The 72,089-nt window shown below is 35.9% G+C and overlaps 1 protein-coding gene across 3 annotated transcripts; it reads left to right on the top strand.

The window, feature by feature from the left end:
- Positions 1-20,422: 20,422 nt before the first annotated feature.
- LOC149164065 (uncharacterized) lies at positions 20,423-30,212 on the top strand. 3 transcript variants are annotated; one of them, XM_089431949.1, is made up of 5 exons: positions 20,423-20,856; positions 21,391-21,826; positions 22,087-24,301; positions 29,175-29,396; positions 29,520-30,211. In XM_089431949.1, the coding sequence occupies exons 2-5, from the start codon at positions 21,423-21,425 to the stop codon at positions 29,781-29,783; spliced, it is 3,105 nt and encodes a 1,034-aa protein (XP_089288075.1). In that variant the 5' UTR covers positions 20,423-20,856; positions 21,391-21,422; the 3' UTR covers positions 29,784-30,211. The 3 variants fall into 3 exon arrangements, with proteins under 3 accessions (XP_089288075.1, XP_089288074.1, XP_089288076.1); XM_089431948.1 differs by having other exon boundaries at positions 20,423-20,941; XM_089431950.1 differs by lacking the exon at positions 20,423-20,856 and having other exon boundaries at positions 21,626-21,826; positions 22,092-24,301; positions 29,520-30,212.
- Positions 30,213-72,089: the final 41,877 nt, after the last annotated feature.

The following is a 72,089-nucleotide window of genomic DNA, read 5'->3' as shown; positions in this document are numbered from 1 at the left end:
TCCATTTTTCATTCCTTGTTTCTATGTCCAACACTGGTACCCGAACTGCTATTTATAGTAGTGCTATTTTTAGCACTTCTATTTTTAGCATTTCTTGTTGCTATTTTCAACACTCCCTCTCAACAAGAAAGGAATTCAACTCGAACCTGATCCTGAACCTTTGGAATGTTCTGCATGCAACACTTCTCCCAAGTGTTGTTGCTCCAACAACTCTAGAAACAAAAAATTTCCCAACTGACCTCCCTGTTGGGCTAGAAACATCCTCTGATGCTGAAGCTTCCTCTGTCGCTGACAAGTGCTCCCTCTGTAACCTTTAAGCTACTGCAACACTCCATGCATCTCGCACCGTTGCACACCTCTCTGTGTCATCCTGCACTGGTGCAACACTCTTGTGCATCTCGCATTGTTGCAACCTGCTAGCTCTACACTGTCTTAGGATTCTTGCACTGTAGCTCTCTCTGCTACTCCATCCGCATCTGCCTCTACCCACTCAGCCAGTCCTGCTACTCCTCATCAGGGCTCCTGTAGCAAGGTCTAATCAAAGAGGTTGGGTACCTCAATGATCTTGCCCCCATTCTAGCCTTCTTGGGATTGTCACTCCTCATCGCCCCACCTCTGACCTAGAGGTATGGATGCATGTGATCCCTCTGCCCACTTGGCTCGAAATTCCCCCTACTAGAGGTCTCTGCAAGAGTATATGTCTCTACTCGATCTCCTCTCGGCTTCTCTAGTTGTGGCTGCTCCACAACCTCTTGAAGTTGCTTCACCAATTTTGGCTCCTCCACAATTGTCTGAGACTTCTTCTGGCGTTGCATGTTGAGAGGTAATGTACTCTCCCTCTCAACCACCAAGTCTCCATCAGTTTCCTTGCTCCTCAAGGCTTTACATGCATCTTGAACCTCAAGAGCATACAGGTTCTTGACTCGTGAACCGATCTGCTTCACCTGTCTCGTGGTGATGTGTCGAAGGAAAACCTTTCCCTTACTGAAGACTACATCATAGCCTTTGTCTTCCAGCATTGCGATCGACACCAAATTTTTCCTCAGTCCTGGTACATACTTGACATCGGTCAAGGTAATGCGAGCTCCTTCTCCCTCTGAAAAAAAACCGTGCCTACACATGAGACACTATACTTTTCATCATTACCCATCACTATGAGTATCTAGAGATCTTTCTCCTCCAAGGTACTGAACAAACTCTTGTCGCCAGTCATGTGGAAAGAAGCTCCACTGTCAAGAAACCAACCACATCCCACCATGGATGAAACCATGCATGCGAAGAGGGTGAAATCCAACTTGAACTGTGAGGTCAATGCCTCACCTTCATATCCTTCCTTGGATCCCATCTTGGATTTCTTCAGTAGACAATTTGTAGCAAAATGGCCCACCTCATGGCAATGAAAGCATCACACTTTCAATTTGTCAAACTTCTTCCCACCATGGGAAGAACTTGATTTGGGATGAGAATCCTTCTCCTTCCCTTTCTTCGCCTTACTCGCTAAGGCGCAATTTTCTTCATCCTCCTTGGATGAAGAACCATCTCTGGTGCTTCTCCTTATCTCCTTCTGCATCAGATTCAACCAAAGTCATTCCCAATCTGGCAGTTTCTCTCTTCCATTAACCGAGTCTTGGTAGCTATGCCAGTTCTTAGGAAGACCAAGGAATGCAAGACTCACCATGTCAACATCGGCTGTCGTGATCCCTACACTTCCAAGCTCATCCCTACAAGTGGTGAGCTTGTTCAGATATGTAGAGATCGTGTCGCCCTTTTCACACTTGATTTTCCGAAGCTTGTCTTTCAGTGCCAGCTTCTTCTGATCGCTGCTATTATGATATAGATCTTTCAATGTTTTCCTCATCGAAAATGGTGTCTCCTTCCCATGGAGGCTCGAGACAATGTGGTGTCGAACTCCCTCCAGGAGGATTCTCCTTGCTCTAGCCACACATTTTTTCCATTCCGTTAATTTTGCAACATCAGTTGGCTTGGGGACTTCTTCATCAATGAAGTCCTTTAGACCGTTATCCTCTAATACTGCTTCCATGCGATCCTTCCAGGCTATATAATTCGAGTTGCCATCAAGGGCATACTCGAGTCTTAAACCGTTAAACGCCATTGGTGAAATTGAGTTGTGATAAGAACTCGATTTCTATATTAAGGAACTTGAAACTTCGAACTTCTCCCTTCTTGTATATTGTTCTTCGCTTTGATCACCTTTGCTCTGATACCATGTAGAAATTTCACCGTAGATTAAACTGATTATGCAATGTACTAAAGCAAAATACTTAATCTACTTCTACAATCAAACTTGCGGAAGCTTAATCGATTTTGAGCAAGATCAAATAGAACACATATAATAGAGAAGAAGATTCAATCACACATGAAACACAAAAGAATACTCTGGAGGAAGCCTCAGCTAAAAACCCCGCTATCTGTATTATCATACAAGTGGAAATATCTCAGGATTGCACAAAGCTTTAGCTCACAAGCTATCCAGCTCTCAATACAATTCCTTACTGCTACTCATAGACAGAATAGACAACACATATGCCTTCCTCAGTCCTCCAAGCCTCCTATTTCCTTGCACAGTTTCTCCTGGGTCCTCCAGCTGCAACCTGTGTGATTCTCACCTCACACACAACACTTACCTCTGAAATAACTGCGCAATCCTGAAGGAGATGATTCCTTCTGCATGGATGAGTTTCCTATATAGGAAAAATCATCCAACTGATAGTACACTGTCCCTTCCTCTGATCTCAACTGGGTCTCTGACTGAACTGACATGCATGAGTTATTTATGAGATAATATTTAGTTATCTGGAGAGTAGCAGTTACATGCATGCAAGCATTAACTAACCGAACTCATAATTAATTCAACAAACTGTTGGAACTAATCTAACTGGACTTAACTCAGTTAACTGAGCTAACTAATTACAACTCATCCTTATCTCCTTAATTAAGGATAAATTCCTCGATCAATGGAGAAACTGTTGCATGTCCTCACATAGACTTCATGTTTAATTTTCTATAACTAATTAACTCAAGATGAATTAATTAATTATTTTACAAACAACTGCTAAGATCAAATTCAAATTTTCACTTCTCTATTTTAATTAGTCCCTCAAGATGAATTAATTAATTATTTTACAAACAACTGCTAAGATCAAATTCAAATTTTCACTTCTCTATTTTAGTTCAGGGACTAACTAAAATAGGAATCTAACCCGAAATGCTATTTATAGAAATGCTATTTTTAGCACTTCCATTTTTCATTCCTTGTTGCTATGTCCAACACTGGTACCCGAATTGCTATTTATAGCAGTGCTATTTTTAGCATTTCTTGTTGCTATTTTCAACATCAACATGAAGACTGAAATGCAATTACCATTTTTATGAACAGTCGCCAACATAATCAATGTCATATGCAAGACTGCTTGGTCAATCTCTGGAGAGGTCAAGTAAGAATCCAAGAGAAACTGGACCACCTTGAAGGTCATTTTGCACACATGGAGAAGCATGTCCACTGTGACTTTAAACCCCATCCTTCTCCGGATTCTAGTCTTGATAATCCTACTCCAATTAGTTCTTTTGAAGTTTAATGGATGTAGGCTATATTTTTATTTCAAACACTTTCTAGTTTATTTGGGTTGTCAAGTTTTAGCTATAAAGAATGTTCAGGCAATTGATTATCTATTTTGGTTTATATCTATTAGGTAACAAATCTGGTAAGAGTGAGGCCAACACAGTTTAGAACAAATGTAATCATTGCTGCTATTTTGCTAATTGATGGAAACAATTTGGCTTACAAAAAATATATCTTATTTTGAAATTCAAAAAAAAATTAGTAACTTGGAAGATTATTGTCACTCAGTTATAATATTTTATTAGGAACTTGATGTTGAAAAACATTACATATGAATGTTATTTATAACTTTTTGTTAGGTAAATAAAAAGATGGGAAGTTCAAGTAAAAACACATATCCACTTTTTTACCAATCTGATTATCATAATATATTAGTATAAAACGTTATTATTCTATAACTATTTTTATTAAATTATGTTATATTAATACTTTTATTTTTCTTATAATACAATTTATATTATGCTACAACTTGTAAATAAGAATGAGATTAAGAAAATTCTTTTGGTAGAAATCACATAATATAATTTTTTGGCCAACGCGTTTCGAACCAACCAGTGTGGTTCATCATCGGGACCAAATGAAAAGGTAAACCATGGCAACGACTTAAAGAGAGAGCAATGTGATTTCTACCGAAAGACTTTTCGTAATTCATTATCAATCACAAAAACCTAAATTCAATAAAAATAAGACTGTTAATATATTACCACCTCATTTAAAATCAATTCATAAAAAACAACAATCAATAACTAATATACAAACAAAATATTATTTAAATCCAAATATAAAAATGATATTTATTCTCTTAACCATTTAATCTAAGTCCAGTTAACCTAATATATTTATATTTGCTATACCACACAACAAGCTTTATCGCCCATGTAAAATCTTAAATTTTAAGATCAAATTTTTTATATTCTTAAAAACATTTCAAAAACAACATTCAATCTTGTCCTCGCTTACTGTGATCAACTTTGTTTTTTTTTAATTATTCAACCTAAGAAAGGGATCTTACAAATCAATCAACCCTTTATTCAACCTAAGAAAGGGATATTATAAAATCAATCAATCCTTTCCAAAATAAATGAACCCACAACCCAATCAATTTATTACACGATTTTATTTTATTTTTGTAGGATTACCTTAGTTTCTGCCTAGATAATGTAAATTTCCTCATCCCAAGGAACCTCATCTTATCTCTTTAAGTCTATCAAGGGTCCCACAATAAAATCAACATGTATGGTCATGGGGATACATCTACCTACTTCATATCTCAAATCCCGCCAAACTTTGATGCTAAAACTTTTTCTTCCCACAAACATCCAAATTTATTTTGAATCCTCTTTTATTCAAAGGGAAAAAATTCTATAACATGGAGGGAGAATGGACAAAATCATTAGATTAAATCATTATTTATTTTTCTTATGTAAGGTTAAATATGATTTAGTGTGATTGTAATTTTAAATAAATATTTTATGTACAACAAATTGTAAATTAATCTTGAATTACGAAAAATAAAAATATAGAAATTTAAATGTGTATTATAACAATTAAATATTCACACTTTTTTAATTTAAAATTTCAGTTTAAAATTAAAATTGACATGCATATAAATATAAAATAATAGGTTTCCAAAACACTAATTAATAAAATGTTATGATAGTTTAAATTGTTTAAATATTATTATTAAATATTTATTTTAAAGCCAGGCAAACTTGGTACTATAAAAAAAACATTAAGATAAAAGATTGAAATTTAAAAATAAATACATATAAATAGTCTTGAGATAATTGAACAAATGATGTATATGAAAGTAGAATAACAATGATTTTCGAAAAATAAATTATATGGTTGTATCGTTAAATGATGTGTTTAAGGAGTAGTTTATTAAATTTTAATTTAGTAGTTTTTTAAAAAAAATTGGAAAAAAAAATATATTTTTAAATTTTATATGTTAATTGGTATTATTATAAGTGGAAAATGATGTTCATTCACATATATCAACTACTTTATTGATTTAGTTGTGCTAGTTTCATTAATTTGGTGAAAAATTTTAAATTATGTGTTTGGTAAAAATTGTCTAATTTAATTGGTTGATATTAAAATAATTTACTTTTAATAAATATTGAAATATTCTTTTATTATTATTTCTTTTAATATTATATGTAAACTCTAGGTGAACATAAGAGTTACACATCTCTTTCAAATTGACTTGTAAAAAATACATTTTGACAAAACAAAATAAACTAATTCATTTTAACTATAAAATAGTTCAATGACAGCATGTCAAATCAATAAAAGTTTATGACATTTTAATTTTAAAATATTTTAAAGGTAACATGTCAAATCAAATATTCACAAAGATTTTTTGAAATATTGACATTGATATGTGTATTATGATTTAATTTTTTTTTAATATTTTCTTTTTCTAATAAATACTATTTATAACCCTCTAAAATTAATCACTTTATCTATATGAACCAATGAAAAAATAGAAATTTAAATATAAAAATTTCAAAATCTATTTTTAATTTTCAAAATATTAAGTTTAATATTTATTTTTTTCAAAACTTTAATAGAATTTATAAAAACTATTTAGATTTTTTTTAGAACTAATTGAAAGTCAATTGTCTTTTACTAAAAACAAAAACAATATAACCTGCCATTGGATCACAGGTATAAAAAGATCAATGATATTTGCATATTAAAATATCATATTAATAAGTAAGTAATGTGTTTAAATTTCTGAAAATTATTTATTAATTAAATAAATAATTTTCTACTTAATCATAGGTTTTTGTCACACATATATTCTATATCAAAGAGGTCAACCCTGAAGTGACATTTTGAATCAGAATAGTGTAATAAATTTTAGGGCTTAGGTTTCAATATCTCTCACTCAATGCAATTCCCAAAATTCTGAAGTAAAGAAAACTATTACTTCACATTTTCTCATTATGTCCATCTCAATCAACTAAACCTTATTTCCCATCGACATGCATAAAGCTAGGAATGATATACCATTTTTTAAGTATATAGTCTTTCATGCTATCCCACTTCCCTCGAGTGGTTCATCATATGTTGGCCAACGAATTTCTACAGTTAGAAACTATACAATTTCAATTGTAAATAATTTCCTCTTTGTCACATCAATCACCCATAAACTCATTCATGGTTTTCACAAAAAAATATGGTAGAAAATTGTGACAGCCTAAACACAGAGGAGAAAAACCAAAGGAATAATAACATGCACCCTATTTACATGCCCAAATTATAGATTATATTTGCATCGTGGCAAGAGACCATGCACATTCATGAGAAGTCCACATATCTCTCTTTTTGGAAACTTGATATAATCATAATGGGGAATATATGGTGTTAAATGTGTATGTAAGGTAGTAAATGTATACATAATAGTGGTTGACTTAATAAAGAGGTCACATGTGCAATGTGTGAATAACTATATATAGAGATCATGTAGTCATTATTGAGAACATGTGATTTACATGTACACATATATTGGGGTATTTGAAGGAGGTTCTCTCATTACTGAAGGAGTAATTATACAAGTCGTCTCTCTTATCTATCTTGGAGTTGTATTCCATGCTCATATTTGGTGTACATGATGTGTAGTGTAGTTTATTCTAATATCTTAAGTATTTATAACATAATTAATCTCAAGGTAGGTGAATGGTTAAATAAGCATAAACAAGTGTATGGTATCTGAATGGGAGAAATCACAATGGAAACCTAATGCCTTCAGCCTCTACCCTATCCTTAGATAAGTTTTTCTTTAAAACTATGCCATTTATTGGAAATCCCCTTATCTTGTTGCTCGACTATAGTTCTAGTAAACAAGAGAGGATTTTTTTTGTACAAGGTTTTTCCTGCATCTAATCTAAAGCTATTTCTTCATATCCTTTGAACTTTTCAATCTTCGTGAAACCAATTTCAGGGGGCACTTTCTGTATTCGGGTGAAAGACACTGATCTTATCTCTACACTTGTTGCCAAAATTCAAGATTGGACAGGAATTCCCAAAATTTTTATGTGGCTTCTTCATGGAGGTAGGCAACTTCAGGAAAGGAATTCACTCAGATATTATGGCATAGCCAAGGACACTTCAATATTTTTAGTTTCAAGTTTAAACGATGGAGACAAAGGCTAAGGTGCGTCCTTTTCCTCTCAATCAAAATCCTTTAAAGGATTCCCTGAAGCCAAGGCCTGCACAACTATTCCCAAATATATCTCAAGGTTGACCTTCATTGTGGATCAGATGAAAAATATCCCAACTATTAAAGTGGATTATCTTCAATCTGAGGATGCTTACATGAATTATTTAACACATGCTATTATTTGCCAATTTAATGGGTTATGGCCTATGACATCCATGCTTTGGGAATGGGTGCATCAAGCCTAGTCCCCAAATACATTTATGTTTTTTTACTTGAAAGGTTTTTTTGTGGTGTATAGTAAAGATCGTAAGGATTATCAAAATGTTTTTGATGAAGGACCTTGGTTTTGGGGCTGTGGTGGGCATTTGTTTTTAGAACTTGGATTGTTCGTTTTAACCCTCTTTCCATGCCAACTACAGTCACTCTAGTTTAGGTAAGACTCTGAAATTTCGCTCTTCATTTGCTATACTCAAACATCTTAGTTGATGTGGGAAACTCACTTAGTCGTTTCATTAAAGTAGACACTAAACTACTTGAGAAGGGTATTGTGACCTTTGCTCAAATATGTGTTGAATTCAACCTTAGCAAAGGGTTATCGGACAAAACCCTCCTCAAGTGGAATCACTTTATTTTTTCGTAGCCGGTGAACTACAAAAATACAGCATTCCACTGTAAGATCTGTCAACAGCCTGATCACCTTCAGAATGTTTGTCCCTCTTCTCAAAGGCTCTCTCCTCCTCCAGATTCTAGGAATAAGTCATGAGGATGGCAAGATCCAAAAGTTTCAAAAGAAGCGAAGACTTCTTCAACTCACAAGCCAAAAAAATATGCATCAACAAAAAACTGTTACAACAAAAATGAGTCCTTCAACCTTAGCTCAACCGCATGCAGGGACATCTCATCACGCAGATTCCAGAATCCATCACTCAAATAAAGATACATAAGATACAACTATGGCTTTGGATTCGTCAATGAGCAACCATAAATGCTTCCATGAATCAGATCACTCAGATAATGATAAGGAAGTAGCTAAAGTAGCAGAAACTACAGGTTTGGAATTGGATTAAGGAAATGTTGTCATTGTCTCCTTTACATTTGTTCCTAGTAACTCCTTGGAATGGATTAATGTAAGGAAGAAAAAAGGAAAAAAAGACCATCAATAAAATCCATGATCATTCTTAAGTTCTTTTTATTAGAAAAATAATAAATATATTGACATTGTCAATTGTAGGTCAATCAGTTTCCATGTAAATTAAAATTAACTTATCGTTTAATATTTAGATTAGATTGATATTCCCTTAAAAATAGCCAAACCAAATTTCTTATAAACATGTAATAAATTAATCATAAAATAACACAATTTTTTTAATTTAAAAAAAAACATAAACAAATATTAAAGAACTTAAAATGATTAACAATAAAATAATAATATTTCTTCTAACCTCCTCAATCTTCTTTTTCCATGCACATTCACGGCCCTTTAATTTCCTTTTCCATTTACATTCATAATACTATTTATATCATATCAATCTTCTAACCTCCTCAATCTTCTTTTTCCATGCACATTCACGGCCCTTTAATTTCCTTTTCCATTTACATTCATAATACTATTTATATCATATCATAATTAGTATATTTACAAAGTCAATGGTCATTCTTTAGTTAAACTAAATATCTAATTTCTAATCATTTCACCTTTACATATACATTCATAGTTTATGGTTTTATAATTTAAGGATTAAAACCATAGTAAATAATCTGGTATTAAATGTGAAAAATAAAAATAATTATAAATATATTTTTAATTCTAATCAAATAATATATATTTTTAATTATAAAAAATTAATATTAAATTATGTTTAAAAATAAAATAGAGTAAAAATTATAAATTATTAAAGAAAAATATTTCTAATTTATATATATATATATATATATTATTTTGATGATGATGGTGGTGGTTAACGTCCACTGAGACCAAATTGGTCTATCAGACCTATAATTTTCTTAGTTTTTAATTATCTGGGTTCTCGTCTTTCTTGGCGAGATTGGTGTTGTAGCTTTCTTTTTTTTTTCTCTACGGTCTTCCTTTAAAATTTGTTTAAATGACTTTTTATATTTAAAATTTAAGTAAATTTATAAGGAAATAATTTGAAAATGATTTTAGAAGTAAGCTTTTTTGTTTGTTTGTTTTTTATTTTTATTTTTTTAATTCAAGGTTCTGTGATCCATATATGAATTAAGAAAATAATGAATTAAGAAAAGTCTTTCCGTAGAAATCATATGAAATATGTTTTGGCCGAGTGTAGTTCATCAGACTAGATGAAAAGGCAGGCCATGTGAAAGGATTAAATAGAGAGCAATGTAGAGATCATCATTTCAAGTAACGGTTATATTGAACAATAGTATTTGAATTATGATATTAATTTATTAATATATTAAAAATAAATATTATTAAGTAACGGCTATATTAAATGACTAATTTTTGAAAAATAATATTTAAATTATGATACTAATTTATTAATTTATCAAAAACAAATATTAATAAGTAACGACTATATTAAACGAATAGTTTTTGAAAAATAATATTTAAATTATAATATTAATTTATTAAAATAATATTTAAATTATGATATTAATTTATTAATTTATTAAAAACAAATATTAATAAGTAACAACTATATTAAATGGCTAGTTTTTGAAAAATAATATTTAAATTAATTTATTAAAATCAAATATTATTAAAAATATATATTATTAAAACACTAACAATAATTAAAAAATCAAAATCAAACTCCAAACAAGAAGAGAAGTCAAAATTTATAAAAAAGATCAAAGAATTTCAAGTAATGGCTATATTTGAACAATAATATTTAAATTATGATATTAATGTATTAATATATTATAAAAAGAAGTAAAAAATTATAAAAAAAAGTCAAAGAATTTCAAGTAACTGAACAATAATATTTAAATTATGATATTAATTTATTAATATATTAAAAAAAGAAGTCAAAAATTATAAAAAAGAGTCAAAAAATTTCAAGTAATGACTATTTTTGAACAATAATATTTAAATTGTGATATTAATTTATTAATATATTAAAAATATATCAGTTAGTTTTTGAAAAATAATATTTAAATTATGATATTAGTTTATTAAAAACAAATATTAATAATGGGTTAAATGAAAAATAATATTTAAATTAATTTATTAAAATCAAATATTATTAAAAAAATCTATTACTAAAAAACTAACAAAAATTAAAAGGTCAAAGTCAAACTCCAAACAAGAAGAAAGATAAAAAATTATAAAAGAGAGTCAAAGGATCATTTAATAATTAAAAATAATTAATTAAGAAAAAATAATGTTTTTTCTTCTTTCTCTTTAAAATTTATAATTTTATGATCAATACCATTATTTTAATTTTTTTTGGTTTTTAAAAATTGATATTCGATCTTATTTTTTGTTTTCGAAACCATTTTTAATTCAAAATTTCTTCAATAATTATGTTTATTTATATTAAAAAATCAAGTTTTGTCTATGGATTTTGGATAAACCATGATTGGGTAAACCATGAGCTAAAACACTCCTAGATATTAAGTCACTAATTCAATTCCTTACTCTATTTAAGTGTTATTCTTGAACATAAACATGATATAACCCACCAATACAAAACTTATAAAAAAAATTCTTTTTTAATAGTTTTAAATGCTTGTTATATTAATAATCTACCATCAAATCTCAACTCCTAACAGATACATTTTGTCCTAAGTTGATTGGCTAAGTTTAGTAATTTTATTAGAAGTCATGACAATTGGGTTAGTCTTATAGGTGGATTGATGAGTCACCTTCTTCCTATTGTTTATGAATCTTGGGTGGTTTCAGATTTAAGTCAAAGTAGAAAATAATATTTTTACGAAAGTTCAGGTTTTTCTAAAGTAAGTGCAGGCATAGAACAATTTTTTTTTTGGTCAAGTAAGAGTGGAGCCATCAATTAACCGAATAGACAAGATTACATATGGTACATGTCTTTACAAGTGTAAAGACAAGCAAAAGGCAGACCCGTTGATAAAAAACCAACAACAGGGTCAACAAAACTCAAAACATTACACACAAAAACCAATTTAGACGCTTTAACCCCTTCTCGACATATCGCCCATCGCAGTTTCCACAAGCCATCAACACTTTATTCCTGCGAAATGCGAGAGTTAACCTCCGCCGTTCGATCCACCCTTTGATCTGACGGTCCAAAGTCCATCACAACATCGCTAACCTTGGCACATCGCATATCGCAAAACTAGGTTTATCTCTGACCAGACTCATTTACCAAATGCGATTTGCGATTAAATCTCCGCCATCGATCTAGTTCTCGATCTGACGGTTGTCGCAACATCGCAACGGGACCTTGTGCGCCCCATAACCACTCCCTGAAGCCGATATAGAAAATGACCCATGGTCTATAAAACTTCAGGTCTGCAAGCCGCCAACACTTGATACCTGCGAAAAGCGAGAGTTAACCACCACCGTTCGTTCAACCCTTTGATCTGACGGTCCATAATCCATTGCAGCATCGCAACCTTGGCACATCACACCTCACAATATCGCAACCTTGGCACATCGCAATATCGCAATATCGCAGCATCACAATATCGCAAAATTGGGTTTAACGTTGACCCGACACTTTAACCGAATGTGATTTGCGATTAAATCTCCGTCGTCGATCTGGTTCTTGATTTGATGGTTGTCACAACATCGCATCGGGAACCTGCTCGCCACTTAACCGCTTCCCGGAGCCGAAATAGATTATGAACCTTGGTCCATAAAACTTCGGGTCCGCTCTTAGACTTAACCTCCAACCACTTTAGCACCCAATATCCAATCGATGGCAGATGCACTTAAAACCTATGGTCTGCGGCCATTCAACTAGCACGCGGGTTACAAATAGCTGAACCCCCGTAGTTACATGTGACGTCATCATTTGGAATTAAGATCGACAGTCAAGATTTAATGCGGCACTTCAACCAGGCTCAAGGCCTTCCGCCCTCTCCTAGTCCCGCTAATATTTTCCACCATATATGTCTGTTGATCTTACATGATCTAACGCCTCTTGTGCATCGTTATTTCACCACTTATTTCACCGTTTAGTCCTTCTCTTCACTACGGGTTTATGTCGTTCCTTCAACTCCCGCTAGTCTTCCTCCTACTCATTATTCATGGTCTGGAGATATGCCATGTCTTTGGTTTCCTGTCATTGAAAATCATCACGTATTTTACTAGAGGGTAAAGATTCCCAGTCGTACTGAATATAGCTTTCCTTACATAGCACCCCTTCATTTTCCAGACGATCAGCTAACATATTGGCTTTTTTTCGAACATGAACGAAGCTGACGGTTATCAGGGTTCGCAAGTGGGAATGAATATGCTAAAAGACCTGCGAGAACCTCTAGTGTTTCAACACTTTTCCAGGGGTCGTCCCATTACACATTTTCTTGGCTGCATTAATAACCAATTCAGAGTCAGTTTCAATGATGGCATTATGTAAATTTGACTCCATCAGGATTTCCAAGCACTGCTATAAGTCCATGAGCTCCACCATGTTATTAGTGGCAGTCCCCAAATGACTGTGAAAGATATCCCTTATGCGCCCCTGCTCATCTCTTATGACACCGCCAAATCCAGCCATCCCTGAGTTGCCCTTAGAGGCCCCGTCTATATTGATTTTCCAAAAACCATGAGGAGAAGGTTGCCATATATCTTTACCAACATTTGTTTTTCTCACACCCTTGACAGTTCCTTGAGGAACCAGAGAATGGAGACCCAATTACAGTAGTATGCGAGCATCCTGGGGCGAAGGAGGGTCCTCAGGAATTTTCTACATAAGGGCTCCTGCTGTATCTTTGAGCTATCGTAAAATTTGGACAATAATGTTCTGGGTCGAGCTTGTTTTGTTCTTGAAAATCTTGCCATTGTGTTCTTTCCAGACATCCTAGATGATAAATCCTGGAACCAGAGTCCAATCCTTGTTAATGATTTGATTACTTGAGAAGTCTTTCCTCCAATTCTTCAAAGTGTTGGTAATGTTGAGTTTGTCTCTGTCAGTTTGACTGAAGACTGAGGCCACCCAATCCCACAGGGTAGAGGTGAAGGGGCGGAGGTTTAGTAAATGTTCCATTGTCTCCTCCTGTAGGCCACATAGGTGGCATTTGGATGGGCCGACAAAGCCCCTTTTCATAAGATTCTCCCATGTCAGAATTTTCTTTTGGTGAACTAACCACATAAACAACTTGATTTTCATCCATTGCGAGTTCTGCAAAGGTCATTCCAAACTTGATCAGGGTTTGGATGGTCGAAACCTAGGGCCATGCGATTAGCTTCTTTGAGGTTGAAGGTGCCTTCGGTGTTTCGACCCCATCTTAGTTGGTCAGGCAAGGATGACACTAAAATCTTCCTCTGCTCCCAGTCAAGAGCAAGAGACTCCGCCTGGGACTTCAAAGGACTCTCTTCACTATAACCAAGATCCTTCCACACTCTCCATTTACCATTGTTCCTTGCCTGATCCCAGAAGTCACTTACCATAAGTAAACCTTTGTTGTCAGTGTCATTTTTGAGAGCAGTTAGTCCTTCCCTAAACAAATTTGGTTCCTACTGCTAGTTTTCCTCTCAAAATCGTGCAAGGTTCCCATCTTGGATCTCCCAGAAACTATGCTTCTGGACAATGGCTCTATTCTCCCAAGCAAGGTTCCAAATGTGGGAGCCCTTGATGAGCCCAAACATTCGGATATGATCCCTCTCCTGCCAATTATTTGCATATTTCTGCTTCCAAAGTTTGGCCCAAGGGGCGATCGATTCCTTGAGCCACCTCCACCAAAGTTTGGCTCCGAAACTCTGCTGAGGATTTCAGGGTCATGCAGCCCCAAACCACCATGGGCCTTAGGTTTACAGAGCTTGTCCCAAGCTACCAAAGCCCACTTCTTTTTCTCTTCCCCCTTGCCCCAAAGAAAATCTCGTTGAATACTCCTGATTTGTTGCATAACTCCTTTAGGAGCAGGAAGAGCTGAAAACATGAAAATGGGTATAGCCTGTAGGACAACCTTAGTAAGCACAAGATACCCCGCTAGATTCAAAGACCTGCAGGTCCATTTCCTGACTTTGTCCTGAAGTTTATTAATTACCGGCTCTCACACTCCCTTGCTCAAAGGTTTGTTAGTAAGAGGCATTCCAAGGTACTTAGAAGGTAACTGATCCCTTTGAAACCCAAGAATTCTGGTAACGTTCCTCTGAATAGCAATGTCAGTGTTAAAAAATAACACCTATCATTTGTCAAGGCTTACCTTTGTACTAACGGCCAATGGAAAGTCGTTCAGGATTTCTTTGAAGGTTCTGGCTTCCTTGACCATAGGAATGCCTTACAGCATTGTGTCATCCACAAATTGTTGATGAGTAGAAGCACCACCATCCGGAGTAAGTTTCAGACCCTAGATTTTTCCTTCAGAATTTTCCCTATTGATTGCTCTGCCTAGCGCTTCCATCATGAGAACAAAGAGGAAGGGGGAGAGCGGATCCCCTTGTTTGATACCCCTAGAAGGCATAAAGGTTCTAGAGGGAGATCCATTATTTAGAATGGATAAGTTGGTCGTGGATACAAGGGCCATAACCCATCTTATCCAGTTGTGGTCGAAGCCATAAGCTCTTAGCATTGCCCTGATGTAAGACCAGCTTAGCTTATCATAAGCTTTCACTAGGTCAAGCTGCATGATCATACCATCTTGCTTATTTCTCTTTAGAGAGTGTACCACCTCGTGAGCTTGTATGATGTTGTTGAGAATCTGTCTTCCTTCCACAAATCCAGTTTGCTCCTTTGAGACGAGAGTAGGAAGAAGAGGCTTGAGTCTATTAGCGATCACTTTGGAAATAATTTTGTACACCACATTACATAAGGCTATGGGTCTGAATCTGTCCGGTGTCATAGCTTTTTCCTGCTTTGGAATCAAAGCTATGAAAGAGGCATTAAGAGCCTTCAAAACAGTTTTGGATCTTCTAGAGTCCTCCACAACATCAAGGATATCTTGTTTGATTGTTTTCCAACAAGCTTTGAAGAAGTCTACATTGAAACCATCAGGGTTAGGAGCTTTCCCATTTTGCATCTCATTGATAACTTCACTGACCTCCTCTTCAGACACTGGCCTATTAATATTGTGGTTGTCTTCCTTGGTTACAAGCTTAGGAATGAACTTTGTGAATTTGTTAATGAACCGAGATCTGTCGATGAGAGGCTCCTCTATTATGCTAAGGAAGTGTTGAACTAGGACAGATTCCATTTCTTTGTGAGAGACGAGCTCTTTCCCTTGAGAATCTTTAAGTTTTGAAATTTTGTTATGTGATCTGTGATCCAAGGTTGATCTATGAAAAAACTTTGTGTTTCTTTCTCCTTCTCTAATCCACTGCACACTCAATTTTTGTCTCCAAAAAATATCCTCTTGCATGCACCGATCTTCCCATTCGTTCTAAAGAGAGTCGACCTGAATTTTCCGTTCCTCGGTAAAACCTTTTTTGATGATGATCTGATTAATCATGTGGAGTTTCTGCTCAACTTCTCTTTTGGCTTTAAAAATATTACCAAACTCTTTTTTGTTCCAATCTTTAAGCCTAGATTTGATGTGTTTAAGTCTCTGCTGTAACATGAACATTTTAGTGCCTTGAACATGCATATCTTCCATCCACCATTTTTCAATATTGTTGGTGAAGTCAGGGTGAGAGAGCCAGACATTTTCAAACCTAAAAGGTTTGTTCCTTGGTGTACCCATAAAAGTAGCTTCAAGCTCGACAGGCCAGCGGTCCGAGCCTCTGAAGGGAAGGATTAAAGCTAACATATCAAGGCCTATGAGAAGGAGGTCCTCTGAGATTATGAATCTATCTAGTGTAGAGGCAACTTGAGAAGCCTCTCCCCTCTTATTGTTCCAAGTAAAAGTGCCATTCACTGTTTCAGTGCCCACTAGCCCCATGTTATTCAAGAAGTTCTAGAAGGCAATGGAGTCTCTGCCTAGTTTTCTGGTACCGCCTTTTTTCTCTGTAAGGGATCTGATCATATTGAAATCCCCTGCTAGAATCCAGGGCACATCAGGATATCTCTCTCTCAGCTCCTCAAGGGAGGTGAGAAGCTTAAGTTTGTCTTCTAGTTTTTGAGGACCATAGACATTAGTGATCATGTAGATCTCCTTATCACCCAAAGGTTGAATCACCAACGATAGATAGTTCCTAGAAGCTTCAGCATCCAGGATTCCAAGTTTCTGAGGATCCCATAGCATAAGAATCTCACCAGTCGAGTTGTCAACTTTAACCTCTAGATACTCATACTTGATTAACCATTTGCTGTGTATCTCTCTGATCTTGTCCATCGAACAGTTTTTTTCCTGAATAAAAACCATATCTGGTTTTTCTTATTTTATTCTACTGCTAAGATTTCTTTGTTTCCTTTTACTTCCTAGACCCCTAATGTTCCAGGTTGTAAGCTTCATTAAGAAAGGTTTGTAAAGGAGTAACTGGTAAGATCCCTCATCTTACCTGAGTTAATCATAAGTTTCCCACATTCGGTCAGCAACTCATTCTGTTTTTTTCTTCCTCTTTTCCTACCCGGGTTCTTGGAAGAATGCATCGGTGTATCCTCCATCGTTTTCACCCCTCTATTCTCCTGGCTATCATGGTTTATTTTGACTCTAGAGCCTTTCGTTCGTGATCTCCAGAGGAAGAGCTGTTGAACCCCGTCAAACTCCTCTTTTAGCAGAGAGTCTACCCCTTTGGTGATTCCCTGCTCCAGAAACTTTTCTAGATCTAAATTCTCCCTCTCTAGAATCTCCTGCAGTTCATGGTCTTCCATTCCAGCCTCACTTGGGGTCATCTCATGGTCCCTACTAAGCTCCATAATGCTCGGCATATCATCCTTTTGTTGGTTGTTCTTTGGTATATCCTCCATGTTAGCATCCCTTTCCTTCTCAGTGGGAATATTCTCTGATTCCTGGTTTGTCCCGTTGTTTCCAACTTCTTCTTCTAATATCTTGAAACTATTGTGGCTCAGTTGTCCATCTTCATTAATTTTCTTTTGGTACCACTTGCCTCCTTTCCCTTTACCCCCAACCTTAGTAAAACCCTCGGGATCTTTTCCTGTAGTGTCTTTCGTATTGCTCTCCAGCTTGTTCAATGGGTAGTCCCTGTATAGGTGCCCGTGTTCATGGCACTTACAACACCTAAATGGGACGTGTTCATAGTCTACCGCCTGCACCCATTCCTCGTCATACACTTCTAAAATGATTGCATCCAGAAGTGCCCTAGATAAGTCCACTTCCACACATATTCGAGCGAAGGAAGTGTATTTGCCTCTTAGAGTAGCATCTGAGATCTTTATAAAATGCCCTAGCTTGTTGTCGATAGCCTTTAGAGACTCTGGCAACCAATAATCTAAAGGAATTGAGTAGAGTCTTATCCATACCGGTACCGATGTGAAAGTTTCTTGTTCTGGGACAAAGTTCATCACCCATGGTCGCATGTAAATCCTTACAGAACCGTAAAAATAGGGTCCTCCCTCGAACACTCTGTCTTTATCCTCTAAGCTTGTGAACACCACCGTGAAGAAGCCCTTTGACCCAAGGTGAAGGCTAATTTACCCCTTTGGTTTCCAGTGGTTCCTTATCCATGCCTGCAAAGCCTTCTCTGTCAGCCAAATCCCCATAAATTTGCAGATAACCGCATATTCCGCCATGTGATCTCTGTGCACCTGTAGCGCTAGTTCACTTAAAACGACGCGAGGAATAGTGGTCAACTTGGGTTTACAGACCCCTGTTGTACTCATAGGAGCCACTTTTTGACTGCTAACCTCTGTCCTCTTCTCCTTACTAGCTTCCTCATGATTCTCTTCCTGTCCATGAGGTCTGATATTTTCAGATTTTCCTGTATTCGTAGCCTTTGTTGCCACCTCCATTGGTTTCTTAAAGCGATACAATCCAGCTCCATTGCTTTTGTCCGCAAGCACTTGACTGTAGGAGGGAGCTGAACTCCCTCCTCCACGTCTTGCCATGGTGACCAGCGACAAAACCCTAACTCAAAACCCTAGTTCAAGTTGCAGAGCCAACCCTCGCTACACCCAGATAAACAACATCGTTAAGTGAAAAGTCTTTTAGCTTGGCTTTTTTTTTTTTTTTTCTTTCTTTCTGGCATAGAACATTTTCAAATGTTTAGACTAAAACATTTTAAATTATGGAAAATTTTGAAATTTTGGATGAATTTAATTTAAGTTGAAATGTTGTTATTATTATTATTATTTTGATATAGGAAAAGTTGGCCATTTAAAATATTCTATTAGTAATGCATAAGGGGGCATATTTGCTAAATGCCTTGGAGTTTTGATTATTACTGTGATTAGCTATTTATTGGAGTTTTGATTATTACTTTGCTTACTTATTTATTGGATTAGAAAGATTTTAATCCAATGCAAAAAGATATTAAATTTTTCTATAGCCTAAATTCTTATTAATAAATTAGACTAAATTCTTATTAATAAATTTCAAGGTCAAATTTTTTCTAACTTCAATTTTATATAATAATATTAATATAATATATTTTTAATTTTAAAAATTCTAGTTGAGTTATATATTAATTGATGTATGATTTTTTATTGTTAAATAAGAGATATTTTTTTGTCAAATAATTGAATATCTTTTTTTTTTGCAAGTTGTTTGAGTTCCCCAAAGATTATTGTAGGCTTGATTTGTGGACTGAGAAATTGATTGTGGACTGAGAAATTGAGATCTCCAAAGATTACTTTAGATTTGACTTGTGGCTTGAGAAACTAAGACCTAGCTGATTTGACATGATTGGATCTTTTACTAGAGAGCTTCAAACTGGTGACCTTCACATCACAGAGTAGCTTAACAATACACCCAGTCACTCTCTAGTCTAAACCCCATGAACAAAATCCTTTACTTTTATTTGAATTCATTAACTTTAAAAAACACATGTTTTTAATCCTTAAACTTGTTAAATTATACAAAATTATTTTATATATAAAATAAATATATTTTTCATAAATTATTAATAGTTTATAGATACGTTAAGAATTAATATATAGGACAAAGTAACCTTTTTTTTATTAAATTTAAAATCTAAGAATATTTAAAATTTAAATTTAAAATCAAAGAATATTTTAAAAAATGAAAATTTCCCGTTACACATTATAAATGATTTATTATTTTGGATAAAATAATTTATTTAAGTAATAATAAAAAAATTAACTCCCATTTCTAATTGATATTAATTATCCTCGTTACTATTATATGAAAAATTTACAAAGAAATTATGTGGCTCGCTGCAAGCTAAGATTCTATTCTAGTGTGAAATCTATATATACAAATGCAAAGGGGAACAACTTTCATGGGAAAGCCTAAAATATTTATTTAATAAATAAGAGAGACCATTATTTGAAAATATTTATTTTTATTAACCACAATATTTCTAACGGGCAAAAATTGTGACTGGACAAAGTGGTCACCACATGGGAGCGCCTTAACGGGTCAACGCAATATTAGGGGAATATTTCAATTTATTTTAACGTTAGGAGCCTAAGGCGCCGAACATGCTTACGTGGCATGGGGCCATGTTTGCATCCATGAATCGGTTCAGGAAAGATTACAGGAATAAAGGAAAAAAACAAAGCCAGAACCGGGAAAACTCCTCCGAAATCCAGGCAATACGCCGAGAAATTCGAGTAAAGATCGGACCTGCTGCTCCCGGAATTACTTAGTTTTACAAGACAAGCAGGGCGGCAGACCAATTCTCGAAATTCTGCTGGATAATTCTTCGATTCCGGCAAGAATTCGTGATTTTTCACTGTTCCTATCGATTTCAGCGGCCCTGGCGCTCATTTGATTATTTTCTTCCGAGAAACTTATGGTCAGCACAGTTAAAGAGGTTTTCTAAGTAGTTTTTTCTCTCTTTCCTGTGGAATTTGGTTTCTCTGGGTTCAATTGAGCCGTTAGAGACCAGGTTTTGTAGAGATTGGTACGTAAATCGAAAACTTCGATGCTCTGAAGCTTTCTGTCCGCATAATTCTCGTTTATATGAAGGCAGAGCAGCGTGATTTCAGGTCTTTTTCTATTTTTGTGTGAAAATTGTAAAATGCGTTGTATATTTGGATATTCTTAGTATTGCAGCTTACAGAATCAGGAACTGTTTGTCATAGTTCCTCGGATGCTTTTATTGCCATTATTGCCTCCCATTTTGATAATTCCTGCTTCCAATTTCACACTATGGGAGTCTTTGTAGTTAACCGCTATTTTGAACTCAAATTTAAGCAACAGATGCCAGGAATTTCACGTTTGCCAGGAATTTCATGTTGAGTAGGAACATTACAAAGTCCAGTGCAGAACCTTTAAATGTTGAAGAAATTTCGTGGTTATAAGCAATCTTGGATACTATTGCTTCAAGTCCTCAAAATTTAGGAGTCCTTTTAGGGTGATCAGCTGTTTTAACTACTATAGATTGAATTTAAGAGGATATTGAAGATATTTTGACAGTGCATCGTTACATATTCAGGTGCATTGAGAGCTGCTCAGCGAGGAATACCAATGCGGAGGTTATTTCCACTGAAACCGGCCTCCGCATCCAAGAGTAACAATAACACTATTAGTCATAACAGCAATAATCCACCTACCCCGGACGCCGATAAGAATGTACCGTATTTTTGGGAGTTCATGGTGGAGAACAGGGGAGATAACCTGAAGGAGAATTCATTTGAGATGCAGATGGGGCGAGATTCAAGAAAAAAACCTCCAACAGGAGGGCAATCGAACTGGTATTCTCCCAAAGGCAGGACGGAATCGTCACCCTTCGACGGAAGAAGCCAGTCTTCCTCTTCTTCTGTTTTTTCCAGCAGCTCTGCTGAGAAAAACCAAAGCAGTTTAAGTGATGCCAGTAAATCTTCGCCCAGCAGCGTGGATGTTCCTATGCAAGGGGTCAAATACGCACCTATGTAAGCATCCTCGGTTTTTTAATTGTAAGGGTAAAAATGGCGCACATAATTTTGTTTTCAGTAAGTCGGATGAACAAAATTTTCTATTATTTTTTAATATACAAGTCCTCTAGGTTTTCTGGTGAGCTGGTTTGGTTATTGCTGTGTCTAAATTGCATATTCTTAATAGAATTCATTGTTAGATTTAGGTGAGGTGGAAGAAGATTTTGATACTCTTTTGAAGATTTTAGTCAGTGGACTCCTGTCTGATGTCTTTGCAGTGCAGCTAAGGCGAATGGTCATGGTGCCACTAGAGGAGCAAAGATAGGTTGTACAAATAGATCTACCAGTGTACCTAAAGATCGATCTGAAGCAAACCCTGGCATGCCTTTACATACTCCTCGACCACCGTTAAGGTCCAATTCTGCTCGTTTAACAAAATTTCCAGATGCGAACTTGGACTTCTGTTTTATTGGGAACGAAGAAAATGTTGAAAACTCAGTGGTCGGCAAGGCACAGGAGGAAGAAATGACTGCAGAAAGTGAAGTTGTTTTGAGTTCAGGCCAGCGGCGATGTTTTAGTCCTTCAGGCATTGTTCATAATGCAAATGTCAAGGGTCTTACACGTTCTCGGTCTTTCATTACAACCAAAGGTTCTTATTCAAGCATGGGTGAAAGAAACTCTGAAAAGCTACAATGTGAAGTTTCGTCTAGAAAATGTTCATCCTCGGGGAATTCTGTTACTGACAAGCTCTCATCCAGGTATCAAACTGCTCGAAATGTTGCTGAGAAATTGGTCAAGTCACTACCAGGAAAGTCCAAATCCAAGGCAACTCATTTTGATGTCAAGAATACACCAGATAAAGAAGCTCTTATACATGGTGATGGTCGAATCCGCAAGGAGTTTTTAAAATCCCTTCATGCATCAGCATACGAAGTTGGAAGCTGTGACAGTCCATGCACTGAACAATCATCCTTGTCCAAGGTTTTTGAAGGTTCTTATTCTCAAATTGAGGGATATAAACATGGCCGTTCAAGCGAGGAAAGACAGCTTCCCACTGGTCAAATGGGTAGCGTGCAAGGATCACCTTTTCAGGTGGAACAAAAGGGAGTGGATAGAAGCCAGTTTCAAATATGGTTTGAAGGTTGTCAAATGAATAATGAGACAGATGAAGAGCTAGAAAAGAGAGCAAAGGATGCTGAAGACCAGGCTATGTTGTTGTCAAAAGAGTTAGAGTCACTAAATTGGTATAATTGTACCACAACTGGAATAGGTCCAAAATGGCCACCCGATCTGAATGTAGAGTTATTGCGGCAAAAGTTCAGAAAAAATTGTGAAGAGAAAAAGAAGTTGGTTCTCGAAGTTTCTTCGGAAATTCGGAGCCGGTTAGCAGAGAGATATGCAGCAAATGAAGCTCTGAAGATGATAAAGGGGGAAATAGAATCACGTGGAAGGATAATGGAAAATGAGAAGAATGATCTGCAGTTGAGTTTAGAAAAAGAGTTAGACAAGAGATCAAATGAATGGGCAACTATGCTAGAGAAAATTAAGTTGGAAGAGAGGAGGTTGAGAGACAGAGTTAGAGACCTGGCAGAACAAAATGTGGCACTTCAAAGAGAAGTTTCGTCTTTGAATAATAGGGAAATTAACTTGACAACACAGGTGAGGGAATTTGAACATCACATTGATGGTTATAGAGAAAAATTAGAGAATGCTGAAAACGAGATTATTCAGTTAAGGGAATCTCTGTCAGAGTCATATAAGCAAACAAAACAAGCAGAAGATGATCAGGAGTCAATCAAGAGAAGCTACAAGGAAAAGGAAAGGGAAAATCATGAGTTGCAGAAATCAGTTGTAAGATTTCAAAGGCTATGCAAAGACCAGGAAAGGACAATTGAGGCATATTTGCAAGGTCTAAATGACAAGGCCAATAGTAGCCCACAAGACACAGATGATTGTATTGCCAAACTGCAGAGGGAACAACTGCGATTGATTGGTGTAGAGCAAGTTTTGCGCAAGGATCTGGAGAACTGCAGGTGGGAAGCTGATGCTCTGAGGAGGGAAAATAGCAGCCTTTTGGAGAGACTGCGAAGCAGGGAGAAAGGTTGTGGCTTTGGGTTGATCAAGCTTGATCAAGAGCTACGGGACAGACTTGATGGACTGCAAGCTCAGTCACTCTCACTGTTAGATGAAATCATCTTGTTTGCTGCCAAGCTACTGGAATCTTTTAAAAAGAATATTTACAGTATTGATGCATCTGAATCCAGTGAAGGGGAGTATTCAAAAGGTCAAGTAGCTAATGAAAAAGAAAGGAATCATGCCCTTGAACTGGAGATGGGTTTTCAAAGACTAGGAAGAAAGGTCGATTCTTTGAACAAAAGCATACGGGTGCAAAAGGAAATCCTGAAAGAAATGTCCCATTTATCTTGTAGTGAATCTCTCAGACAAGATGCAGAAGATTCAGAGCCTTGGCAGCTAGAGCTAGAGTCTTCAGAGGTATTTGCTTTTATTTTTCCATCACCTTTAAGGTTTTGTTTCAATGTAGTCATATGGCAGAGTAGATTTCTAATGTGTCAATGGCTAGGGTTTGGCATGAAACAAGAAACAATTTATCTGTACCCTATGCACACCATATACATATCCTATTGCATGGCAGCAAATAATTAGGTGAAGCTTGTAAATCATAGGGAAGCATAAAACCAAACAAACAATAAAATCAGTAATACCTCTATTTCTAGTTTTAAAGGTCTTCTAGCCTCATAACATTTACATCTTTACTGCATGGATATAATAAAGAGGCACCTTAGCTCTTTGGGCAGTTCTATTTTTGCTCAGATGCTTAAATGGAATTTCAACTTTGAAGGGAATATTATATTGCACTGCATCACCATGAAATCCATAAAATGAAGCTCAACAACTATAGTGATGTTTTTTCTAATATTCATTTCAATTAAATTAAAGTGAAATTCAGGTACAACCTCAGTCCCCATGATATATGTTGGAAATCAACCACATAAATGTTACGGACTTGTCCTCTTGACTATCAGAAAAAATTATGATTATGGGTAGCTTCAGATATAAAAATTAAAAAGGAAAACTGATGTCTTGTTCCTTGCTTCAAGCCGTGCAAATCGTAAATTTTGCTCTACATGTCAAAAATTTGCAAGATGAAATGCTTAGGTAACCAACAGTTAATATACAACTGCTATATTGGAGATGCTTGTGTTTGTGTTCATTTCTTTGGCAAGCGCTTTGCCCTATCTTCCCGCTTGACAACATGGTGAATTTTATGCTACCTCGTGACTCTGCTCTGTTGTAATTTTATGCTACAGATGTAATCTGCCCTTTTCTCTTGGTTTTTCTGAGCTCTCACCCACCTATTCTGCCTTTGCTGCCTTGCCACCAAAGGGCTCAGTTCTGCCCTTGAAGGAGGTGGGCCTTTTGTTCCTCTTTTTTCAAAGAGGGTGGCTGCTGCCCAATCTCTGGAGGGTAATGATCTGCCCAAAATAGGGGCAATTTTTGTGCTGTTAGAGTTGGATGGTGCTCAGATCTCGAGTCCCTCTGATTTGCTCCAGAAAGGGGCAAATCTTCTCTTCTTCAGAGACGTTGCTGCTGGCCATCTGTGATCCCTTTGAGTAAGAGGTGATTTGCAATCCGTCCTGGTGTGAGGCAGATGCTCCCCAACCCCTGAAAGGTGTATATCTGCCCAAAATATAGGAGAAGTCAAATGTTGCTTAAATCTTGGGTCCCACTGCTTTGCTCTGGAAAGGGGAAGAACCTGCCATCTTTAGATCCTACTAGGGACATGCAATCCCCTCCTAGTATGAGATTGTTTGCTTCCAAACCTTGAAGGATGTTGATCACCCTAAAATAGGGTGGCTGTTGTTCTGCTGGGGTTGGATGTTGCTGAGATCTTGGGTCCCTTTGTTTGGCTTACTCCGGAAAGTGACAGACCCTCCTTCCTTCAGAGACGTTGCTACAACCCCCTCCAAGTGTAAGGTGGCCTCTATGTGGAAAAGGTCCTGAATGCTCCAGTTGCCAAGCTTCAACCCTCAAGTGGTCAATGCTAAAGAAGTTAATTTCAGTTCTCGAGGGTTGATTTGTCTCTTGAACAATTTCTGGCCAATGTCGGTACATATGCATTTTTTGATATTGAACTCCTAGAAGCCCTTTCTGCAGGGGGATAATATTATTAACCCTGCTGCTAAAGCATATTCCGTTGTGGGATTTTTTATAGCTAATGACAAAAAGAAGATGCTGTGCAATGGTCTTTGGTTATGGGCCTGTGCTGAGCTGATGATATGGCTTTGATCCCTTTACAGATGTATTATTTCTCTATTGTGATTTAGGCTAGGATTCTGAACCTCTCTCTACATTTTTGGAATGACGATTCCCCTACAGGCAATCGATGAGTGCCTGAAAAGATTCATTTGATCTTCCAGTAGTGTACTTTTGCTCATACTTTCACCTTCTCAAGGCTCTATGTTGAGATGGATTTTGGTGTAGGCCTTCTAGAGGAAGTCTTTTTGAATGTTGTTGTTGTAATCTGGAACTAGGACCTGGATAACAAACAAGTTGCTTTCAGATGCAAATCTTGCTTTGATGCTCATCACTTGGACATTACTTGTCCTGCAAGTTTACGAGGTCACCCTCTCAAAGTCATCATTTAAAAAAGCTAAAAGGAATCACAAGACCTGGCAGAAAAGTGTAGATAAAGAGAATGGAGGGTAATGGTCTGCCCAAAATAGGGGCAATTTTTTGTGCTGTTAGAGTTGGATGGTGCTCAGATCTCGAGTCCCTCTGATTTGCTCCAGAAAGGGGCAAATCCTCTCTTCTTCAGAAATGTTGCTGCTGGGCATCTGTGATCCCTTTGAGTAAGAGGTGATTTGCAATCCGTCCTGGTGTGAGGCAGATGCTCCCCAACCCCTGAAAGGTGTATATCTGCCCAAAATATAGGAGAAGTCAAATGTTGCTTAAATCTTGGGTCCCACTGCTTTGCTCTGGAAAGGGGAAGAACCTTCCATCTTTAGATCCTACTAGGGACATGCAATCCCCTCCTAGTATGAGATTGTTTGCTTCCAAACCTTGAAGGATGTTGATCACCCTAAAATGGGGTGGCTGTTGTTCTGCTGGGGTTGGACGTTGCTGAGATCTTGGGTCCCTTTGTTTGGCTTACTCCGGAAAGTGACAGACCCTCCTTCCTTCAGAGACGTTGCTACAACCCCCTCCAAGTCTAAGGTGGCCTCTATGTGGAAAAGGTCCTGAATGCTCCAATTGCCACTCTTCAACCCTCAAGTGGTCAATGCTAAAGAAGTTAATTTCAGTTCTCGAGGGTTGATTGGTCTCTTGAACAATTTCTGGCCAATGTCGGTAGATATGCATTTTTTGATATTGAACTCCTAGAAGCCCTTTCTGCAGGGGGATAATATTATTAACACTGCTGCTAAAGGATATTCCATTGTGGGATTTTTTTATAGCTAATGACAAAAAGAAGATGCTGTGCAATGGTCTTTGGTTTTGGGCCTGTGCTGAGCTGATGATATGGCTTTGATCCCTTTACAGATGTTTTATTTCTCTATTGCGATTTAGGCTAGGATTCTGAACCTCTCTCTACATTTTTGGAATGACGATTCCCCTACAGGCAATCGAGGAGTGCCTGAAAAGATTCATTTGATCTTCCAGTAGTGTACTTTTGCTCATACTTTCACCTTCTCAAGGCTCTATGTTGAGATGGATTTTGGTGTAGGCCTTCTAGAGGAAGTCTTTTTGGATGTTGTTGTTGTAATCTGGAACTAGGACCTGGATTACAAACAAGTTGCTTTCAGATGCAAATCTTGCTTTGATGCTCACCACTTGGCCATTACTTGTCCTGCAAGTTTACGAGGTCACCCTCTCAAAGTCATCATTTAAAAAAGCTAAAAGGAATCACAAGACCTGGCAGAAAAGTGTAGATAAAGAGAATGGATGGTGTAGGGTGCCGTCCCATTTGAGGGAAATCTAGAGCAGGATGAGATGGTTCAACCTTTGAGGCTGCCAACTAGAGATGCCTGGACTAATTCAGAGGATATCATTTGCAAATCCTTGTTTCCTTCCAAAGATCCTCCATGGGAACACAATGATTTGCTTGGTTTCCCAGTTGTAGTGGAACAACAGTGGGAAAGAATCAATGTTCCACCAAGTTTCAAGGATGGGGGACAGCATAATTCTATTTGATTTCATACAATTTAGAAATCAGTTTTTCGGATTAATCACATCGTTAGAATTGGGTCGACATTTCGAACCAACTAATGTGGTTCATCCTTAGGACAAGGTGACAAACCAATCGATCTGAGAGAATAAATAGCAGGGATGCATCATTGTTCAGGGTTAGCCGTTTGGCTAACCCTGAACAATGATGCATCCCTGCTATTTATTCTCTCAGATCGATTGGTTTGTCACCTTGCCCTGAGAATAAACCGCATTAGTTGGTTCGAAACGTCGACCCAATCCTAATGATGTGATTAATCCGAAAGACTGATTTCTACATTATGAATCACAAAAGTCTTAGACCTTAACATTCTTACAATTTATCAACCTTTGTACCGGAGAGAACACTAACATGAAAGAGATTAATTTGAGGAATATGATAAACGATCAAACAATCACTTTCAGTGGTTTGATATTTTTGTTGGCTGTTTCAATGTGGTTAACTTTGTCGGTTTATTGACATAAGTTTTGAAATTTTAATTGCTCTCATAGACGTTAGATATCACCTCTGTTTATGGGTAACGCTTATAAACCAAAATAAGAAAAAGGTTGGGATCAGTAATTAGAAACCAAACTAAAAAAAGGCTTCAGTAATGTTAAAAATAATTTTATAAGGTTGATCATTGTTTAATACTTTACCATAAGGCGATGTAAAAAAACTATTATAAATTCATGTTAACCCAGGATCTTCTAAGCATTCACTTGTGTTTTTTTTAATTTTTCTTGATACTTAATAGTATGTAGATCAGGTGTTAAGATGCGTTTATGCTAGTCTGCAGCACGTCTCTCTACATATTCTTTGTAAGTTTTTTACAAAGACCATATATGACTGAAACATTTGCATTTTAAAATATTGCAAAAGAAAAATGCTCCTAATTCTCTTCACATGTACGATCCTATAATCTCATTTTGATTCTGGGGTATCTGGAACTCAGGAGTAAACTTCATTGTTATTTACATCTCTTTATGGTTATTATAAATCAGGAAAAAAGGTGTAATCATGATTATAGATCATTATTTTACAACGACGATGCCTCGACAGATTAAATGACTACTATCTTGCGGAATATTTTCTAGCGTTTCTACTGTACTGTTAATTAGTGTTCTTAATTTCTTATTGCAGACTGGGGATCAGTTCGGTGAACTAAAACAAGAACTAAAGGCTGAAACTTTACTTGTTAAAGTTCTACGCGAAAAAATGTGTTCCAGGGAGGGTGATTTAGAAAGGCTTCAGGAAGAGGTGGTAGCGTTGATAACGAGCCAGGAGCTTTTGAGGAATGAAAATTCAACCCTACATGAAATGCTAAGATCTGCAAATCAGAAGGAGAAAGATTTGGAGTTTCTGGTATGTTTGTAATTTTGTACTATGCGTCTATTTATTTTGCCAAACTGAATTAATTAGTATTAAGAAAAACCTATTATTTGTGTGGATGATTAGTACTAATCATCTGAATTGTTTGACAAATAGATTGAAGGGAAGGACAATAACATCCGAAACTTACATGCTGATTTACAAGAATGTTTTAAGGAACTGACATTTTTAAGGGGAGAGCTACCTAAAGTTTCAAAAGAAAGGGATGGAATTCGGCAAAATGCAGAACAACTTAGCTGGCAAAATATGAAACTGCGTGCTGAGATCGAAACTCTTAAAAAGAGAATAGAGAAACTGGATGAGGATGTCTTACTTAAGGAGGGACAGCTCTCAATTTTGCAGGAAAGTTATATTACATAGTTTTATAATGTGTACAGCATTGTAGGCAAAAATTCAGCCTTTGATGATTTGTTCCTTCTTTTACACCTCTAGTTCTGTATTCTTAGGCGAATTATATCCTAATTCCCACAGGTAATAAATCTAACATAGCTGATGCTTTCAATTAATTCAGCATGTTTCAGTGTATACCTTTTAGGAATTTAACTAGATTAAGTGCATTGTAATATGACACTAGTCACAGAAGATTTAAGGCGCCTCATGACAAGCACAGAGACGAGGTAGCTTTTGTAACGGTTTTGTTGCGACACTTTTTTACTATGATGTTCTTCTGTAAGTCCACTTGATTTCTGGAGAATGCTGGATACCATTTTTTGTGGTTGTATATGTAATTTTTTGAGTAACATACCTTATATTAATGCAATACTATTTCTCGCTCTCCTGTAGATTATTTTCGACAAATATCAATTTAGTCATAAGATCCCCTTATTTTATTTACTGTAGTTGAAGCAAAACACAAACTCTGAAGTTCAAAATGGATTAAAAGTCAGCAACCCTTTATTCATTTTCAATAATAAGCTGAGCACTTTGCTCCTGTATTTTGCTACATATATAAATGTCTCGTAGTCGCTTAGCATTATTTTCTCAGTGAACATGTTTCAGATTTGGCCAGGACCTTCTGTTGTCACATGCTTGAAGTTGAACAAGAACCAGAATGATAACTGGCATGGATCTTTTATGAAATGTTGACTATGATGCATAACCAAATGAACATTGAAGTTATGTGGATTTTTAATGGTGAAACCTAGTTGGAGCAGTCAGTCTGCAAATATGAAACATATACAAATATTGTCCCCTTCCTTTTTATATATTGAAATGGAATGTCGAGCCTAAGTTAGATTTCCTTGGCGGGCTTTTCTGTTGGTGCCGCCTTAATATTGTTAAGGCATACACAGGAATTTGTTTCAGAATCTCTTCGAAAGAATTCCTGCGTATCATTCTATCTTTTAACGACGTTATAGTTACAACCCAGGCTTCGGTCCACAGCTTTCTACTCATTTGAGTGAACTTGCCCCATCCCGTGACAACTGGGAAAAGTGTGTATGAAATATGCTTGCATTATTGAATCAACTGCATCCCGTGATATGTGGGAAAACTATGCATGAAAGACGCAACCTTAAATTCTTCTCCAGTGCATTGATGAATCGTTCACCGCCATATTATCGCCAGAGCTGTGACTCAGGTTTTCATTTTTCAGGCTTAATGAGGTTGGAATTGGTTGTAGTTTGTTTGGGATATGTTTGCATCGGGGTTCAAAGCATACCATGAAATTGAGGTTTCAGATTAAGAATAGTTATAAATAGTTATATCATTTTTAGTGAGAAGAGTTATATCAATTTGGTTTATTGAGTGGGTTTAATAGTTAATAATATGTGTTTATAAGTTATAAATTTAAAGTTAGGGGAGTATATATAATTATGTAATTTTTAGTAGTGAAATTATTATGTCAAAGATTTTTTATCCCGTAAACAAGGGGGTATATACATTTATTTGATGTCTGATTAATTATGACTTTATGACTTTGTTTGATTTGAGGCATACATTGTGATATAAAGAGATTTATTTGGTTTATTATGATCATCTATATTTTTTTTTAATGAGGTGGTATCTTTATTATTTGCAATGGATTCAATCTTCTCACATATATCACAAAATCAACAATAATTTTTTAATCCAAAAAGGATCATCTAAATTATTTACTTCACCTCAATTGTCACATTTGCTTTGTATAACCTACATAATTGTTGCATTATTATTAATAACAATCATAGTCAAAGTCCCTTTCATCTCGAATGGTTGAAGATGAATGTAGTTTGTGGTGAAACCACTTTAAACATATAACTTTAGTTTGTGTCCCATTACATTAGTAATATAATTTATCTTATCAATGTTCTTCATTCCATTATTTAATGTATGCACCTCACATGTTGTCCAAAAAAAGATTGTAGTACTTTTGAACTATTAAGGGCGCAACTTTACATACGGCATTGCATATTTGGAAACATGCATAACATAGTATCACCCTACCTATGAAATGACCTCATAAAATTGGTCCTTAAAGTAGATTGCGTTGTCTTGAGATGAATAATCAAATTGTTTTAAAAAATAGCAATTGTTAGAACAATAATGTTTAATAGTGGACAATTCACAATCATCCATCACAATAAAACAAGCATTTACACTCTTGACAACTTAAATGTGGGCATTATCTTCTCATTGAAAATGTTTGAATTGTTGATTAACTTTGTTCTCATAGCAAGGTGTTTATACCCTACACGACCATCATTAGTGATGCAAACCATTGGCTTATAAAATAGGCAATGTGGCACATTGAAATCTACATGCAAGAAAAATATCCCCATAATAAGATAAACACCCCCCAACCCTTGATATTGGAGACCCCATTAACATAGGTCATCCAAGATTGAGCTCTCTTATGAGATGAACTTGGATGCATTTTGGAAGACATTGTAGGAATCTATTCGTCAACAAAATCATCAAAATGAAACGTGAGATTCGTTAGGGCATCGACCCAAGTTGGATTAGTCTTAGGAGTGCTAAACTATTAACTCTTTCTTTCTCTTTTAGTGTGTTGTACAAGAGAGGAGGATCAAATAGAACCAATAAACCCTAAACCTTGCAATAATAAAAGGAGAAAATAACACTAGGGTAGTGTGACATAAGATCCATAACACGTGTGCTAGAGAGAGAGCCACCAAGTGCACTCGAAATGTTAGGCCCCTATACTACTAGTGTAACCTCTTATTGTTATTAGTACAACCCCCTTATTATATTGTTGTACCCATGTAGTCCCCATATTGTTACTATTGTGCCCCATAGAAGCCCACTATTGTTATTATTATGCCCTTACATTATTATTGTTATGTCGGTTCTGATTATATTATGACCCCTTAAACTCCTATATATAGAAAAGAGGTCTTGTCATTTGTATCATCCAAGAATTGTTCATTTATGTAATATAAAGGAGGTTGCCCCCTCGAAGAGGCTGAATTCTAAGGTGTTGATCTATCTTTTTGTGAGTTGTTTCATAACATTTGGTATCAAAGTTGTGGATTCTAGGGTTTCACTGCTCCAAATAGGTCATTGTGGCATTTGCGCTATAACTTGTTTTCTGCGATGTTTCAGATGCTGCAAAAAAAACCCATTTGGGCCGAAATCGTTCTGAACCTCAGGTCTGAATTTCATAGATTTTCGCGCTATATTTGCGGAGCTATGATCTGAGGAAGTTGGCATTTTTGTAGACTCCTGAATTACATTCCAAATAGGTGACCTGGGGAAAATAGTCATAACTTGTGTTTTGAGCATCAGATTGAAATTTAGTCAGAAGTTACAGAAAAAGGACGAACTGTAGTTTCCTGTGTATATTTTTCAGATCCTAAGGTTAAAACAGTGACACATGGCACTTCATACAAGTTCACTCTTCTGAAAAGGTATATAATTAGGTCATCTTGGGAGATTGTGCATAACTCTTTCTTGGAGAATTTAAATTCGGTCAAATTGGTGGCATTGGAAAGAGGACACAGAGGGCTACTGCAGGTCATAATTTCAGAACTTAAAGATCCGAAAGTACAAAGTTGTTGTTTCAAGATCAAGCTCCTAAAATCAAGAAAAAACGAGATGAGAAAGTTTGATGGCAAGGATTCGGTAAATTGGATACTACAGATGGAGAAATATTTTGATCTACATGGTGTACCATTATTACAAAAGGTATGTATTGCATCTTCATATTTAGAACAAGATCAATTTTTATGGTATAAAGGGCTTCATTCTCGTAAACAACTTGTTACGTGGTCAATTTTCACGGAGGAAATTATAGCACATTATGAGAATACAAAGAGCAACACCTTCTTTAGAGCAACACCACAACAATTGGAAGAAAAAAGAGAAAAAGGGCTTTGTTACAAAGTGGAAAGAAAAATTATGGCAACAAGGAATTCTACCCCTCACAACTATAAAGATGGAAGTATTGTTTCTCCTAGCCTTCCACAACCTACAAGGGTTACACCACAACAATTGGAAGAAAAAAGAGAAAAAGGGCTTTGTTACAATTGTGATAGAAAATGCACTAAAGGTCATAAGTGTGCTGAGAAGAAATTATTTTAAATATAGTATGAAGAGGAGGAAGAAAATGATCAAGAAACATCAAAAGAAGAGGATATACGCCAAGATGCAACCCCAGAGAAAGAAGAAATGAATCCGACCATATCTTCTAAAGCATTGGCAAGAATTACCACTCCCAAAACTCTTAAGGTAGAAGGACATATCAAGAAGAAAAAGGTTCAAGAAGTGAAAGATCACATCAAGAAAGAAAAAATGAATCCAACCATATATTTTAATGCATTGGCCAGAATTACCACTCCTCAAACTATCCAGATAGAAGGACATACTAAGAAAAAAATGTTCAAGAAATGAAAGATCACATCGAGCATCAAGAAATGAATCCGGCCATATCCTGTAAAGCATTGGAAGAAATTACCACTCCTCAAACTCTCAAGATAGAAGGACATATCAAGAAGAAAAAGGTTCAAGTAGTGAAAGATCACATTGAGCATCAACAACAAGTTCTCCAACTTTTAAAGGATAACACCACTTTGGTGCAAAATCGAATGAAACAACAGGTAGATCAACATCGTAGTGAAAAATGTTTTGATGTAGGTGATTGGGTATTTTTACTTCTACATCTCAAGCAAGCTATTTATGAGAAGGAAATGTTGGCAATACTACATGCACTTAAGAAATGGCGACCTTACCGAATGGGAAGACACTTCAAGGTAAAAATGGATCATGATAGTCTTAAATACTTTTTAGAACAATTATTATCTTTAGAAGAACTGAAAAAATGGGTCACAAATATGTTGGGTTATGACTTTGACATGATATATAGAAAAGGGAAGCAAAATTTTGTTGCAGGTGCACTCTCAAGAAAGGATGAGGATGTGGAAGCATTGTTCTGTGCTATTTCTATTATCCAACCAGATTGGATAAACAAAGCAAGGGATGAATGGAAGAAGGACGAAGAAATATGGCCACTCATTCAAAAGTTACAGAAGGTCCCAATTCAAACAATATGGCCACAACTTGAAGAGGAAGGAAAAATCATATTGGAACTTGGAGCAATGATAGAAGCAAGAACCCGACAGCTATGAAATTGGTCAATTTTAGAGTATCTCATCAAGTGGAAGAACTTACCCGTTGAAGATTCCACATGGGAGGACAAGAATTTTATACAGAAACATCAAGAACTATTCAAGCGTTGAGGACAAAACTTTTTGAAGGAGAGGGGCATGTTAGGCCCCTATCCTACTAGTGTAACCCCTTATTGTTATTAGTACAACCCCCTTATTATATTGTTGTATCCATGTAGTCCCCATATTGTTACTATTGTGCCCCATAGAAGCCCACTATTGTTATTATTGTGCTCTTACATTATTATTGTTCTGTTGGCTCTCATTATATTATGACCCCTTAAACTCCTATATATAGAAAGGAGGTCTTGTCATTTGTATCATCCAAGAATTGTTCATTTATGTAATATAAAGGAGGTTGCCCCCTTGAAGAGGCTGAATTCTAAGGCGTTGATCTATCTTTTCTATCTTTTTGTGAGTTGGTTTCATAACATGAAAGAAGATCACAACCATGAACAAATGAGAGCATGTGCTCCTAAGTTAACCATTTCTATAAATAATGCATAGATGACAATGATATTTTGATGTGAAATGCAAATAAGAGGGTTTAATTATATCTTTCCTAAGTAGTTGGGTGCTTTCCCCATGAGAGACTATGGCCCCTCCAACCCTTGATATTGGAGACCCCATTAACATAGGTAGTCCAAGATTTAGCTCTCTTATGAGATGAACTTGGATGCATTTTGGAAGGCATTGTAGGAATCTATTTGTCAACAAAATCATCAAAATGAAATGTGTGAGATTCGTTAGGGCATTGTTGGATTAGTCTTGGGAGTGCTAAACTATTAACTCTTTCTTTATCTTTTATTGTGTTGTAAAGAGAGGAGGATCAAATAGAACCAACCAATAAACCCTAAACCTTGCGATAGGCAAAGGAGAAATTAACACTAGGGTAGTGCGAGATAAGATCCATAAGAAGTGTGCTAGAGATAGAGCCACCAAGTGCACTCTTAAGAAGATCACAAACATGAACAAATGAGAGCGTGTGCTCCTAAGTTAATCATTTCTATAAAGAATGCATAGATGACAATGGTCGTTTGATGTGAAATGCAAATAAGAGGGTTTAATTATATTTTGCCCAAGTAGTTGGGTGTTTTTTGTTGAAAATAATATTGAGAGGAGGGGGGGAGGGGTGAATTAGTATTATCAAATCAATATAACTTTTTTCATTTCCATATTCAGATTCATATACGCTACTTAAGTTAAGGCAAACCGCGTGTATACGCAACTGTGTGTAATGCAACAAGCGTATATCTAGTAAACTTGTGATTTAGTTAGTTGATCCTTAATGAGTGCACCATAACATTATTAACCATATTAACAGTAAACAGGTGTAGTAAAACATAATAGATCATCACACATAAGAAACACACATGAACACCATGATATAAGGTGGAAACCCAATGTGGGTGAAAACCACCTGCTGCAATTCGTCTCTATCTTCTTTAATAAGAAACTTCTTTTTACAATGGTTTTGTACTGGTGCAGTTTTATACCAGTACGCAGGCTTCTACCTGCAGAAGGCTACAACCTTCTCTCGTTCTCCAGACTCTCCTGCAAGGGAGCTACAACCCCCTTAGCTCTTGTACTAGCTGATCCATTTACTAGTACGTAGGCACCGGCCTACTGAAGGCTCCAACCTTCACTCGTTTCCCAGCTGCTCTTGGAAGGGAGCTACAACCCCCTGGCTCTTGTACTGGCCGATATGTTTACCAGTACGTAGGCGCCGGCCTACAGGACTCTACGATCTTCTTTCTTCCTCCAGGGACCACGTTTCATAAATTTTCAGACTGGATACTCCTGAAGCACAACACCATAAACTGAAGGCCACGTTTCATCCAATTTTCATACTGGACCCATCAACAACATTGAAGCACAAAATTAATCATCACAGCAATACACCCATCAACTACACCTGCATCATCAATCTCTAAATCACCCACTACTGAAACACTGAAACCCTGTCAACAACAAAGTCACCAGAACACAGAATAGACAACAGAACTCTGCAACAATAACCAAATCCAACTGCAACTTCAAATATCATATCTCATAATGTATACGCTACTATGAAGAACCAAACTAGCGTACATACGTGCTTTCACCAAATCCAGCCCGCGTGCAGATCTACAAATATTTACTCATATCTTTGCAGCTGTTCCAGACATCAGTCATACCCAGATCATAACATTCATACAATAAAACATGCGTCAATAATTCAGATCTAGTCTATCCATAATCAAACCATATAATGATAAACATTCCAAGCCTTAAGATCCCGATCCATCATTCATCATCATCCACATGAATGCATCCTTGGTTCAGATCAAGCAAAGCATCACAAACCCATAACCAGCATACTAGATCTCACACTTCATCAGATATATATCACTTGCACTTCCACCCCTTGGCCTAATGATCTTCTCCTTATATAGGTTTAGGCCTCTTTCAATACCATGGTCCAAAACCACTTAGAACCAATACCTTGGACCCAATACTTAGGGTCAACACTTCAGACCAAATACCATGGACCAAATACCATAGACCAAAACTTAGTCTTCCGAAATGTACGTGCCTTTCCTTCTGTGAACCTGTGTGTGTACATATACGCGCCTTTTGTTCTTCTCACCCGCGTGTATATGCATTTTCATCAAGGTTAACCTGCGTATATCTCTCTCTTGACCTGCTGTACTATGATTTGTCATCTGATTGAGTTGCCACCCGTATCATACCTCTGAGTGAGTTGCCATCAAGGACAACACCTGCATCATAATGCCAACACTTTCCCCATGAGAGACTATGGGACCCCCAACCCAAGGTATTGGAGGCCCCATTAACATAGGTTTTCCAAGATTTAGCTCTCTTATGAGATGAACTTGGATGCATTTTGGAAGGCATTGTAGGAATCTATTTGTCAACAAAATCATCAAAATGAAATGTGTGAGACTCGTTAGGGCATGGGCCCAAGTTGGATTAGTTTTGTGAGTGTTAAACTATTAACTCTTTCTTTCTCTTTTAGTGTGTTGTACAAGAGAGGGGGGGATCAAATAAAACCAACCAATAAACCCTAAACCTTGCAATAAGCAAAGGAAAAAACAACACTAGGGTAGTACGACATAAGATCCATAACAAGTGTGCTAGAGATAGAGCCACCAAGTGCACTCGAAAGAAGATCACAACCATGAACAAATGAGAGCATGTGCTCCTAAGTTAATCATTTCTATAAAGAATGCATAGATGACAATGGTCTTTTGATGTGAAATGCTAATAGGAGAGGGTTTAATTATACCTTGCCCAAGTAGTTGGGTGCTTTCCCCATGAGAGACTATGGGCCCACATAACTAACTCTTATTAACTAGGTTGACCATGGCCAAACTTGATGATAATGATCACATATAGCTTGGCCATTGAATATGGAGCTTACCATCCCCCCTATGTCGAACTAGAGGCCACATAGAGAAAATGGGGATTATAAATAATAGCGGGTTTGTATATACCTAATTAAATACAAGGAAAATCATAGTTGAAGTAAAAATGAAAGTGGGCTGATAAACACTCAATACAATAAAAGGGAAATGATAGTCAAAATACAAAATGAGAGTTTGTGTATGGATATCCACCTTAACATGGGGATAGTCACTGGTGAAATGTAAATGAGAGTGGGTTTATGAATACCCAACTTAATGCAGAGGTAGGTTGTGACAAAAGCTTAAAATGGGGGCTATCAACAAAATATGAACAAGTAGTTTTAAAGAGAAGGCATTACATAAGATACATACCCCCCCTTAATGTTGAACAAAGGCCATATAACGAAGACATTCCATAGTATTCCCCATAAATGGCATGTCTCCCATCCATGTCTGTTTCCACATGCTAGTGAAGTTGACCTTTTGCTAAGGTATATTAAATAAGTTGGCAAGTTGCTATGTTGAAAATATAAAGGCTGAGACAAGCTATCCTTGAGAATGAAGTTGTTGAATGCGGTGCATCTAGAATGGAGCAACACCATAATGTGAAGGGAGAGCTATTGAAACATGTTGAGAATCATATATTTAAAACAAAGTGTTCTTGAGGAAGCATTTGTAGAAGGCACACCAATAAGTAGGGCACATCAATTTTCATAGAGAAATATGCACTATAATAAGTTGTGTCCTGTATAGAAGAATCTTTAACAAGTAGTGGGAAAGACGTTGGCACACCATGAGTAGGATCCTCATCGATATCACCAATCATCATTTTATCCTTTCCTTGTTGCTGTCAATAATTGAAAAGGAATGACCCATACGTGGCATGTTGAGAAATCAATAGAGCTACAATTGAAATGATTTCTCTTAAACTTGATAACTACTTGTGATATTCTTTTACTATTCTTTCTTATTATCTTCTTCTTTTCTTATTATTATGTTGTTCTTATCATCAAACAACTACCAAAAACATGAAGATCAATAGTACACAGGGACACAAGATGTAGGCTACTAGCCAGGGCCAAAACCTCTCTTAGAGAGGAAAACCGACGAAAATTTCTTCTCTTCTTATAGATTCTTCAAATGACAAATTCCAAGACCTCTAGACCAAGACCCTTCCAAGACCAAGTCAAAACTTCTAGAGGATGTGCTTATTCTTACCAAGTCAAACCAAGTCAAATCTCTTCCAATTGCAGAACTTCAACCCCCATCTTCAGATTTCGGTCCTCACTATAGGTCTAAAATTTTCGCCCCCCTACAACTAGCTGCAACTTCACATGTGTGGGTGAAATAGGGCTCCTAAGGCTTCCCCCTTCCCTCGCTTGGGCTGCTTTCTCTTCAAAGGCTTGTAGGTGACCAAATCAACTTTTTCTCTTCCAATTTTGACCCTTCTTTGATGACTTGAAAACTTTGGCCTTGATGCTGCACAAATCCTAACCTTTCTTTGCACGAGAGAGAGAGAGAGAGAGAGAGAGAGTGTAAAAACTAGAAATTTCATCTTCATTCTTCCTTCTAGTCCTTTCCTTGCCTTCTTCCTTTTTGTTCTTGCTTCCTTGATGAGTGAGTGAATGATTTTCCAAATGAGGTCGAATGGTCTCTTATATATAGCCATTTCAGGATGACAAATTGCCCAATTAGGCTGACTTCTCTGCTGTCAAGCCGACTTGGTCTTGGAGAGGGGTAATTTGAAACTTTTGACTCAAAAATAATTCTTTTGACGTGTTACAAGATTCCTAATGGTGTATTTACATATGACGATGACTCTTTGACTTCTTGACTCTATGACAAAACCTAGAAGCACTCAATGGGTGCTTGACCTAAAATAAATTGACCTTGAGCATGAAACCCATGCTATAAATAATAATAATAATTTTCTTTTTCTTTTTACAATATACAAAAATCAAGAGTACATTACATATTTTGAAGACAGAACCTAGTTACATATTTCAACACTCCCTCTTAACTAGGGAAGTATTCATAATGGCGCAAGGACATTCTCATACTAAAGAGATCTCATAAAAAGAGTCGGATTGGTATGCCATCTCATAAGCTATATTTTCAGCTTATATTAGTGATCTCATCATATCTACGAATATTGTCATATAGCAAGGCCTTGACTAACCACTCTATCTCTACACAAGATTATAACACAATGTTGAGGAGACAATGACTTATAGACACCACCATCATTGTCTCTCAAGGCACATACCCCATTTGGATGTTCACAAAGTATGTACTGTTAGGACCATTCCTGTCTTGGATTAAAACATCCTCAAGGAATTTCCTCTTCGACTACTGTTACTTGTTGGATGCCCTACCTTGTCCTCAAAGAGTATCAGAATTCAAATACTTACCCAATCCTCCATTCTTTCTTCATAATGTGAAGACAAGAATGATGTGTCTCTCTCTCCCTCTCAACTAGGGAGGAGTCATCAACCAATCCAAGCTTGTTTCTCAAATACACAAGCTTCTTATTAGGAAGACATTTTGTCAAAATATCAGCTACCTACTCGTCAGTGGAGATATATTGTAGCTCCACTAGCCCATATTGCACCAATTTTCGTATGTAATGATACTTGTTGTTCATGTGCTTCATCTTTGCATGGAATATGGGGTCTTTAGACAACCTTATGCAACTTGTGTTTTCACATTGTATAATTGTAGGGTCCATCAGTCCTTCAAACAAATTGGATAACAACGTCCTCAACCAAACAACTTCTCTACTGACTTCACATGCAACAATGTATTCAACTTCAACGTACTTAATGCAATCGATTCTTGCTTTCTACTCATCCATGAGAACGTAGAGGTTCCCAAGCTAAAACATCCTCCTATAGTGCTTCTTCCATCTGACTCACTGCCTCCCCAATCTGAATCAGTATATCCCATTAGTTGGATATTGTTCTTTCCATCATACTTCAAGCAGTAATGTATTGTCCCTCAAAGATATCTCAATATATGTTTGGTTGTTATCTAGTGGTCATGTCTAGGCTACATTTGAAACTGATTGAGAATATTCATTGCAAAATAAATATTTGGACATATGTTTATGAGATACATCAGAGAGCCAACCAATTGTCTATAACTTGTGGGATCCACAGGGCTTGATTCTAAACTTCTTAGCCTTTTCAAATTTGTGACCATGGGAGTTGTCATTGATTTTCTATCCATCATGCCAAACCTTTGTAGCATCTTGATTACATACTTTCCTTGACCTAGATATACTTCACCAGGTTTTTGCCAAACTTCCAACCCCAAGTAATAATGCATAAGCCCTAGATCCTTCATATCAAATTTTGCTGCCAATTGTTTCTTGCATTCTTGAATACGACTTTCCACACCTGTTATGAAAAGGTCATCCACATATAGAAAAATTATCACTAATTCATCCTTCATTATTTTGATATAAAGAGTTGGATTTGCTAACTCTTTGAAAACCCCATTCTTTGTAGATATGTATCCATCCTAGCATTCCAAGACCTTGGGGCTTGCTTAAGGCCATACATTGCCTTCTTTACCCTGTATACATGAGTTTCTTTATTATGTACTTCAAATCCCAATGGTTGTTCAATATATACTTCTTCATCAATGGTGCCATTCAAGAAAGTTATCTTCACATCCATTTGATGGATGTTCCATCCCATAGTTGCTGCCAAGGAGACCAACGATCTTATAGTTGTGTATCTTGTTGTAGGTGAAAATGTTTCTTCATAATCGATGCCTTCTTTTTTAGAGAAATCCCTAGCAACAAACCTTGCTTTGTACTTGTCAATGCTTCCATATGCTACATGATTAACCTTGTAGAGCCATTTGGAAGTCACAACAGATTTTTCATTCAACTTAGGAACAATTTCACAAACTCCATTTTTCATTATAGACTGATATTCGTCTTTCGTGGCATCTTTACATTCTTGATGTTTGACAACTTCTTCAAAGGAGGATGGTTTTTCTGCAATCAATTTTGTTATGTAGGCTCCATACCTTGAAGATCTTTTAGGCTTTTTACTTTCCTTGGATGTTCCTTTTGCTGTAGTGTGTCCTTCTACTTCTTGTAGAGTTGATGTCAACCAGGTGGGTCTCTTACGAGTTTCAGGGATTATGACTTGTTGCACAGGTTCAATGGGACCTTTGTCTTCATTATTAGGTATAGTATCTTCTTCTTCCCTTGGACATTCTTCAAATATAGGTAGTTCTTCATCATTAGAATCAATCAAGAAATCTTTAGACTTCTTGAAGGCAATGTTTTCATCAAAAATCACATCTCTACTTACTTCATTTCAGCGACCTTCCTTGATGTAGATCTTATATTCCTTTGACGTGGTACTGCAGCCAACAAATATGCCCTTCATTCTTGTAGGATCATATTTCTTCCTTTTATCTTTTGGAATGTGAATGTAGACAGGGAAACCAAATATTCAAAGATGATCTACATTAGGTTTTCATCCAGTAAACACTTCTTCAGGAGTTATGTTTTCAAGTATCTTATGAGGACTTAGATTTTGAATATAGTTTGTTGTTTTGGATGCTTCACCCCATAGTAATTGAGGTAAGCCTTAATCATGTAACATAACTCTAATGTATTCTTCAATTGTACAATTTTTCCTATCTGCTACTCCATTTTGTTCTAGATTATATGGAACTATCAACTCCCTCTTATTTCAAACCTCCTTATAGAAAGCTATGATTTCTTTTGATGTGTATTCCCATCCATTGTCATATCTTAGAACTTTTATCTTCCTTTCTGTAAGATTCTTTACTTCTGATTTGAATTCTTGAAATTTATCAAATCCTTCATCTTTTAAGTAAATAAATCCAAGTCTTTCTTGAGTGGTCATCAATGAAAGTCACATAGTATAGATGACCTCCAAGAGATTTTGTAGCCATAGGACCACAAACATCAAAGTGAATGAGATCCAAGATTTCCTTAGATCTTAAAGCACTGCTTTCAAAGGGTTTCCTTACATTTTTACCTAGAGCACATCCTTTACAAATTCCTTCACGCTCTTCCTTTAGTTCAGGGGTGCCATTTACCATAGAGTTCAAGGATGGTAATATTTTGTAATGAAGGTGTCCAAACCTTCTATTCCAAAAGTCACATGGATTGATTTCAAGGTGACATTAGGCTTGAGAGAGAGGTGTAAGTAATTTGTAGAGCCTTCCCTCACGAATCCCAATGATTTTTGCATTATCAATGCTAGAACCCTTACCCCATACCATAATTTTTCCATATACAAAAATAATTATATCTCCTTTATCTTCTAAATAAGAAATAGAAAGTAAATTTTTCTTCAAACCTAAGACATATAGTATCTTGTTGAGATGTATGTTCCTATTGAGCTCCAAAACTGCCCTTCCCTTAGCAACTTTTCTCATTCTTCCTTCTTTATTTTTCCATGAAAAATGCATCCTTATCATCAAAAACCATTATACATTGCCTCAAGGAGTATATTTTAGTGTTTTACATGTTATACTTTTATGTTTTCTATTTACATAAGTTTTTGTCTTTTAGCTACAGAACGCAGCCACATTCTGCAGCTAATCGACTGTTCCGCAGCTACTTCCATGCTTTTGCAGGTTCCAGGTGTCAAGAGGGGAAAATGACTACATGGGTAGCTTGGAAAACATCAGGGCATGGATCGTGTCCTATTCACTTGGCCCAGATCGACAAGGAAGACTCTGGTCAAAGGGAAGTCAAACATAGAAACCTAAGGCAAATAGGACTCTGTTCTGTACATGTTTCTTAGTGATGGGATCCGAAGCAGTTTCTTGAGGCCACGAACTTCATCTGCCACTTGTGTAAACTAAATCCAACAACCATTACCTTGGATTTATGTCTCCAACAACTAAGGAAGAGGATTCGATGTACCTGTCTGCCTACGTGTTTTGCTGTAGCTTATTTTTCTCCTTAAAACAGTTGTATAATTTATCTATAAATACCTATGTGAAGAATGCAAAGCCAATTTGATTTTTCTCATGTGTTAAACTTAGATTACCGCTTTGTAATTTGGAGAACTCATTCTCTATTTTTAATATAAACACTGTGCGTTTCATGGATACCTGAGAGCATTGTTGGAGTGTTGATTAAGTGCATATAACTTGAGCAGTTGCAGAGGGCCCCTGCGCTAGTTAAGGTTACATTTTATTTTGTTTTGTCTTTCATAGTTGAACTGTAAATTCACTGTGTTTTTCCATGATGTTTATAACCATTTTCTAACTTTGTTCATAATGCAGTTTTTGTCATCTTTTTACTAACGTAGAATAGTTTTATTTCAGTACAAGAATAGTCTTTTGGTTTAATTTCTTTTCAGTTTCTTATCAGTAGCTTGAAGTTGAGTTCAATAGTGTAGAGTAATTTATCTCATTTGCTATTCATTAGACTTTAGATTTTGAATTAAATTGATCAATGCCATTTTATTATTAGTTTAGTGACTCATGTTGTAGGTGAATGTTTCTAAAATCCCTTCTAGTTGATGGTTCATCTTAAACTGAGTGGTGGAAGATTTCACTTATGTAATGAGTCTTTTTATGCATTTTTGTATTTATTTTCTCTTAGAACAATGAAGTATGGAATCCCTCAAAATGTTATCACGAGGAGGTTGTTCTCCCAAAATTGTGTAGCAGAGTGACAAAGCATTTCATTTAGGTTTTTTTTTAGTAGACTAGTTGCAATTTCATTTTCAGTCTTAGTTTTGCATTTAGTTTTGTTGCAATTTCATTTTCAGTGTTTCATTAAGTTTTGATTCTGCAATAGACTAAACAGTAGTTGTAATCTCATTTTCAGTATTTCATTTTTGTTTTCATCATAGATAGCTGCAATTTCACTTTTAATATTTCATTAAGCTGATTAGACAGTAGTTGCAACTTCACTCTTAAGTTCCTTTAGTTCATGTTTTGGAAACAATCATAAGAGCAGAAATAGAAACCCTGTTTTCCTTTTCTTGACTAAACTTTACTTCCAAATCTAACTTTAAGTACTCTTAGTCCTCATTTCATTTCTTTAGCAGAAGTAGATTTAAGGTTTTTGTTAAATACATTGTACATCATTAGGGATTAAAGGATTAAAAACCCCAAAACAACTTAAAACTCAAAAACACTGAAGTAAGAAGGGCCATCTAGCACATATAGTGCACTACACTTCATCAGTTTACGATAATCAGATTGATAATTTATGTAGAGCAATTTAGGACAATAAATTTACCAAACATTTTGGTGCCATTGCTAGGGAAGTGTAACTAGGTAGCCTTATCCCTTAAATTCATAAAAAAAAAAGAAAAAAGAAAAACAACAAAACAAAACAATGACATGCATAGAGAAAGAGACTCTAGGGTTAGATTTATAGCTAGGGGAAGAAGTTCAATTCCCCAATGTTGGAAATAATACTTGGGGGGGGGGTGTGAATCAGTATTATCAAATCAATAAAACTTTTTCATTTCCATACTTAGATACATATACGCTACTTCAATTAAGGGAACTCGCGTGTATACGCAACTATGTCTAATGCAACTAGCGTATATCCAGAATACTTATGATTCAATTAATCCATTAAATTTTGATATTTAGTTAGTGCATCAGAACTTCTTTAACCATATGTATAATAAGCAGGTGCAGTTAAACATAACAGATCATCACACACAAGAAGCACACATGAACACCATGATATAAGGTGGAAACCCAATGTGGGTGAAAACCACCTGCTGTAAGTCGTCTCTATCTTCTTTTAATAAGAAACTTCTTTTACAATAGTTCTGTACTAGTGCAGTGTTATACCAGTACGCAGGCTTCTACCTGCAGAAGGCTACAACCTTCTCTCGTTCTCCAGACTCTCCTGGAAGGGAGCTACAACCCCCTTAGCTCTTGTACTAGCCGATCCACTTACTAGTACGTAGGTGCTGGCCTACTGAAATGCTCCAACCTTTACTCGTTCTCTAGCTGCTACTGGAAGGGAGCTACCACCCCCTTAGCTCTTGTACTAGCTGATGTACTAGTACGTAGGTGCCAACCTACAGAAGGCAATAGCCTTCTCTTTCTTCCTCCAAGTACCACGTTTCATACATTTTTAGACTGGATACTCCTAAAGCACAACATTATAATCTGAAGGCCACGTTTCATCCAATTTTCATACTGGACCCATCAATATCATTGAAGCACAAAACAATCAATACTAGCATCATCAATTTCTGAATCACTGAAACCCTGCCAACAACACAGTCACCAGAACACAGAGCAGACTACAGAACTCTGCAATAACAATCAAACCCAACTGCAACTTCAAACATCATACTTCATTATGTATACGCTACTACGATGAATCAAACCCGCGTATAGATCTATACATATTCAATCATGACTTTGCGGCTGTTTCAGACATCAGTCATACCCAGATCATAACATGCATACAATAAAACATGCACCAATAATTGAGATCTAGTCTATCCATAATCAAACCATATAAAGATAATTCATTCCAAACCATTTGATCCCAATCTATCCTTAGATCTTGTTCTCCATCAACCGGTGGGATTCCTCCTTAGCAGAGGAAATAGGGAAATAGATAACTCATTTGGATTCCCTATAGTGGATGAGGAAACACATACCACAATGAAAAACATCTCACTATCTGTCCTCCCAAACTTTTATGGGTTAAGAAGTAAGGATTCTGAAACATTTTTGTTTGAGTTTGAAATCTTGTGCATAACATATGACTATCTAGAAGACTCTCAAAAACTCAAATTGTTCCCTTCAACACTAAAAGGGCCTGCTTTGAAATGGTTTATGGGGTTAGTCACTCAATCCATTAGAACTTGGAATGACATGAAACAGGCATTTCTGGATAGATACTTGGATTAGTGTATGCCTACCAATCATAAAGATGAGGTGTTCAAAATAATGAAAAAAGAAGATGAAAACTTAGAGGATTTGCTTGAGAGATTCAACTATAATTTGAAAAGAGCAAAAATGAACAATCTAGATGAAGAAAATTTGAAAGCTCTTTTGTTAAAGGCCATTAGAGATGAGTGGATAGATATCCTTAACATGATGGGGAAGGGAGATATCTCTCAACTTCCATTGAGTGACATAGCAAAACTATGTATTCATCTCTCAAGAGGGAAATCTAAAACAAGAAAAGGGCCGAGAGATCCTTCTCTTGTTAGAGCAAACAAATATGCAACTAGATCTATAACTAGGGCATAAATTGGAAATATGCTTGATGAGTTCAAAACTGACATTTTAGGGAGCCTAGTGAGCAACTAGACACCCTTAAAATTCAAAACAAGCAGAAAACAGAAGCTGATGCTTTAGCCATCTTTTGTCCAAAATGCAGAAAGAAACATGCTTTAACGGAATGCCCTTTAGATGCAAAACTTGTAGAAACTTGTATGATTTGTTTAGAAAGTCATGAGACCAAGGATTGTCCCTGAATCCCAGGTTTTAAGGCTGTCTTTCAAGAGGAAACAGTCCCAAATTTTGCAGAACCTCTTTGTTTTGTTGCAAGAAGACCTTGGCAGGGGCCACAAAATCAAGGATTTAACAATCCAATGTATCTTCAGCCCCCACCAAACTGGAATTCTTGGCAGCAACCTTGGCCTCAACCTCAATCTCAGTATCAATCTCAACCATGGGCGCAAGGGATACAAAATCTTTATGGAAGATTTGCTCAATATTATCAATATCCTCCATCTTATCAGAGTTATTCTCCCCCACAAAATCAGCAGCAAAATCAACAACCACAACTTCAAAATCAGAACCCTCAACTTTCATTACCATTTTCACAAAAACCTCCACAATAGAGTCAAAATCCTCAACTCTTACTTCCATTTCAACAAAAACCACATCAACTACCTGCCCAACCATTGCCAAACCCCAATAATAAAATCCCTCAGAATGCTTACATGGTAGAAGGACAACAATTTCCAACTTACATGATTACTCCTCTAGATCTTAATGATGTTCAACTTAGATCTGGTAGAATATTAGAAAAGGAAAAACCTTCTATAGTCATTCAAGAACAAGATATCTCTGAGGAAGACTCTCTAAAAGTCAATAAAAGTTTGGAGGGAACATCCCTCCAAAACCAAAACATTTAAAAAGAAAAACAAAAAGAATCAATAAACACAACTCCTGTCATTGAGCAACCAGTATCTACTTCTACACCTCCTTTTCCCGAGAAATTACAAGTTGATAAAGGGGTAGAGAAACAGAGCTTGTTGCCCAATTATGACTTTCTAGATGAATTGAAGAATGTTTGTATCAAAATTACTTTGTTACAAGCCATTAGAGAATTTCCTATTCTAGCTAAAACAATAAAGGAGTTGAGCATTAAAAGACCAGGAAGGAAACTAAGAGAAACAAAACGAATTCACTTGGTAGGAAAGATAACAGACATCATGATGGGAAAGATTTCCATGCAGAAATATGTGGATCCAGGAAGTCAAATTATCAAGACACATATAAATGAAATATTCCAAACACATTGGTTGACTTAGGGGCAGTGATAAACATTATGAGTAGACAAACTATGGAGCAACTTAAACTTCCTAATCTTCTTTACACACCTACCTTGCTACAACTTGAAGATAGATCAGTAATCAAACCAGATGGTGTGCTAGAAGACATTTCAATATCCTTAGATTCTTGGGAATATCCTATCGATTTCATGATTTTAACTCCCAAGAATAATCTAGGAGGACACCGACTCATATTAGAAAGACCTTGGCTGGCCATAACTGATGCTTTTATTAGTTGTAGATCTGGTGACATATATATTTCTGAGGGTAATTCAACAAAGAAATTTAATTTGTATCCTATAGAAAAAGCAATCACAGAAATAGATGACAAGGAATGGATTGATGAAGAAGATGATATTCAACCTCTCTTTACTATGTCAGAAATTAGTGAAGATAGTCAAATTTTGAACACATTGGAAAATTTTGAAACATCTTCATAATATGATCATGCACAATTCCAAGAAAAATCTAATGTTGAATACTTGTCATCTAGGCAGATGTCTCTTTATTCCATAGAATAGTTTGGTAGCTCCACAATTGAAATTTTTCCAGGTAGGACATTGAACATAAACAAAAATTTGGAGAAACTACAACAAGAAGAGCTAACCAAAACATTACAAAAAAATTCTGCGGCATTTGCATGGGAATACACCGACATGAAAGGTATTGATCCTAAGACTTATATCCATCATATCTATATTGAGGAAAACAATAGACCAATCAGACAACCTCAGAGAAGAATGAATCCAAATCTTAGGGAAATTGTGAAAGAAGAGCTTCAAAAATCACTCAATGTAAACTTCATTTACCCAATTTCAGATAGCCAATGGGTTTCACCTTTGCTAATTGTGCCTAAAAAGAATGGAAAATGGAGGGTGTGCATTGATTACCGAGAATTGAATAAATCAACCTTGAAATATCACTTTCCTTTGCCCTTCATAGATCAGGTATTATATACATTAGCAAGTAAGAAGTATTTCTCATTCTTGGATGGTTTTATTGGTTATATTCAAATTTAGGTAGCACCTGAGGATCAGGATAAAACCACATTTACTTGTCCATGGGGAACTTTTGCCTAGTTAGTACTTCCTTTTGGGTTATGTAATGCACCTGCAACATTCCAAGAGCAGTACTAGGAATTTTTTTTGATCTAATACATGATTGTGTAGAGGTATATACGGATGATTTTACAGTCTATGGTAACACATTTGAAGAAGCTTTGGAAAATATGGAAAAAGTATTTAAAAGATGTAAAGAAACAAACCTTTCACTAAGTCATGAAAAATGCTTTATGATGTTTACAGAAGGTATTGTTTTAGGACATCACATTTCAGGAGATGGAATTAAAGTTGACAAATCTAAAGTTGAAGTCATCTCTAAGTTGTCAATTCCAAGTTGCCAAAGGGATGTTAGAAGTTTTCTAGGATTTACAGGATACTATAGAAGATTTATAGAAAACTTCACTAAAATAGCATCTCCACTCTTCAAATTGCTTACAAAATATTGTGAATTCAAGTGGAATCTTGATTGCCAACTAGCATTTGAAACCTTGAAAGCAAAAATATATGAAGCACCTATTTTAAGAGGACCAAATTGGAAACTTCCTTTCTATATTTCTATAGATGCTTCAAATACAGCTCTGGGAGTTGTATTGGGACAAAAAGATTTGATTCCTTATGCCATTTACTATACAAGTAAGAATTTGACTCCCACTGAGTTGAATTATACTGTAACTTAAAAATAATTCTTAGCTGTTGTTCATGCAATTAACAAGATCAGACACTATATAATAGGCTATGAAACCTTTGTTCATACGATCACTATGCAATTATATATTTGATGAATAAACCTATTACTAATGGCAGAGTTACTAGATGGCTTTTACTTTTGCAAGAATTCTACATTACTGTGCTAGATAGACTGGGAAAGAAAAACACAGTTGCTGATTTCTTGTCCAGGATTCAGAATATCAAAGAAGACTCTCCAATTGAAGGTAAGTTTCCTGATGAATATCTCTTTGCAGTAACTAATCAAACTCCTTGGTTTGCAGATGTGGCTAATTACTTGGTTACAGGGAAGTTACCTTCACATTTATTTCTTAGAGAGAAAAGAAAGATTATTCAAGAAAGTGCAAGATATTCATGGATCACTAACGAATTGTCCAAAACAGGGCCAGATCCTATGATCAGAAGGTGTGTCAGGGAAGATGAAATGCCAGCTATTCTCAAAGCATGTCATGATGAGCCGTGTGGTGGACACTTTCTGAGAAGAGGACAACCTATAAAATCCTTTCTTTAGGATATTATTGGCCATCCATCTTCAAAGATGCTAAAGAATATGTTAGAAGGTGCGACGACTGCCAAAGGGTAGAGAAACCTGCTCCCTCAAATGAAATGCCATTACAACCTCAGGTACTTATCAAACCCTTTGAAAAATGGGCTTTAGAATTTATTGGACCTATTAATCCTCCATCCAAGCAAAAAAAGTATATATTGGTATGCACTGATTATGTCACAAAATGGGTAGAAGCCAAAGAATTACTTTTTTCTAACGAAAAATCTATAGTTAGTTTTATTTTTAAGGATATCTTTACTCGCTTTGGTGTTCCAAGAAAAATTGTGACAAATCAGGGATCTCAATTCACATCCAACATGATGGAGAAGCTTATGGAGGAGTACAAGATCAAGCATAGGAAATCCACTCCCTATCATCTAGAAGCAAATGGTCAAGTGGAGTCTACAAATAAAGTGATTGAATGAATCCTCACCAAGACTGTGCATCTACATAGAAGAGATTGGGCAGAAAGGCTTCTTAAAGCCTTATGGGCCTATAGAACTACATGGAGGAACACAACTGAACATACACCCTATGAATTTGTTTATGGGAAGCAAGTCCTGTTTCCAATATAGTTCCAAGTCAAAACTTTCAAGATGGCAGTTTAGTTGGGGTCACAAGCTCAAAGATGTAGACTGGAGCAATTAAATGAACTTGACGAAATCAGACAAGAAGTTGTTCAAAGGACTGGTCTAGTCCAACAACAGAGGGCTAAATGGCATGACAAATACATCAAGGACAAGAGGTTTCAAGAGGGAGATTGGGTGATATTATTTGACTCAAAGTTTAAAGATTTTCAGGGGAAGTTTCAAACTCATTGGCTTGGGCCATATGAATTGAAAAAGTTTTCAGTAATGGAGCAGTAAGGATCAGAACAATAGATGAAAGTCAAACTCCTTTCCTTGTGAATGGTCATAGATTGAAAATTGATCAAAAACCAATCTCAAAGGAGGAGTTCATCAAAATATTTCAGAACAATTCTGAAATGAAGTTGGTGAAGAAGAATCCTTCTTCTTCACCAACTTAGTCTTTGTTTTTCCTATCTAAAAAAAATAAAAAAATTAAAAACTAAATAAATTTTATAAGGTTGAAAACCAATCACTGATTGGCATGCTTATATAGAAAATACAGGGTGAAAATCAGAAGACTCTGACACCCTATATTTTCCATTTCTTTTTTGAAAAAAATGGTGACTCATTATGCATTCTGCAAAATTCATTGTCTTATCTCATTTCACTCTGTTTTACTTTTGCAAGTTTCACTTCACTCCATTGCCATATTCCACCAATAAATTTTTCTTCTCCAGCATTTCTTTCATCTCCATTTTCATTTATCATCTTGTCATATTTTCACTCACACAACTATTTCCATTCCATTCATTCATAAGCCATATTTTATTCTCTGTTTTACATTCTGCAGTTGTTTCCACATTTTGCAGTTGTTCCCGTTCCGTAGCTAATCCTGTTCTGCAACCAATCTGATTCTGCAACAATAGTTTGATTATCAGTCTAAGCACAAAGAGGTCAATAAAATCTTACATGCAGGTAATTGAAGAGAAAACAACTTTGAAGACCAATCATATCTAAAGCACCTGTGGAAGCAAAAATCAAGATATTAGCAAGCGGAAGGTAAGGTTCCAAAGGTAAAAACAAAAACTTATTTCAAAAAGCAATACAAAAACATAAGTTTGTATAACTTGTATGATCACATGTCTCCTTGATTTATCATTATGTGATTTGACTGCCACGATGACTCCACCACACCTTCCGTCTTCAATGCCAAACAGTCTAATGATGCCTTCATAACTAATCTCTGTTTTAAACTCCATGACTCGTACTTAATCGGACTTCTACAGCCACACCTGTTAATGGTTAGATTAACGACATGACCTATCTGTATACGACTCTTCAAAACCCTGATTGTTCATTTATTACACTAAGTTTTTCTCTCATACTTCCGCAGCCTCTTTGTGCATACAGTCACTCTGTTTTCATATACCTTGTGCATATAGTCATTCCGTTTTCCACACAGTTTACGTATATAGCTACTCTGTTTCCATATATACAATCGTTTTATTCTATATTCACAGTCAACCTGCTTCCATATATTTTGTCATCCCGTCTCCATATCCATAGTTATTTTGTTTCTATATACCCATTGCTCCATTTTCGTATACATAGTACTCTTTACACAATCACTCCATTTCTCAAACATTGAAGGGAATTTTGAAGAGTAGCCGAGAACAAAGGTGATGGGGCTCATTGTTAGAACTGAACCCATAGGGGTGAAGTACATTGAGGGTTATCCACAGCTGAAAGGAATGTTACAGAAGGCTGGTTGGTTGAGTTTTATTGAAAAATTCAATGGTTACCATAAGGAAATCACCAAATCCTTTGCCAGGTCATTTTATGGAATGGACATGGAAATAGGTGACATCAAATTTGCAGTTACCAAGTCCTTTATAGCTGAAGCAACAAAACTCCCAAGGCTAGGAGAGAGGTGGTTTAAGAACAAAGAGTTTCATGATGAATCCTGGAAGATTTTATGAAACTAGCTCACAAAAAGATAGAAAAGAGAGATCAACGCCTTAGAATTCAACCTCTTCGAGGGGGCAACCTCCTTTACATTAAACAAATGAGAAATTCTTGGATGATTCAAATGACAAAACCTCCTTTCTATATATAGGAGTCTAAGGAGTCACAATATAACCCAACCGACCTAACAATAATAATATAAAGCCACAAAAATAACAATAGAGGGATTCTATGGGGCACAATAATAACGATATGGGGACAATAGGGGCACAACAATATTAATAAGGGATACAACTACAATAGTAATGGGGTAATCACTAGTATTATAGGGACCCAACATGCCCCTCTCCTTCAAAAAAGTGTTGTCCTCAACGCTTGAGTAGTTCTGGATGCTTCTGTATAAAATTCTCATCCTCCCATGTGGAATCTTCAGCAGATAAGTTCTTCCACTTGATAAGATACTCCGAAATTGATCGATTTCGTAACTGTCAAGTTCTTGTTTCTGTGATTGCTTCTGGTTCCAATATAATTTTTCCTTCTTCGTCAAGTTCTGGCAATATTGTTTGAACTGGGAGCTTGTCGCCTATAAACTTCTTTAAACATGAAACATGGAAAACTGGGTGCAATCGAGAAGCTGCAGGAAGCTCCAATTTGTATGCCATAGTACCAATCTTTTGCAACACCTTGTACGGACCATAATACTTTGGTGATAATTTATTATCCTTCTTAGCTTGCTTGAGGGAAATTTGCTTATATGGTTGTAGCCGTAGGAATACCCAATCACCTACATCAAAACTTCTTTCGCTGTGATGTTGATCTGCTTGTTGTTTCATTCTATTCTGTGCCAACACAAGGTTATCCTTTAAGAGTTGGAGGACTTCTTGTTGATGTTCGATGTGATGTTCCACTGCTTGAACCTTAGAATTTTCTCTTAAATATGATGTGATGGATGGTGTCTGATATCCATAAAGTGCCATAAATGGGGTCATTTTTGTTACTGTATGGAAGTGTTATACCACCATTCAGCCAGAGGCAACCATTTGACCCATTGTGTCTGTTTATCAGTTACAAAGCAACGAAGATATCCTTCCAAACATTTGTTTACTATCTAAGTTTGCCTATCAGATTGAGGATGATAAGATGAGCTATGAGCTAACTGAGTACCAAGACAAGAAAATAATTCTGTCCAAAAATTTCCAGTGAAAATGGGATCTCATTCACTTACAATAATCTTTGGGTTTCCATGTAGCTTTTGAATTGTTTCCATAAATGCAGTAGAAACTATACTGGCTTTAAATGGATGTGATAATGCACAAAAGTGTGCATACTTGGTAAGTCTGTCAACTACCACCATGATGACACTCTTTCCCTCAGACTTGGGTAAACCTGTGATAAAATCCATTGAAACCTCCTCCCAATGTTGGCTTGGAATGGATAAAGGTTGTAATAGACCCGGTATCTTAATTGTTTCAACTTTATTTGGTTGGAAAACCAAACATTCGCCACAAACTTTTGAATATTTGATTTAAGGCCCTCCCCAAAAAATTCCTTGTTAACCCTGTGGTAAGTTTTTAAAAATCCCGAGTGCCCTCCTAAGGGAGAAGTGTGCAATTCCATAAGAATATTTTGTTTTAGCTGGGAATTCTTACAGAGGTATAAGCGATCTTTGTACCATAACGAATCATTTTGTCGGCTAAATGTATCAGACGTACTGGAGTCTTGTTGTAACTTTCGAATAAGTGCCCACACTTCTTCGTCATTCTTCCATTCCTCCCTTGCTTCGTTTATCCAATTTGGTTGGATAATAGAAATGGCGCACAACAATGCTTCCACATCCTCATCCTTTCTTGAGAGTGCATCTGCAACCACATTTTGCTTCCCTTTTTTGTAGATGATTTCAAAGTCATAACCCAACATCTTTGTGACCCACTTTTGTTGCTCTTCAGAGGATAATCTTTGTTCTAAAAAGTATTTAAGGCTATCATGATCCGTTTTTACCTTGAAGTGTCTTCCCATTAGATAGGGTCGCCATTTCTTAAGTGCATGGAGTATTGCCAACATTTCCTTCTCATAAATAGCTTTGTGTAAAAACTTTCCCTTGATTGGACGACTTTCAAAAGCAATGGGTCTTTCATCTTGCATTAAAATAGCACCAGTTCCATTTCATGAAGCATCACATTCCACAGTAAAGGTTTTTGTGAAGTCTGGTGTAGCTAAGACCGGTGCTTGGCACATTGCATATTTAAGATGTTCGAAGGCCTTTGTTGATTCTGGAGTCCATGAAAATGCATCTTTCTTCAATAATGTTGTTAGAGGTGCTGCTATTCTCCCATAATTCTTAACAAACTTGCGATAATACCATGTCAACCCGAGAAATCCTCACAGATGCTTTATGGATGTGAGGATTTTCCATTCCTTAATGGCTTTAATTTTTCTAGGGTCTACCTTAACTCTTTTATGAGATACAATATGACCCAGATATTCCACCTCTTGTAGTCCAAAGAAACATTTGGATATTTTTGCATATAATTGTTTCTCCTCCAATAGTTGTAGCACCCTGTCAACATGTTCAACATGATCCTTCCAAGACTTGTTGTAGATTAGTATATCATCAAAAAATACTAACACAAATTTTCTAAGGAATGGTTTGAAAATGGAATTCATCAAACCTTGAAATGTTGAAAGTGCATTGGTAAGGCCAAAAGGCATGACCAAAAATTCATAATGACCCTCATGAGTTCTAAATGCTGTTTTCGGAATGTCTTCAGTCTTCATTCTGATTTGATGATATCCTGAACGAAGATCCAACTTGGTGAAGTAAATTGATCCATGCAATTCATCCAGTAATTCATCAATGACAGGAATGGGAAACTTATCTTTAATAGTGAGCTTGTTGAGCTCCCTATAATCTGGACACATGCGCCATGATCCATCCTTCTTGTGCACCAATACTACTGGAGCAGAGAAAGAACTTTGACTCGGTTGAATTATACCAGCCTCTAGCATTTCTGCAACCATACGTTCAATTTCACTCTTTTGGGCATAGGGATATCTGTACGGCTTGATGTTTGGAGGAACACTTCCCGGAATCAGATGAATAGCATGATCATGATCATGAATAGGTGGGAGACCTTTGGGAGTCTCAAATACCTTGGAATGATTGTCCAAGACTTTTTGGAGATCTGGAGAAATAGATGATTCCAATGTGGAAACATCTAGCGAAATAATTGTGCAATTACACCTCTTTGTTCCTTTTTTAGAAGCTTTGTCATACCGTTAGAGCTGATTATCTTTCCCGGTTTCCCTGCAATACCCCTTAATTCAACTTCCTTTCCTTCCACAGAAAATTTCATGAAAATTTATTGAAAATTAAAAGCTATTGTACCCAAGGATTGTAGCCATTGGACTCCTAGTACAACATTAGCACCTGCCATTGGAATGGAAAGCATTTTGCTATTCAATACATACTCCCATGGATAGCTTGATATTATGGCACTTTCCAGAGCAATTTATTGTTCCTCCATTTGCAACCATCACTTGACACTCTAGTGTTGGATATAAGAAGCAATTCAATTCTTTTGCTACCTTACAATGAATAAAATTGTGGGTACTTCCTGAATCAATCAACACTATTACCTTTTTCTTCTTGATTTGTCCTTCTATCTTGATGGTTTGAAGAGTGGTAATTCCCACCAATGCATTACAAGATATGGTCGGATTCATTTCTTCTTTATCTAGGCTTTGTTCCTAGAGTATATCCTCTTCTTTTTACCTTTCTTGCTCCTTTTCTTTTTCCTCTTCACAATCTATGTAGAATAATTTCTTCTCAGCACACTTATGACCTTTAGTGTATTTGCTATCACAACTATAACAAAGCCCTTTTGCTATTTTTTCTTCCAATTGTTGTGGTGTCAACCTTATAGGTTGTGGAAGACTAGGGGCAACAACACTTCCATCTTTATAGTTGTGAGTGGTATGCTTCCTGGTTTCCATAATTTTGCTTTCCATTTTTCTTGCTAACCTGAATGCCTTCTCTAATGAATCAGGTTCCCAAAGGTGAACATCATGTTGGATATTATCCTTTAAAGTCCCTATGAACACATCAATCCTATGCTCTTATGGAATATTTTTTACCCTTATGTTCAATTTTTGGAACTCCTCAATGTGCTCCATTATTGAACCTTTTTGTTTGAGACTTATCAATTGGCTAAAAAAAGTGTTGCTTTTTGTATCCTCATAATGTGCTATCAATTCTTCCGCAAAAATTGCCCAAGTGATAATTTGTTTACGAGAGAAAAGCCATTGATACCATACAAACTGATTTGGTTCCAAATATAAAGTTGCAATACGTACCTTTTGTGTGTTTTGCACATTATTGAGATCAGAAAATTTCTCCATCTGTTATATCCATGTTGCAGGATCCTTGCCATCAAACTTCTTCATATCGATTTTTGGAATATGGCGGGTCTTCGATCCAACATTATAGTCTATGGAAGCATGATTAACATTTCTTTTGTTCTCATCATGAGTTTCCTTTACTACCCTTTCACCATTAGTGACCATTTCTTGTAGCAACTTATTCATATTTATCTTCAATTCTTTCATCTTATCATCCATGCCATCAATTTTAGCGTCCATGCCATTCATCTTAGCTTCCATGCCATCCATCTTAGCTTCTACGCCTCTCTTTAAATAATCCATCTTAGCTTCTACACCTTTCTTTAAACCATCCATCTTAGCTTCTACACCTTTCTTTAAACCATCCATCTTAGCTTCTACATCTTTCCTTAAACCATCCATCTTAGATTCTGTTGCTTTTTGTGCAAGTGACACTTGTTGCACTTGGTCTCGTAATTTTGATATATCATGTTGCATTTCTTCCTCTTCTTCTTGAGTCATGCTATAGTTTTCAGGTTGCTTACTAGGTGTTTGCATTTTCTTTCCTCGGGGCATCAATTACCGATTCAAACTAATTTTTCAAACCAAGCTTATGCAAAAATTTTAAAAAAACTACACACCTTTTTTCACTTTGTAGAAGCTTGATATTGAATCTGATATATCTCTGCAATTTCAGATCATCCAGTTTTGAAATTGCGACCTGTAGTAGCCCTCTGTGTCCTCTTTCCAATTCCACCAGTCTGATCCAAATTGGATTCTCCAAGGAATAGTTATGTACAATCTCCCAAGATGACCTGATTATAGACTAGTTCAGTAGAGCGAACTTGTACGACGTGCCACGAGTCACTGTTTTGACCTCTGGCTCTGAAAAATATATACAAGAAACTACAGTCCGTCCTCTTTCTGTACCTTCTTACAAAATTTCAATTTGATGCTCAGAGAGAAAGTTATAACAATTTTCCCCAGGTCACCTGTTTGGAATGTAATTCAGGAGTTTGCAAAAAGACCAACTTCCTCAGATCATATATCCGCAAATATAGCACGAAAATCTCTGAAATTCAGACCCAAGATTCAGCGTGATTTATTCTAAAATGGGTTTTTGTTTTAGCTTCTGAAAGGTCATAGAAAAAAAGTTATAGTGAAAATTCCATGATGACTTGTTTGGAGTAGCGAAACCCTAGAATCCAAAGCTCTGATACCAAATGTTATGAAACCAGCTCACAAAATATAGAAAAGAGAGATCAACGCCTTAGAATTCAGCCTCTTCGAGGGGGAAACCTCCTTTACATTACACAAACGAGCAATTCTTGGATGATTCAAATGACAAAACTTCCTTTCTATATGTAGGAGTCTAAGGAGTCACAATAAACCCAACCGACCTAACAATAATAAAATAAAGCCACAAAAATAACAATAGAGGGATTCTATGGGGCACATTAATAACGATATGGGGACAATAGGGTCAAAACAATATTAATTAGGGATACAAATACAATAGTAATGGGGTAATCACTAGTATTATAGGGACCCAACAGAAGGTTATTCTTAAAAATCCAGGTATGGACACTTCAATTTTTAGAAAAGGGATTCCAATCTCTGCACTTAAAAATAACTGGAGTAGCATGTTGTTAATTTTGCAAAAGTTTATTACATGCAAAGGGAGGTTTGGTTCTATGTATGTATATCATATACAACTGTTAATGAATTTTCTAGAAGATGGAACCCTCAATCTACCCTTTTCCCTGTTGAATAGTCTGAGAAGAATGTCAACTAATGTTCAGAAGAAAGTTGAGTCAATAGAAACCACTCTATATCACCATGGACTAGTAAATATTTTAGTTTAATTTCATTTGAGAAGTGTAGGGGACACATGGGAGGACTTTTTGGTAAGGAACTTCTTCCAAGATGCTCCATAATTTCCTGAGGGAAGTCCTGTAAAAAGAAGTAGGAGAAGGAAGACCAGTCTCACCATTCAAAACACCCCTAAACTTCAACACAGAAAAATGATGAAGAAGAGCCAATCTCTGAGACATTAACAAAGATAAGAAAGCAGACAAAGAAGAGGAGAAAAATGAAAGAAAAAGTTGGGGAAATCCACAAAGATATTCCTGAACCTTCATCACCTAAGGAGGATGAACAATTGCTTTCTGAGAGACTAGTCAAAATCAGAGAACAGATCAAGAAAGATAAAGAGAAAGGAAAGAGGAAACAGGTTATAGAGGAAGAGATCATAGATTCCCAAAACTTGAGGAGGAGTTATAGACTCAGGGGAAAAGTGAAGAAAATGAAATCAAAAGAGACCTAGTTTATAGATTTAGAGGGAGAAACTCCAACTCAATCCCCTGACAATATTCCATATGAGCAAAGCCCACAAGAGTCTCCTCCACAAAACTTTGAGAGTAGCCCAAAAAGAGCCTCTCTTGGTATTGATCCAATCCAACAACAAATTTCTGACTACATAGAGTCATTGGAGAAAAAGAGTACATCAGTAGACCCAGGGACTTCAGCTAATCCCGAGTAGCCTGCCACCTCACAAGAAACTTTAACTAGCTCCCTTAAATAGGAGATCTATGAGCTAGAAGTGCTAAATAGGGACATCCAAAGAGAAAATGAAGCCTTAAAAGAACAGAAAAAGTTGGATAAGATTATCCATGATAACATTGTGCTTCACTTGGGTTTACGGCACAAGAAGAACAGAAAACTAAAAAGGAAGAATAAGAAGCTAAATAGGGCACTTATTAACCTCAAGTACAGATTTCTCATGAGGAAGCCAAGGATGGAAGTTGGTGCAAAGAAAAGCAAGAAGAGGTTGGATGTTTTGGCTGAAGTCTCAGAACAAATGCAGTAGGAGGAGGAAGTTCACAATTTTGATTGCATGGGGACATGCAATAGTCTTGCAGTGGGGGTATGTTGAGCTCCAAAACTGCCCTTCCCTTAGCAACTTTTCTCATCCTTCCTTCTTTGTTTTTCCATGAAAAATGCATCCTTATCATAAAAAACCATTATACATTGCCTCAAGGAGTAAATTTTAGTGATTTAGATGTTATACTTTTATGTTTGTTGTTTGAATAAGTTTTTGTCTTTTAGCTATGGAACACAACCACATTTTGCAGCTAATCGGCTATTCCGCAGCTACTTCCATGCTTTTGCAGGTTCCAGGTGTCAAGAGGGGAAAATGACTACATGGGCAGCTTGGAAAACATCAGGGCATGGATCGTGTCCTATTCACTTGGCCCAGATCGACAAGGAAGACTCTGGTCAAAGGGAAGTCAAACATAGAAACCTAAGGCAAACATGACTCTGTTCTGTACATGTTTCTCAGTGATGGGATCCGAAGCAGTTTCCTGAGGCCACATACTTCATCTGCCACTTGTGTAAACTGAATCCAACAACCATTACCTTAGAGTTATGTCTCCAGCAACTAAGGAAGAGGATTCTGTGTACCTGTTTGCCTATGTGTTTTGTTGTAGCTTATTTTTCTCCTTAAAGCAGTTGTATAATTTCTCTATAAATACCTATGTGAAGAACGCAGAACCAGTTCGATTTTGCTCATGTGTTAAACTTAGATTACCGCTTTGTAGTTTGGAGAACTCATTCTCTCTTTTTAATATAAAGACCGTGTGTTTCATCGATACCTGAAAGCGTTGTTGGAGTGTTGATTAAGTGCATATAACCTGAGCAGTTGCAGAGGGCCCCTGCACTGGTTAAGGTTACATTTGATTTTGTTTTGTCTTTCATAGTTGAAATGTAAATTCACTGTGTTTTTCCATGATTTTTATAACCATTTTCTGACTTTTTTCATAATGCAGTTTTTGTCATCTTCTTACTAACACAGAATAGTTTTATTTCAATACAAGAATAGTCTTTTGGTTTAATTTATTTTCAGTTTCTTATCAGTAGCTTGAAGTTGAGCTCAATATTGTAGAGTAATTTATCTCATTTGTTGTTCACGAGACTTTAGATTTTGAATTAAACTGATCAATGCCATTTTATTATTAGTTTAGTGACTCATGTTGTAGGTGAATGTTTCTAAAAGCCCTTCTAATTGATGGTTCATCTTAAACTAAGTGGTGGAATATTTCACTTATGTAATGAGTCTTTTTCTGCATTTTTGTATTTATTTTCTCTTAGAACAATGAAGTATGGAATCCCTCAAAATGTTATCACAATGAGGTTGTTCTCCCAAATTGTGTAGCAAAGTGACAAAGCACTTTATTTAGTTTTTCTTTTAGTAGACTAGTTGCAATTTCATTTTCAGTCTTAGTTTTGCATTTAGTTTTGTTGCAATTTCATTTTTAGTTTTTCATTAATTTTTGATTCTGCAATAGACTAAACATTAGTTGTAATCTCATTTTTAGTATTTCATTTTTGTTTTCATCATAGATAGCTGCAATTTCACTTTTAATATTTCATTAAGCCGATTAGACAGTAGTTTCAACTTCACTCTTAAGTTCCTTTAGTTCATGTTTTGGAAACAATCATAAGAGCAGAAATAGGAACTCTGTTTTCCTTTTCTTGACTAAACTTTACTTCCAAACCTGAATTTAAGCACTCTTAGTCCTCATTTCATTTCTTTAGCAGAAGTAGATTTAAGGTTTTTGTTAAATACATTGTACATCATTAGGGATTAAAGGATTAAAATCCCCAAAACAACTTAAAACTCAAAAACACTAAAGTAAGAAGGGCCATCTAGCACATATAGTGCACTATACTTAATCAGTTTACGATACCCAGATTGATAATTTATTTAGAGCAATTTAGGACACTAAATTGACCAAACAGTTCCCTCCATCTTCCAGCTGCAATGTGGTTGATCCAATTCCTTTGACTGCATAGTTCTTCTTGTCTCCAAGCTCGACTGAATGAGAAGATATTCCTTTTGATAAGGTCTTTAGTTATCCATGTTCACCTATCATATGTCTAGAAGCTCCATTGTCAATTACCCATATGTTTTCATCTTCAAAAGTACTTGTAAGTGTTGAGAATAATCCTTTGTTCTTTGTAGTGGAGGTCTTGGTCATATAGTTCTTGATAGATAATAAGATATCCCTAAATGCTTTGATGTCTTTCTTGAGATGTGTTTTCATCATGGAGAACTACTTCAATGAGAACTTTTTCAAGGATGTAGTGATCTTCATTATGCCCTTTGTCAACCTTAGCTCTGATACCATGTTCAGAAATCAATAGGGCTACAATTGAAGTGGGTTCTCTTAAAATTGATAATTTATTGTGATATTGTTTTACTTTTCTTTCTTATTATCTTCTTCTTCTCATATTATTATGTTATTCTTATCATCAAACAATTAACAAAAACATGAAGATTAATAGTACACACGGACTCGAGATGTAGACTGCTAGCTAGGGTCAAAACCTCTCCTAGAGAGGAAAACCCACGAAAAGTTATTCTCTTCTTATAGATTCATCAAATGACATATTCCAAGACCTCTAGAACAAGACCAATACCCTTCCAAGACCAAGTCAAACCAAGTCAAATCTCTTCCGATTGCATAACTTCGACCCTCAATTTCATATTTGGGTCCTCACTGCAGGTCTGAAATTTTCGGCCATTTGCAACCAGCTGCAACTTCACTTGTGTGGGTGAATTGGGGTTCTTAAGACTTCCTCCTTCCCTTGCTTGTGTTTCTTCCTCTTCAAAGGCTTGCAGGTGACCAAATCAACTTCTTCTCTTCCAATTTTGACCCTTCTTTGATGACTTGGAAACTTCGGTCTTGATGCTGCAGAAACCCTAACCTTTATTCACATGTGAGAGAGAGAGAGTGTGTGTGTAAAAATTAAAAAATTTAACTTTCTTCTTTGTTCTATTCCTTCGCTTGCATTCTTCCTTCTTGTTCCTGCTTGCTTGATGAGTGAGTGAATGATTCTCCAAATGAGGTCGAATGGTCTCTTATATATAGCCCTTCTAGGATGACGAATTTCCCTAATTAGGCCGATTTCTTTGTTTCCAGGCTGACTTGGTCTTGGAAAGGTAATTTGAAACTTTTGTCTCGAAAATAATTCTTTTGACATGTTACAATATTCCCAATGGGTTCTTTTACATATGACAATTACTCTTTGACTTCTTGACTCTATGACAAAACCTAGAAGCATTCAATGGGTGCTTTGACCTAAAACAGATTGACCTTTAGCATGAAACCCATGCTATAAAAAATAATAATAATAATTTTCTTTTTCTTTTTACAATATACAAAAATCAAGAGTACATTACATATTATGAAGACCGAACCTAGTTACATATTTCAACACTCCCTCTTAACTAGGGAGGTATTCATAATGGTACAAAGGCATTCTCATATTGAAGAGATCTCATAAGAAGAGTTAGATTGGTAAGCCATCTCATAAGCTATCTTTTTAGCTTATATCCATGCATCTCATCATATCTACAAACATTGTCTTATATCCTTGACTAACTGCTCTATCTCTCCACAAGATTAGAACACAATGTTTGGGAGACAATGGCTTATAGACACCACCATCATTGTCTCTTAAGTCACATATCCCATCAATATGTTCACAAGGTATTTCCTTTTATGACCATTCTTGTCTCGGATTAACACATCCTAAAGGAATTTCCTCTTTAACTACTCTTACCTATTGGATGTCCTACCTCATCCCTAAAGAGTATCAGAATCCAAATGCTTACCCAATCCTCCATTCTTTCTTCATAATGTGAAGACAAGAATGATGCTTCTATCTCCCCCTCTGAACTAGGGAGGAGATATCAACCAATCTAAGCTTGTTTCTTAAATACAAAAGCTTCTTTGTAGGAAGATATTTTGTCAACATATCAGCTACCTACTTATTGGTGGAGATATATTGTAGTTGCACTACCACATCTTGCACCAAATTTTGTATGTAATGATACTTGTTGTTTATGTGCTTCATCTTTGCATGGAATATGGGGCTTCAGACAACCTTATGCAACTTGTGTTGTCACAATGTATAATTTTAGGGTCCATCGACCCTTCAAACAAATTAGATAATGACTTCCTCATCCAGAAAACTTCTCTACTAACTTCACATGATGCAATGTATTCAGCTTCAACGCTACTTTATGCAACCAATTCTTTCTTTCTACTCATCCATGAGATCATGGAGGATCCCAAGCTAAAACATCCTTTGATAATGCTTCTTCCATCTAACTCATTGCCTCCCCAATCTGAATTAGTATATCCCATTAGTTGGATATTGTTCTTTCCATCATACTTCAGGCAGTAATGTATTGTCCCTCGCAGATATCTCAATATATGTTTGGCTACTGTCTAGTGGTCATGTCTAGGTTCCATCTAAAACTGACTGAGAATATTCATTGCGAAACAACTATTTGGAATTGTGTTTACGAGATACATTAGAGAGCCAACCAATTGTCTATAAATTGTGGGATCCACAGGGCTTGATTCTGAACTTATTAGCATTTTCAAATTTGTGACCATGGGAGTTTTAATCGATTTGGTATCATGCCAAACCTTTGTAGCATATTGATTACATACTTTCCTTGACCTAGATATACTTCACTAGGTTTTTTCTAAACTTCCAACCCCACTAATAATGCATAATCCCTAGATCCTTCATATCAAATTATGTTGCCAATTGTTTCTTGCATTATTGAAAATGACTTTCCACACTTGTTATGGGAAGATCATTTGCATACAGAAGAATGATCATTGGTTAATCCTTCACTATTTTGATATAAAGATTTAGATTTGCAGAACTCTTTGAAACCCCATTCTTTGTAGATATGTATCCATCCTAGCATACCAAGCCCTTGGAGTTTGCTTAAGGCCATAAAGTGCCTTTTTTAGCCTGTAGGCACGAGCTTCTTTATTATGTACTTCAAATCCCAAGGGTTGTTCAATATATACTGCTAAGGAGACCAACAATCTTATAGTTGTGTATCTTGTTGTAGGTGAAAATGTTTCTTCATAATTGATGCCTTCTTGTTGAGAGAAACACCTAGCTACAAACCTTACTTTGTATTTGTCAATGCTTCCATTTGTTGCATACTTAATCTTGTAGAGCCATTTGGAAGTCACAACAAAGTTTTCATTCAGCGTAGGAACTATTTTGAAAACTCCATTTTTCATTTTAGATTGATATTCTTATTTGATGTCATCTTCCCATTCTTGATGTTTGACAACTTCTTCAAAAGAGGATGATTTTTCTTCAATCAATTTTGTTATGTATGTTGCATACCTTGAATATCTTTTAGGCTTTTTACTTTCCCTGAATGTTCCTTTAGTTGTAGCATGTCCTTCTGCTTCTTGAAGAGTTGATGTTAACCAGGTGGGTCTCTTACGAGTTTAAGGGATTATGACTTGCTACACAGGTTCACTAAGACCTTCTTCTTCATGATTAGGTATAGTATCTTCTTCTTCCCTTAGGACATTCTTCAAATATAGGTAGTTCTTCATCATCAGTTTCAATCGGGAGATCTTTAGACTTGTTAAACACAATGCTTTCATCAAAAATCCCATCTCTACTTGCTTCAATTCGGTGACCTTCCTTGATGTAGATCCTACATGCCTTTGATTAGGCAATGTAGCCAACAAATATGCCTTTCATGCTTGTAGTATACAATTTCTTCCTTTTATTTGTTGGAATGTGAATGTAGACAGGGAAAGCAAATATTCAAAGATGATCTACACTAGGTTTTCTTCCAGTAAATGCTTCTTCATGAGTTATGTTGTCAAGTATCTTATGACGACTTCAATTTTGAATATAGACTGTTGTTTTGGATGCTTCAGCCCATAGGAATTGATGTAAGTCTTGATCATGTAACACAACTCTAATGCATTCTTCAATTGTATGATTCTTGCTTTCTGCTACTCCATTTTGTTTTGGATTATATGGAACTATCGGATCCATATTAATTCCAAACTCCTTATAGAAATCTATGAGTTATTTTGATGTGCATTCCCCTCCATTGTCAAATCTTAGCACTTTTATCTTCCTTTTTGTAAGATTCTTTACTTCTGCTTTGAATTCTTGAAATTGATCAAATACTTAATCTTTTAAGTAAATAAATCTAAGTATTTCATCATCAATGAATGTCACATAGTATAGATGACCTCCAAGATATTTTGTATCCATAATACCATAAACATAAGAGTGAATGAAATCTAAGATTTCCTTATATCTTGAAGCACTGCTTCCAAAGGGTTTCTTTACATTTTTACTTAGAGAACATCCCTTACAAATTCCTTCATTCTCTTCCTTCATTTTAGGGATTTCATTTACCATAGAGTTCAAGGATGGTAAGATTTTGTAATAAGGTGTCCAAACCTTCTATGCCAAAGTTCACATGGATTAATTTCAAGGTGAACAAGGGCTTGAGAGAGATGTGTAAGTAGTCTATAGAGCCTTCCCTCATGAATCCTAATGATTTTTGCATTATCAATTATAGAACCCTTACCCCATACCATAACTTTTCCATCTACAAAATAAATTCTATCCCCTTTATCTTCTAAACAAGAAATAGAAAGTAATTTTTTCTTCAAACCTGGGACATATAGTATGTTGTTGAGATGTATGTTCCCTCCATCTTCCAGCTCTAATGTGGTTGATCCAATTCCTTTGACTACATAGTTCTTCTTGTCTCCAAGCTCGATTGAATGAGAAGATATTCCTTTTGATAGGGTCTTTAGTTTTCCATGTTCACCTGTCATATGTCTAGAAGCTCCACTATCAATTACCCATATGTTGTCATCTTCAAAAGTACTTGTAAGTGTTGAGAATAATCCTTTGTTCTTTGTAGTGGAAGTATTGGTCATATAGTTCTTGATAGATAATAAGAGGTCCCCAAATGATTTGATTCCTCGATTCAGATGTGTTGTCATCATGGAGAACTTCTTTAATGAGAACTTATTCAAGGGTGTAGTGATATTCATTATGCCATTTGTCAACCTTAGCTCCAATACCATGTTGAGAAATTAATAGGGCTACAATTGAAGTGATTTCTCTTAAACTTAATAACTTTTTGTTATATTCTTTTACTTTTCTTTCTTATTAGCTTCTTCTTCTCTTATTATGAGTTCCTCTTATCATCAAACAACTACCAAAAACATTAGTATCAATAGTACACAAGGACACAAGATGTAGGCTTCTATCTAGGGCCAAAAACTTTCCTAGAGAGGAAAACCCACGAAAATTTCTTCTCTTCTTATAGATTCTTCAAATGACGAATTCCAAGACCTCTAGACCAATACCAAGGCCCTTCCAAGACCAAGTCAAACCTTATGGAGGATTTGCTTCTTCTTACCAAGTCAAACCAAGTCAAATCTCTTCCAATTGTAAAATTTCAACCCGCAGCTTCAGATTTTGACCCTGATTGTAGGTATGAAAGTTTTGGCACCCAGCAACTAGCTGCAACTTTGCACGTGTGGGTGAATTATGGATACTAAGGCTTCCTCCTTCCGTCGATTGGGATGCTTCCTCTTTAAAGGCTTTTAGGTGACCAAATTGACTTCTTCGCTTCCAATTTCTACCCTTATTTCATGACTTGAAAAATTCGATCTTGATGCTGCAAAAACTCTAGCCTTTATTCACATGTGTGAGAGAGAGAGAGAGAGAATGTAAAAATCAGAAATTTTGACTTCCTTATTCCTTCTAGCCCTTTGCTTGCTTTATTCCTTCTTGTTCTTGCTTCCTTGATGAGTAAGTGAATTATTCTCCAAATAAGGTTGATGGTATCTTATATATAGCCCTTCTAGGATGACAAATTTCCGTAATTAGGCCGACTTCTATACTGCCACGCTGACTTGGTCTTGGAGGGGTAATTTGACACTTTTTACTCAAAAATAATTCTTTTGACATGATACAAGATGCCCAATGGGGTATTTTACATATGACAATCACTCGACTCTATGACAAAAGCTAGAAGCACTCAATGGGTTCTTTGACCTAAAATAAATTGACCTTGAGCATGAAACCCATGATATAAAAAATAATAATAATAAATTTCTTTTTCTTTTTACAATATACAAAAATCAAGAGTACATTACATATTATGAAAACTGAACCTAGTTACATATTTCAACATGGAGCAAACAAGCAAGGGTGCATTGTGAGATGAGTCCATTAAGTTCAAAAAATACAAAGAAGAGGCCTCCATAAAGTCTTCAGAAGTTCATATTGGTAAGTCGAAAAGGAGAGGTACCAACAGTTGTAGAAGGTAAACCAATAAGTAGGTTACATTAACCTATCATAGAGAAAATTACTCTATAATAAGCTAAGAGTCCTTCATATAAGAATCCTTAGTCAAAAGTAATGGGAGATATCCCTACATATTGTTAGTAGATACTTCATCAATACCACCAATGATCATTTTATCTTTGCCTCAATTTTGTTAATTATTAGAGAGGAAGGGCCCATATGTGGAGTGCAAAACTAGGGGTGTTACGTAAGATGAGTCCATCAAGTTCAATAAGAATGCAGAGAATAAGCCTACATAAATCCTTTAGAATTTCACTTTGATAAGCCCAAAAGAAGATGTGGTAGTCACTTTTTCCTTTCTATTTCCAAAGAATCTATATTATGCCACCTCTTGCTGCAAAAGAAAAGAGGGAGGAATGCTTATCTTGAAATATGGTTTACACCTTAAGGAATCCTAAAAAGTTATGAGTCTTGAAGGAGGGTTGAAACCCTAGGAAAAAAAACCTAAGAAACCTTAGAAAAAGAGATGATCTAAATACCCTAGTTCCACAATTGCAAATAAGCCTTAAGCAATGTGACTAACCAATAATATTTTGATCAATTTTTGATGTGAGCCTTTAAAGGATGGTTTAAACCTTAGTAATATTTAAAAAGAGATGACTTAATAAACCTAGTTCCAAAACCCTTAGGTGATGCCACTAGCCAAAAATATTTGGCTCAAACATTGAATTGAGTAGGTGAAGATCATACCCACTTTGAGACCATGTAGGAATTCACAAGAGTGAGAAGAATTGAATACAACTAACCAACAAACCTTAAATCTTGCAATAAATATAGGAGAAAACAATGCTAGGGAAACTTAGCATAAGATCAACAATGTGTACTAGAGGTGAATCATAAACAAAGAGAATCACTAAGTGTGCTAGAGAGAAGATTACCACCATGTATAAAAGATAACTCAATCACACACTAACCAGACATATAAATGAATGAAATAAACTGATCACTTAATATAAAATATAAATACCAAAATGTTTATTTATATTTTTTCTCAAATAGTTGGATGTTCTCTCAAAAAAAGTTAGGAGCACACATAAGTAACTCTTATTGACTAAATTAACCTTAGTCAAATCTAACAATAATAATTATGTATAAATTCATCATTGTCAAAGTTCATTTCATTTTCAAATGAACATAAAATGGGATTTAACTCATTCTCTGAAAACCTTTCTACTTATTAGAACAAAGAATACTTTGAAGCTTAGTTATTTACTTTTCCTTTTTGTTCTCCTTGCTTTCTTGCAATATTTCTAAAATAAAGTGAGAAAATGAGATGAAATTATGCGAATATTAATGAAATATTAAAGATCTTTTACCCACTATACATTTGTTTTTAATTTGTTACTTGTTTTTCTTAGTAACCAAAGGAATCAATAGCTAGGTTGGGCTCGTACTTACGTGACACAAGGTTGATTCTAACTACTACCACTATAACCACTAAGTTCCCACAAATACCCCTACCATGGACATAGATAAATTTGGGTTTGAGCTGGTGGCCTTTACACAAGGAGTTCCTTAATAGTACACCTTATCACCAACTAATATACAACTCGACAACTTGTTTTTAACTCATTGCTAGTTTCAAAATGAAAAATAAATACCTAATCGAAAAAAAGAAGACAAAGTTTCCTCCATTGATGCTACTATTGACCATCACAAACAAAATTCAAAAAATAATTTGCTTCAAAACCCTCTTTTTATATCATTTCTTGTTGCAATAGAAGAAATCAAATGCGCAGTAAAATAAATTAAGGTTTCATTTCTCAAAAATGACTTTGACACAAATGTTTGTGGATTTATAGTTAGGTTTAGTGGTATATAAAAATATTTGGTATCAAAGATCTCTCTTAAGTGCAAATAAGGAAGAACTTTCTTTTTTTTTTGCATATTTTTCAAGAGAAAAAATAGTGGTGCAGACTTCATATTATTTTTTAAAATTTATAAGAAGAATTTAAAAAAACCGGTTGGAAATTTGAGCTACTCTTGGAAAAAAATTGACTAAAAAAATAGTTTGAAACAAAGTTCGAGAAGTAGAGATATTGCTAATTTAAAAGCAAATATTTTAGGGTTTTTCTTTGATATAATACTAAGTTAGATGTCAATAAAACTAACACCAATAATGCAAAGTGGCTATGGAATTTCATACTTGTGGTCATAATATCCAATCAAAGAAGTTCATTCGTAGTTATACTCATTTTAATTTAGTTGTCTCAAGATTTTTTTCTACAATTATTGTGTCTGTGATTTGGTTATCTTTTGTGTGAACCTATTATTCCTGAGTTAATTTATATCATATATTTTCAAATTTATTTAGTTCCATTGAAAAGTATGTGGTTTAATCTAAGAAAATATTTTTTTTTTTGAATTTGTCACGACAAGATGTCTTTTACTAGCAAAGATGATAGTCATAGTAATGGAGAATTGGAAATTTTCTTACACTATGGTTTTAAAGTAGATCCTACAATATGTTGGAGATCATTGGACTTTGTTAAGATGATGACATTTTCTGTTGAAACATGTGAAAAAACATATCCACAACACACAAATTAAAGGTGATATTATTCAAAAAATTTAATGATTTGAAGCTCATCATCGATAA

This window comes from Pinus tabuliformis, chromosome 5_1, assembly GCF_031772625.1.
Source record: "Pinus tabuliformis cultivar Carrire ecotype Pingquan chromosome 5_1, CPIR1, whole genome shotgun sequence".
NCBI classification, from domain to species: Eukaryota; Viridiplantae; Streptophyta; class Pinopsida; order Pinales; family Pinaceae; genus Pinus; species Pinus tabuliformis.
This window is presented reverse-complemented; position numbering and strand designations above follow the sequence as displayed.

What these genes read in the sequence shown, in the direction of transcription:
- LOC149164065 (XM_089431949.1), top strand. Translation starts at nt 21,423, where the DNA reads ATGCGGAGGTTATTTCCACTGAAACCGGCCTCCGCATCCAAGAGTAAC. An exon ending in GGGGTCAAATACGCACCTAT is followed by an intron (nt 21,827 to 22,086) that starts GTAAGCATCCTC and finishes ATGTCTTTGCAG; the next exon opens with TGCAGCTAAGGCGAATGGTC. An exon ending in TAGAGCTAGAGTCTTCAGAG is followed by an intron (nt 24,302 to 29,174) that starts GTATTTGCTTTT and finishes TTCTTATTGCAG; the next exon opens with ACTGGGGATCAGTTCGGTGA.